The sequence below is a fragment of the Mytilus edulis genome, chromosome 4, assembly GCF_963676685.1.
Source record: "Mytilus edulis chromosome 4, xbMytEdul2.2, whole genome shotgun sequence".
Taxonomy (NCBI): domain Eukaryota; kingdom Metazoa; phylum Mollusca; class Bivalvia; order Mytilida; family Mytilidae; genus Mytilus; species Mytilus edulis.
The window spans coordinates 86,166,871-86,238,959 of record NC_092347.1 but is presented as its reverse complement, the minus strand read 5'-3'; the positions used below and the strand labels follow the sequence as shown (position 1 = coordinate 86,238,959).

Genomic DNA, 72,089 nt, shown 5'->3' with positions numbered 1-72,089 from the left:
TTCACCACAGCATAGCATTCTCTGATTTTCAATATTTTGATCAGTTGAATAAGAAAATTGAGATTTAGAAATGTACATACCTTTTGAAGCGGTGACAATTACTCCACTCAAGCACAACCGGAAAATCCTCTCACGGTTTTCATTGCAGAACCAAATGTTCTGCGTGTGTAGATTACCAGCCGTGTCAATTGAAACATTAAAACATTAATTTTTTCGTCTCATGTCATCTAAAAATAACTGTTTTTATGTAGAGATTTTGAATACAACCATTTATGAAAAAAAGATGTAAATGGTCGGTGCCATTACAATAGCAAAGTATATACTGAAGAAGTCTGTATCTAGAATCATAGGTGACATTACATTTTCCATTTGCATGATATACAAAAGAATATGTGGTATGATTGCCAGTGAGACATCTCTCCACAAGAGACCAAAATGACACAGAAATTAACAACTAATGATGAATGCATACCAATACTTAGTATATTTTTAAAATATGCCATTTCAGCTATAAAGTCAAAAAAAAGCTTCATTATACGTCAACGTAAATATATGTATTTCTAATGAGTATTTTCACCCTGAGTAATGGTTATCAATAAGAATTATATAGAATCAATTATCAAATATGTCATGTTAATGAGAGAAATCAATTATACTACAGTACTAATGATCAATTCGAACAGATATTTTTAAACGGTTATTGTATTCGATAAGTGTTTTAAAATTCAGCAAATGATATTCCATATGTCATAGCGCTTCAGTCCGTAACTTGTTGAATCATTGTAGCAGTAGGTCAATGCTCAGTTCTAGCATGCACATATAGATGTTGTTGGTTTTTTTATTCTGTTGCAAAAGTGAAGAAATGATTACTGTATTTCCCTCGTTTGGTAATACCTCTTGCTCATCTTGTTTTTTAGCATGACAATGTTTGTATTAGTTTTAGATTTTTAGATTACTAAAGATGCAATTATTGCAGTCTTTGCGCCGCTGGTTTAATGTTTTTATACAATATTAAAGATTTTCACTATACCTCTTTCCCTTGAACCACTTAAAATCAATACCTGTGCTTAAGACATTAGCCGTGACTAAGTATTTTACAAGAAAGTAAAATAACTGTCGGGTTCTGTGAAAAGAATGCTAGTAACATATTTTTTGTGTTTCTCACGATTAAAGTTCCTTCACCTTAAACCTGTGATAATCTGCATGTTCTAAGTTAGTTAAGGTTTTAATATATGTAATTTCTTATTTTACAAAGGAAGTCGTGACTGATTTGAATATATATTTGAATGTTCATGAATGATGAACCAAAATTAGAATGATTTACAGACTATTTAAATTGGCTTGAACTTTGATAAAATTGTTGTTTTCAATACACAACACCACACATAACGATGTGATATTCCGACAAAAATGCAAAATTTAGATCGAAATTCATGGTTGTAATTATAGCTTTTCCCTTTTTGCTAGCACTCACACTTTCCATATATTATGGTTTTGCATTTTTCTTCTTTTCAAATCTTAAATTTCATATTTTGTTTTTCAATATATAACATGTAGTTGAAGCCATGGGTCATTCAGACTCATTCTATTGAAAAAAATATTCAATTACTAAATTTTGTTCTTTTCTGGATTTACATTTTTTATCAGAAAAGCACAAAACAAACACGTTGAAAGCCATGAAATCGTAGATACACAACAACGTTATACAGCTTTTTATTTTTAAAAAAATCAGGGATTTGTAACCTTAGTATCTAAATAACTTCTTAATCTATGAAAGAAGGAAAATAAATATGTTTCTGTTATCCAACCTATACAAATAATAATGATAACATTTATGGCCTTATTATCCATTCAATAATTATAATATTCAGCTGTTCTGTCACGCGAAGAGGAGTGAAAAAAAAACATCATTTCATCAATTAATGCTAAAAAAGCATCCATATTGAAAAGTATCTCTCGACAAACGACTGTCACATTTTGGATGATATTTCTCAAGTATGCACGATAGATCTGAAACTCTGCCTTAAACCAAAAATAAAAATAGTATCTGGATACATGCTAGAAAGTTTGCATTCTTGTAATAAGTCTTTGTTTGGAGTCCAGGAACTTTAATTATCACAGAATCTGTAGAAGTTTATTTAAAGCAGTCCAGGGCAAAAATAGTAGCAATTTAAGGATGTACTTAGGTGAGGTTTTGGAATTTGTGTCAAATTTTCAGACTCCTTGGTGTTTTTCCATACAAACTTGACAAGGAAACATATTTTGCCCCATAACACCCATGTATTTTTTCATATAAGACTAAATAGCTCATGAAAGGTCATTTACCAAACTTTCAGAAGATTCTCAATTTTCTTTCTTTTGTTCACACCAATGCAAACATAAGGTAAAAGTCCGAGCCAGCCTTTTCCCGCCATATTTTAAATCTCAAATATCTCGAAAAGGAAGTCCATGACCTATCAATATTTTTAGCTTATTTTTATGTACCAGCTGATAGTATCAATTTTAAATTCTTGATTTATTAATTTTCATCCTTAAGGTGATTATTACTAGGAAGAATTCAAAGTTAATCAGATCCACTGTTTTATTCCTGACTTAATGCAGGAATTTTTAAAAACGAAAACGGTGGTTAAATTCAACATGAGTTTTTATACATACAATTAAGAATGAACACAGCATTTACTTCACAACAACTGGTTTGATACAGTTTTCGTCGAGTCATTATAATTGCAGGTCCATTGAACTTTTGAAGGTTGGACATGTTTTTTAAAGAGACACTTGATCTCCTTTTCGTGGTTTATCTAACAATTAAATGTCCTACTTAAAATATGTATCAATTTGCGTACTTTTCGTCCATCAAGATTAGATTCAAATTCCTACGATAGAATGTATTTCTTATCTAAAAAAAAAGTTTGTGTATCACGATTAAAATACATGTATACATACAATTTGTATGATAATGTATATAATTATTTAACATGATTTTCAGAAAAAAAAGGATAAATACTGAAAATTAATTCTACAAAGATTTATTGGTTGATATATGATTAACGTCCAATGGCAAATATTTTATGCATATACAAAACGTCAACAATAATTATTAACAGTTACTACATTAGACCTGTATGTTTTCCAATGTGGCTTACTGGCGAAATAGTTTTACTCCAAATGGAAAAATGAGTGTACATTGGTCAGGGGGCAGACATAGTCATGACACTTACAGATACTACAAGAGTTGGTATAAGGGTTTTATCTATTGAGCCGCAAGTTTAGCAAATTCCTTATGTAAGCATAAAACTGTATGCCCCTCCCTTGCACGGGAGTCGAACACCTTTAATGAAGAAACGTTGAAGTATTTCTATATACCGGATCGAACTTAGGTCTATGAATAAAACGTTGGTGTATATGGATATTTTTCTAAACATTCACAAATTATTATGATTTCAATGTCAATGCAAATACGATAAAGCCTTGGTCTATTTGCTGACATAGATCATTTATTATTATAAATGTTTTCATTCAAAATTTGTATTTAACAATAATAGCGATTTAATGCATTTTGAAAACTCCAATTAGTCTTAAGGATTCAAATCCCAATAGGTTGCCTTTTCTCTCCTGGCCATATTCGTGAAATTACTGCAGATGCAATAAGACTACCGTTGTTTTGTGAAAAGTATAGATGATATTCAAACTGTTTAGAAAAAAAGGAGATAGAATTTACAATAAGAGAACAAAAAGGTTTTTTTCCAAAATGTGTAAATCGATGCATATGGTTAAAAGGGTTTTAAACCATGAGGCTCGACGGCATACATCAATGTGTATCTCATGCGTTTGTGTGTTTGTGTTTCAGTGAGTGAGAGTTTGGAAGAAGGTTAAAAGTATTGTCTTAAATGTACTTAGTAGTAAACAAACTACAAATTACAGATTTTATTTACCTACGGTTACATGAGATAAAAGTTAGCTGATAATGCACATTTACAGACTCTAAATGCAATGATGCAACTGTCAAAACAATAGACCGAATGGACATTATTAGTTATATCATAGATGGGTATTACATCTATGGTTATATAAAAGCCGTGATGGGTACGTATCTAAAATTAGTGCCGTGTGGCACCGTTAAAGTCTACAATTCCTCTAAAGTCCACAACACCGCTAAAGTCCACAACAATTTCCCGTTAAAGTCCACAACGCCGTTAAAGTCCACAAACTTTCCGCTAAAGTCCACAAAATGACCTCCGCTAAAGTCCACAAGAAAACACCGTTAAAGTCCACAACAAAAAGTTCCGCTAAAGTCCACAAAAAAGCACCGTTAAAGTCCAAACATTTTTTTTACATTTTCAAAAGATCAATTTCTGTTTTTTACATGGACTTTTTTTCTTAGAAAGTATATCTTGTCAGCATAAAGTATATTTTTGGTAAATTAAAAGATAATAGTATTTGCTTTATCACCATAAATGTGATCTTTGTGTTGCGATTTTCTATCAATCAAACAGACAACATTTCTGAAAAGTTATCTAGCTGTTACACTCTTTTTATTCTTTAGTAAACATTTGTTCATCCACAAGAAACTCCAACATAGCGTTCCCTTTATGTATATGCTGGAGACATAATTAGGAGCCTATATTTGACATTTAAATTTCCTTTGCAAATATCTATAAAGCTAGGTTCACACTGCCGCTCAGATCAACTCGATGATCCCGATTGTCCAAATTTCCACGACCAAACTCAACCAAATTCTTGATCGGGCCTGTTTACGACTTCTACCTGACCGCCATCCGACTTTACACGACTTTAACTCGACCATTCACGACTCCTTAATGACTCCATCACAACTTCATCTCGACAAGAAATTAGTACTATTCGATAATTCCGATCAATTCACGATCTTTACACGATCTTTGATCGATTATCAAGACCAAATCAGCTATTCACGATCTCAGCCTGATTTCGACCAGACCAAATCGACCAGATCGTATATGGGTCGTAGGGATAAACGGGATTTGGCCGGGTATGCATAATTTTAGCATAAAAACGTCCGACATTTTTACCCCCCTCCGCTTCGGGGTGGGCATTAAGTGTAATCCTTGTCCGTACGTACGTCCCAACAATATTAGTTTCCGTTCTCTAATTTTATTTTGCCTCAACCAAATTTTATGAAACGCCGTATACACAATGCTTATTACCATAAAACACGGATCAAATACGAATTTGGGTGGCCGTTCTTCTGTAATAATACTTTATAATGTTATATATACTAGCTGGACACATTCTCCGATTTGGTTGTATTCAGTAGAAAATCCGAGTAAAATCATGCATTTATAAAACATCTACATAGAAATAAGGCAGTTGGATATGTGGGCAAGGTGGTAAGAGCTCAGAGAGACAGGTAAATAGTAATGACGGAGATTGGAAGAGTGCATAGAAGAAGGTGTAGACAGAAACGGGCGCCGAGAAATCTAGGTAAAGCAGTGGCTGACACGATGACCACTATGTGTGGGCAGTATGCGAGACTTGCACTCACTCAACAAAGAGGAATCCGATGCTTATAAAAACTTTCTTATATAGTTGACACTGATATGTAATGGAAGTTTCATTGCTCTTTTTTTTTTAGAAATGACACCACAAAATGAGATTTGTCTATGGGTTAGCACTTATGATAGACAGCAATATACATAAACTTTACCACCCCTTGTCCTTGCTATCTTACATATAAAGCGTACCGTTTGTGTCACATATTGTGCATACGTATGTAATCAGTATTTTTCATAGATTTGATATCCAGTAGTTAAAGGGTTAAAGCTAGATATTTCTTTTTCTTTTTGCTGTATGGCAACAACATGCATGTATTTTCTAAACAATATTGCAAAAGAGGGCAAAGATGTCACATATTTCCCCAAAATTTTATCAAAAGCAGAATTTCAATCCCCTGGAGTGATACCTTTTCTGAAACTGTTTACAACTTTACATATATCTATCAAGAGATCAAGAGTGCATTTCTTTCTAACCAAAGTTTGGTAAACGTTGTGTGCCGTTTAATGCATCGTTTACTCAGAGTTTGCTTACCCTGTTTGAACTGTCAAAAACGCATGCACATTTAGTTGTTATTTGAACTTATTACGCGGGGAAAGTAGCCTCCGTAGAAATAGACACAGAAGACATCGACCCTCTATGCACATTTAATTTTATTGGCAATTCTTCATCTTAATCAGATGACTGATTTGATGGTCAGAAGTATTTGTCACCTACAATTTGTTGTTATATATATATCATGAAAATCTACGTTTTTTTTCATAACAAATATTTAGGGACTATTTCATGTAAGTTTTTAATAAAAATTAGTACCAATAGAAGCAGAACTCTCATAACTTTATTTGGTAATATATCTATTTTGAAGCGTTAATTATCAATTTCTGATGACATAACAAAAAGTTTATATTTTATCCAAACATTTGATTTGCACCAGGAAAAAAAACAAAACTTACCAAAGAAAAGTATGACCAAATAAACAAATATATATTCAGACAATTCAAATGGTTTGTGAAAATCCAACTGTAAATGCCGTCAAATGTATTTTGTTTTGTTTTTTGCATTCACTTGCCGATGTATTTGTGTGTTGAGAAATCCAGCACTAATATAAATATGTGTCTATGGACATTGGAGGGCGTGGATATAGGATAAAGGCAGGGTGTGGATATAGAATAAACGCGATAGGAAAGTTCATCTTGCATTGAGCCCGAACACCAACAATTGTTGAACTATCCTATATAATAGTCATATTGATTGATAAAATGTACGTCACATCAAAGTTCACGGTATCGCTTTCAGAGTTAATTTCCTTTCTTTATTCTCTTTTGAAGATACTTTTTTAGTATTTTGAAAAAGCTAAATGGAAGACTAGTATGAAGTTTTAAGCAGAAACTTTTACGAATTATATAATATCAAAGAATGTTTCTGTTCATTTCAATACAATTTTATTGATTACTGTAGAACATATTTAGCGTTTTGTGATTTTATACATATTTATAAAACGGTTGTAAAATGGTTATAAAACGGTTTTCCCGTTTGAATGGTTTTATACTTGTAACTTTTGGGGACCTTTATAGCTTGCTGTTCGGTGTGAGCCAAGGTTCCGTGTCGAAGCCCGTTCCTTGACCTATAATGGTTTACTTTTATAAATTTTAACTTGGATGGAGAGTTGTCTCATTGGCACTCATACCATATCTTCCTATATCGATCAAATCAGGTTTTATTGTGACATTTTGATAGAAACCCATTCAACGCATCCATTTCCGATACTAATCGATAAAAACGTTATTTAAAGCATAATAGATCTTTTTTTTATTATGACCTCGCAACGAAGTAGTCGGTGTCATATAGTTTTACCCTTTGTCCGTCTTTCCGTAATTCCGTCTTTCCGTCTTTCCGTAATTCCGTCATTCCGTCATTCCGCAACAAACCATTATACGGAGTTTTTTTCTAAACGACTTCAGATATTAGGCTGATTTTTGGTATGTGAGTTAACCATGATGAGTTACAGATCAAGTTTAAATTTCGTTCCGCTTCACTAATTTTTGCCGAAGTTACGAGCTTTGGACTTTGAGAAATTGTTGAAAATCACAGTAATACGGACTTTTTTTCTAAACGCCTTCAGATATGGGGCTGATGTTTGGTATGTAAGTTAACTATGATAAGTTACAGATCAAGTTTACGTTTCGTTCGGCTCCACTAATTTTTGCCGAAATTACGGGCTTTGGACTTCGAGAAATTGTTGAAAATCACAGTTATACGGACTTTTTTTCTAAACGCTTTCAGATATTGGGCTGATTTTTGGTATGTGAGTTAACCATGATGAGTTACAGATCAAGTTTAAGTTTCGTTCTGCTCCATGATGAGTTATAGGTCAAGCTCCACAAATTTTCGCTGAAATTACGGGCTTTGGACTTTGATAAATTATTGAAAATCACAGTTATACGGATTTTTTCTCTATTCCCCTCCAGATTTTGAGCTGATTTTTGATATGTGAGGCTACCATCATGTTTGTGTCCACATGTGTTTATATTGAATTTGCAGATTTTTCAACTTTTTGGGACGGGGCCATTCGTGTTGCTTTGACACATCTAGTTTAGAATTTTTCATACCGGCTTCATTTTTCCGTTCTGAAAATCATAACACATTATTTTTTGTAGTTGTCTATAGCGAACACAGATATTAATAACGTTAGATATATTTGGTTAAAAGTTTTGCGACAGGAGAACTTGGGGAATTTATAAACTTACTAGTTTTTTTGTTTAATGGTATAATCTAGATTGTTGCCTGAATGAAGGTTGCATTTCTGTAAATATTGACAATGCAATTTCCCATAGGAACTCCTTTTACGGCTAAAACTGTACCACTTTTACTATGAAGTTTTGAAAAAAATCTTATCCTAGAATTGAAAGTTCATATGCACCACAATTTTTTTCAAAGGTCAAAATATAGGGCTGTGCGGCATATTTTCAACGTTTATATGCCCTGAACTTCTCAGAGTTTAAACTTACACTAATTTTCTTAACTACCCCTACCTCGAATGAAAGGTTACCACAGATTTCAATGTAAACAATATGCACGTGTTTATTTACTGGTAACGTTCCCAAGTTCTGTCTATGCGATATGGAACACAGAGAGCATAACTGGGAACCAGTATGTAAACAAAATGATTTTTCTATGAATATTCAATTACTCCCCAAAAGAGGCGTGTTTTGAGAAACAGCTGTATTTACAAAGTGCAACCTGAATGCCGTGTAAATGTTATAGATTATGAGGCACCTTTGCTTTGTACATTAATTATGTCAAAAAGTTATTAAATGTTAAGGATAAGAAAAAAAAGTACTTGTAGAATGCAGTAATAATATAACTAACGAATTTACAAACTTTTTGAAAATGATGTCCAAATTGGCCATCATCATCATAATACAAAGATCAAAATTAATGGAACAAAATCATATACAGATACTGTACTTCTTTCATGTATCAAACTGATGCTTTGTATTGTACTAACGAGATAAAAATAACGAATGATATGTTTTTAACAATAAAAAATGGTGTGGACTTTAACGGTGCTTTTTTGTGGACTTTAGCGGAACTTGCTATTGTGGACTTTAACGGCGTTTTCTTGTGGACTTTAGCGGAGGTCATTTTGTGGACTTTAGCGGAAAGTTTGTGGACTTTAGCGGCGTTGTGGACTTTAACGGAAATTTGTTGTGGACTTTAGCGGTGTTGTGGACTTTAGAGGAATTGTGGACTTTAACGGTGCCACAGTGCCGCTATAATTTATTTAAAAGGAAATGTAATTCATTAAACTGTGCCTACCTTTCTTTCGTTAAAAACTGTCTTTCTAATTCATGTCCTTTCTTTCTATTTTATCAATCATATGGTAATAGTCATTGTAACTTTTCAGCATGCTGAACGTTTAGGCTTATATATTCACCTTTACCAATGTGTCATGGGCGCCATGAATAATTAAGCAGGATGCTGTACATCATAAAATTTGAGAATGAACATTCAGCAGTCTATTGATTTCTGTTGTTAAATGATAATGGTGATTTTAACAGAATTCCATAAATCTATATTATATGACATAAATTCATTTGTGTCATATATATATGAAGTAAAATTTAGGTAGTTAGTTTTCTCGTTTAAATTGTTTTACATTGTCTTATCTGGGCCTTTTATAGCTGACTATGCGGTATGGGATTTGCTCATTGTTGAAGGCCGTACGGTGACCTATAGTTGTTAATGTCTGTGTCTTTTTGGTCTCTTGTGGACAGTTGTCTCTTTGGCAATCATACCACATCTTCTATTTTATATTTGTAACACTCCGAAATGTGTCATTTATATAAACGCACAAACCTGTACTTTAGTGTACAATGCTTAGAACTGTCTCATAATTTAACTTCAGTATTATATAGTGCTTGCTTTTGTGATTTATATTAGCTTTTCTAATATGAACGCTTTTATAATATGGACACGTTTATATAATTTCACCAATCCAGCGCGCTTTTCTGGATTTACCTTTATAGTAAGGGCAAAATATTAAAAAAAAAATCATAGGATGTTTAAGTACCGAAACTTAGTATGTTAGGAACTAGTGTATCCACCTATATGTGAAATATTATTCTGCAACATATATTTGTTGAGAAAAACTTTCTATCTTTACATTCACGGTACTGTAACAGTCAATCCAACGCAACCAACAATAAGGTATAGACAAACTTTTGCACTTTCAGGCAGCTCAGTCTGAAATACTTCCACACGTGTCATTGATTGGTGAACAGGTTTTTATTAGCACACTTAGTGCCACAGAAGAAATCTGCATGCTGGTAATAAAAAATCTCTTAAATGGAATGTCAAAGAATACACTCTTATAACATTTCGAAATCAACGTACACTATACATATATAAAACTTGAAATCATGGTATTTTTTTAAGAACAAAGATTTTTCTGAATGAGTTAGTGATTTTCATCTTCTCTCTTTCTTACATGTATTCTAAAATTATGGCTGACAGCAGAAGTACTATACTATAAAAATTTGTCAATGGACTTAACAGAGATGCATTAGAGTTATAATTAGAGTTAACATTAGAGATAGAGCTAGGACACTGCTGCCCTGGTGGAGGGGGTGGATGACAATCAGTATTTGTAGTACCAGTACCGGTGCCTTCTGGACATTCACACAGGTAATACAACCATTGATTCCAGTCTGAAATATAGGAGTAAAAAAAGGGTTATCGTTGTTAAAATAGTGCATCCCTATTCAGGATGGCAACATGATCATAAAATATCAATATCCCCTGATTTAAAACAAGATATATGAGATGTGATGTGTCGGTGTGAGCTCAGATAACATTACTTATAATTATACATCTCTCTTCGAGACGAACACTGTTTGCTCCTACTAAATGCCGCACTTATCCTTATTTAACAGTTGGTCGAGAAGTGGCAAGTTTTATGTTGACTCGGTTGGTTATTGAATCAATAATCACCTGTACTCGAGGAAAGTAGCTGTTGGCTGATTTGTGTCTTATTCTTTTTTGTTTATTTTAAGCCAATTTATATCAGCTCGTAAATTTTCTTGTATGAATTATTTCAGATCGAAGTTTGGTTTAGCTTACTTTACGGTATGGATACTGATTATTGTTGAAGGTAATACGATTACATAATAGTTTCTAAATGATTAACGTAATTTTGTCTCTGGTTGGATGTACTTGTCTCGTAAGTAACTTTGTCAAATCTTATTGCGTTGTAAGATTTTGAGTCAATATTTATTTACCATGTATCTGTTTGTTCACGTTGGTTTTGAGTTGATATACATTATAAGTCCGTTTAAATCACTTTTTATTACTCATTGATTGACTTAAAATTCAGCAGGCTTCCTTGTGGGTAAATCTCTCCCATGATTCAAAGTTCGGACGTAAACGTGTAATAAAAAAAATACCAAGGAATAGTAAAATAAATCTTGCTTAGAAACAACAAAAAGTATTCCCCCTTCTTCCTGTGAAATGTCAAGCCCTACACACACAACAAATGATTTCATAACGCTTACCATTTGATGATAAATCGCAGTCATAAGTAACCGTGACAACGTCGTCGTAAACAGTCCCATGGTAACATCCTAGAAAGTATGGCCACTGCTCGGTCACATGATATCTGTACTCGCCACTAACTTCTCTTCCGTGACAAGAATCTAAGTCTGTCGAGTTTATCCATCTATCAGAAATATCTGATACATTAGGTCCATAGATAGGAAAACCATCAAATGCCACACCAATAAGTTCATCTACAGTATTGTTATATAGACAACTATTGGGAATTTTGTGGTAATGGTATGCTCCGTCAGGCGACGCATGGCCATCACAACTGTCAAAAGTCTCTGCGCTATCTCCCTCTACAGCATTAACCGATCCAGCGGCCAGAGGGTTATATATTGCTACACCTGTTCTCGTCAGTCCTATCTTTCCAAATGGTACACATGCTTTGGTTGTTGCTACTGTAGGTGTCTTTGGGATCTTGATGTTGTAATTTTGGTTTGATGGTGTGTTTGGATTTACCTCCTCCCACGCATGATCGGGTATTCCGGAAGCACTTATAACGTAACTAAGAAAAAAAATATTATAAAATTGAGAATGGAAATGGGGAATGTGCCAAAGAGACAACAACCCGACCATAGAGCAGACATTTAGTTATATTTACCATAATATGTAGCACATCTTTTTTTAGATCTCCCCCAGTTTTGGTTGGGTTCGTCTTACTTAGTCTTTAGTTTTCTATATTGTGTCGTGTGTACTATTATTTGTCTGTTTGTCTTTTCTTTTTTAGCCATGGCGTTGTAAGTTTATTTTCAATCTATGAGTTTGACTGTCCCTCTGGATTCTTTCGACCCTCTTTTACGAATTAACGTATGTGATTCATGAAAATGAATAATGAGTATGGCGTTGCTATATAAATGAGCGATGACATCAAATGTCGGGTACATTCACGTGTGTAAAAGACAACAAACAAACGAAAAACAAATGACATCTAGAGTAAAATTAACGGAATGAAAGTGGACATGAAGTTTAAGACAGGTAAAATAACACGCTAAATTGGCATTTGTCTTAGTGTAGATTTGAACTAACTGCCAACATAAATGCAGTGGCGGAACCAGTCATTTTAAAAAGGGGGGTCCCCAACCCAGAGTAAAGGGGGGGGGGGGCGGTTCCAACTATATGCTCCCATTCAAATGCATTTATCGGCCAAAAAAAGGGGGGTTCCAATCCCCGGACCCCCCCCCCCCCCCCCACCTGGATCCGCCACTGAAATGTCATCAACACCAAGTTCCTTTACTTTACAAAATTAAACAACAACGTCTACTTTTACTATTTTATCTACAATATAAGACATCACCAGATTTGTACTTAAATGAGCAACATGTCATGTGGAGCAAAATCTGCGTACACTTCCAGAAGTTTGAGCTAGTATATGCGGACACAGTTGTTTGATTTACACTCACTCAATCTAATTAAAACCCGATCTCTCATCGGTCCCGTTTTCTGATTCTCACGCGACATATCAGAAAACGGGAGCAATTAGAGATCAGTTTTTTTTATTAGATTGATACTTACTACTCCGAGTTTGAACTGTCTACTGATACAGATGCTTCGTAGTTGCCACTAACTTGAAACTTTGCTATTTCCTGGCTCGTCAGTCCTGCTGTGTTTATAAAGTCTATAACAAACACTTATGACAGCAGTCCAGTGAATATACTTTTATACGGCATAACCGTACAAGCTGTTTCTGAAATAGACAAATGAATTTTAAAATAAGAACTTGAATTGTAGAAATTTGTTCAGCGTTTGTACATAAAACATATCTATGTAGTAAAATTATGATTAACAGTAATATGCAACCAAAAGGGTTTATTGAGGTATGATAATAGTATTATTCCCGGACTTCACCCTTCCGATAGAAAAAAGCCTTGTTTAGGTAAGGCGTTCAGTTTGTGGGATGTATAAATACACAGCCACGTCGAGAGAAAGACGCACGGTATGTTACCCATTGCAAACTCTCTGAATGTGACGTAAAAAGTCTGCTTGTAACAACACATCTCATCTTCTAGTGATATTTCAAATTTCTAGCCTGTCTTTCCGATTGACCTACCTTGCAGAACTTTTCCAAGTGTTTCATATTCCTTTTACGTTTCACCTTGTAAAAGTTTCAGTTATTCAAATATTTTTACCTCAGCATCACTGAAGAGACATTATTGTCGAAATCCGCATATTGTGAAAAATAAAATTGTTGTCGTGAATGCTATTGTATGAATTTGTTAATTTTTTCTCTTATAGAATATGCATAAAACATTTGCCACTGTTCATATTAGGGAAACTATAATGATCCGTCAATAGCTGTTCTATTCTTACTTCAGAGCATGTAATGGTAGATGTTTTACTATATTGATATCCGTTATCTTCTGAATATATAACTACCTTTACTCTTTTAATTTGTTGAAAGACGTTACTAATATACCAATAATATATATCACTCTATTCCTTCGTATTCATCTCAAATACAAATCTTCGAAAAAAACAAAGTTGACTGCCTTTTGAAAGACAACAAAGCACGTGTTTAATATGTCCTTAGACGGAGGGTCTACTGGAGAAACCGCCTAGCAGTCTAATGTACTATAATCCAGTCACAAGTATTTCACACTACATTAATTCTGTTTTGATTGTATAATCATGTATAAAGTCATAAATATTTTTGACTTCTGCACATTTCTATTTTTAAACAAAGACCTATTACACATATTTCATCTTTTCAATTGTAGAGCCCCAGTAACCTACATTTATATTAAATACACATTCAATGTTTACAATAGATACACATTAACGTGACTTTAAAACAATTAGTTTTTAACAGATTATTTATTAGATTTAAGATAATGAATACCAACTAATCACGGTCAGTCAGATCGTGTTCAACTTCTTCTATGGACAACTATTCATGAATATATTTAAAAAAAAAAAAAAACATTAAACGTAGTAAACAATGATATTTTGAAAAGAATATAAAAGTTACAAAAAAAGTAGGTTCCACAAAAATGTTGAACCTAAATCATGATTAGATAGATGACATTCCTACATTTGATCAACTTAAGATATTATTTTGAACAGCTGTTATTTTTTAGATATTAAGCAATGAAGAATGTAGATTTTTTTCCTAGGACTTATTGTATATATTAGAAAGTACTAATTCTAGAACTAAAACAATTTCTGTTTTTAGAACTTAATTGTTTGTCAGTTGGTTTGATTGATTGTTGGTTGCTTAATGGTTAGTGGAAAAATATTTCATGCATGTTCAGGTCGAGAACAAGTTAACAATAATTACAAAATGTCGGTCATCCGGAATGATGGTCGCGGAAGTTTGGACTGCCACTAAAAAAAATGAGGGTACATTGGATAGGGACAAAAATTTTGCCTTGGAACAGGCCACCTACGGACTCGTCAAAGAGTTATTGCAAGGGTTCTTAAGGTGCAGAGAGAGCGGCACTCTCTTTACACGTCCGTGTGTGGCTATAAACTTCATACATCCCGGAGAACTAAACGGACGCCCCACTTTGGCAAGCGTTTTACTGCCGATTGGAAGAAGACCTAGTGACCTTATTTCTATTCCCAGTCACCCTTGAGAGGCAGTTGGTTTGAAATACCAAGTGTAGACCTACTACCTGGTCTTGGTGTTTCTGGTGATTCCACAGGTTTTCAACTAACTTTGAATGTCCATGAGCGTCAATACAGGAAAAATAGGTGAATTTTGTCCTTCAGCAGAATTAGAAACTCAAAGAATAATATATAAAAAGAAACGGTTGTACGATGAAACAACAAAAGATGTGTATAAGAAAAGAGGAAAACGTAACGCTGCAGATTGCTGTTACTGCAGGGTAAAGAAAATTGGAAGAAACCTGAGTGCAATCTTAAGGAAAGAATCTTATTTCTTCACTCATTTACAGACACACACTTAGCTAATGGTCGAAGTAAAAAATATGGTGGAAAACTCCTTTCTACTGTACTTCAAGGGTTTTTGTTGTTGCTTTCTTTGAAAAAAAATATTGTACGGATGTCAAGTTGCACATGAACCACAGCGTCGACATGTATAGGGACTTGGCCAAGAAAATAGTGTCGATATACACTTTTTCGTTCCTATTGTGCCTTTCCTCGACACACTTCGCTAAAGCAACAACATGTTTATGTTTTAATGCAAGAGAAAAATTCACATTGTAAGATTTTAAAAGTACATGTAATACCATACATTATCTATTTATAAAAAAAACTGTATTATTATAATTTCCCCATCCAAGCTTGATAAATGAAAATGATGTTTTCTAAACCATGATAAGGAGTTTATCTTCGTTTATCTATTTTTTTTTTTTTTTTAATTATGAGATTTGTTCATGTTTTTTTTATTGGTTAAGCATAACATCTGCCATCTTCTTTAAATTGTGTTTTTCTTCATATAAAATAACTAGAAAAAAAGGTCATTGAACATTATTACTGATATAAAGTACGATAAATTAACGAATTATATATATGTCATTCACAGGAATAACTAACAAACAAAACGACAGAGAAGTAAAATACATGTACTTGAAGAACATGAGAAAGTATTGTAGTCCTGTCGTGTATTATTGTCTTTCTAATGTCATAATCAACATTGCCATTAAAACGGGAGGTTTGGCATGCCATAAAACCAGGTTCAATCCACCATTTTTATTTTAAAATGCCCTGTGCCAAGTCAGGGAAATGGCCATTGTTATATTATAGTTCATTTCTGTGTGTGTTACATTTTAATGTTGTGTTTCTGTTGTGTCGTAGTTCTCTTACATTTGATGCGTTTCCCTCAGTTTTAATTTGTAACCTGGATTTGTTTTTTCGATTTATGAATTTCGAACAGCGGTATACTACTGTTGCCTTTATCTATGCCAATTCAGTATAACCATGTTACATACAAATAGTTGGCCCTGATCAGTGAAATCTATGTATACATATAATGCCCTAGCTCAATCCAAATGCATGTACACAACACTGACCACTAAAGAAAACGATGTATTGTACTCCACTTCAATATGATAATAAAGATGGACAAAAAAAGTAATTATTGAAAGTTTATAAACAAACGATGAATTTCATACATATTCAAACAAAACAAAAAGAACTGCAACTGAATCTATGTCTTGATAATCTGTAATGGCAGGCCGGAGGCATGCTTTAGCTGGCCCCTAAACAAAAATGTGTATATAAGTTCAGTGATAATGGACGTCATTATAAACTCCGAAATATACATAAGAAACTAAAATTAAAAATCATACAAGACTAACAAAGGCCATTGGCTCCTGAATTTGGACAAGTGCAAAAACACGGAGGGGTTAAACATGTTTTTTTTTTTGTTTTTTTTTTATATATAGATCTTAACCCTCTCCCTATACATGTACATCTAGACAATGTCGAATAAATAAACACACAACAATTTGTACAGTAAAACCTAGTTTAAAAGACGCCCAAGTCTGATGTGAGAATAGGTAACAAAAGACAGTTACTGACATGACAGCTCCAGACCTAAATTAAACTGATTGAACGGTTATGACTTAATCAAAGAATATCAAGCACATTCCCTTCCGTTCGGGTTTTAATATCACACCATCATAAAATATACTATAAGAACAAAACCCGTAGCATACTTACACATTGATTTAGAATAAATATTTTTATTTTCCGATGCACATGACTGAATCAATATTTATACCAAAATATGCCATCCCTATTGATCTGAAAACGGTATCGTAACAATATCCCTCCTTTTAAATACGTCTGTTTAGAGGTTTGGTTAGATTTTAAGGTGAATAATGACATTTTTGTGCTCTGTGAAGAATATTACCATAAATGATTGGATGTGAAATACCTGAACGTATGAGATGTCTTCATGTTGAGTTATATTTACGAATGGTGTCCTTACATCGATGATAACATTTAGTATAATTATGTTTTGACTAGTTTGTGATATCGAACAGCCTGTTGTGTAATACATATATTTCTTCCGTTAAAATAAATTACGTTGTTACATACACGAGCGAATCGAACAAGTTGAGATATATAAACACCTTAAGATGATGACAAGGACCGTAACCATCTAAAATTGGATAATTAATAATAGGAAATGAAAAATCATCTCTTTTATCATAAATTTATTTTGGTAGTATGGTTCCCGTTAAAGATGAAGACATCAACATCCAAGAAGGTCAGGTTTCATTGTTGGTATTAGCTTTATTTAAAGTCATTTCGGCAGGATACATCTATTTAATGTGCATACTTGTAATATGTTTGTAAAAGCTGAATACTAAAATTTATGATAAAAGAGATGATTTTTCATTTCCTATCGTTAATTATCCATTTTTAGATGGTGACGTTCCCTTTTCACCATCTTACGGTGTTTATATATCTCAACTTGTACAATTCGCTCGTGTATGTAACAATGTTTTAGATTTTAACGAGAGAAATTTATGTATTACTGAAAAATTATTACACCAGGGTTTTCGATATCACAAACTAGTCAAAACATTTACTAAATTTTATCATCGGTATAAGGACATCATTCGTAAATATAGCTCAACATGCAGACTTCTTATACGTTCAGGTATTTCACATCCAATTTTTTATGGAAATATTCTTTATAAAGAACAAAGGTGTCAGTATTCACCTCAAAAACTAACAAAACCTTTGAATAGACTTATTAAGAAGGGATATAGTTACGATACTGTTGTCAGGTCATTGAGGATTGCATATTTTGGCGTTAATATTGATTCACTTATAGGGTCTTTGCATCGGATCTAAACACATTTATTCAAAAACCAGTTGTTGGCATGACACGGGTTATGTTCTTCTCATATATGTTATGATGGTATGATACTAAACCCCTAACGGGAAGGATTGTGCCTGATGTTCATATGATGAAATCATAATCTTTCAGTCAGTTTAATTGAAGTCTGGAGCTGGCATGTCAGTTAACTGCTAGTAGTCTGATGTTATTTATGTATTATTGTCATTTTGTTTATTTTCTTTGGTTACATCTTCTGACATCAGACTCGGACTTCTCTTGAACTGAATTTTAATGTACGTATTGTTATGCGTTTACTTTTCTACATTGGCTAGAGGTATGGGGGGAGGGTTGAGATCTCACAAACATGTTTAACCCCGCCGCATTTTTGCGCCTGTCCCAAGTCAGGAGCCTCTGGTCTTTGTTAGTCTTGTATTATTTTAATTTTAGTTTCTTGTGTACAATTTGGAAATTAGTATGGCGTCCATTATCACTGAACTAGTATATATTTGTTTAGGGGTCAGTTGAAGGACGCCTCCGGGTGCGGGAATTTCTCGCTACATTGAAGACCTGTTGGTGACCTTCTGCTGTTGTTTTTTTCTATGGTCGGTTTGTTGTCTCTTTGGCACATTCACCATTTCCATTCTCAATTTTATTCTCAATATAATTGATTCAGAATATGGTTCAAATCAACTTTTACCCTTTGAATGTAACTGTCAAAAAGAGAGGATATCATTTTAAGTTCACGTTTTCAAAAATGTTATATTTATTTTAGCTTGTAACCTACTTGTAGTCAGATATTACTTTGACGTCCAACGGCTGGTTTGCTAGACAAATTGGGACCGTGCTTGTCTGACAAAACAGTCGTTGGACGTCAGAATAATCTCGGACTAAACAAATAGGCAAAATATGACAAGCAAAGTTGTCCTATGTAAACCTAATCATCTTTATTTATAGTTTAACAATCTTTATTTATAGTATCTGTTAATTTGATAGGATACAATTCTGCTGGGACAAGTATTTCTCTGTTGTGACGTATCATGGTAAATTTCATTTGGTTGAGGCCCTACAAGAATGGCACATTTTCAAGATATCGCTGTCTTATTGGTTACGAAATATTACATGAAATACCAACGACAAATGTCGATTTGATATACATGTACGTTTTATGTTAAGAATACTTGATATTTTTATAATGTGGAAATTGAATTTACATTAAGTTTCAAGGTTCCCTTCAAAGGCCTTCTCCACTTCACATAATTTGATAACTATGTATAAAAGGTTGATTGTATAACAAAAACATTAATTGACAAGTCTCAAGAGGATAACCAAGTAAGAAGGTGTGTATTTTTATACTTTTGTATAATTTAATGTTAAGGATAATTTTCTCTGTAAATCAATGCCTCTATTAGGTTTATTTTACATGTTCGTTTATTTTCCGTATTTAACAATATATCTGGCGATATCGGAAAGGGGTGGGGTTAGAGGGACACGTGATTTTTAGTTTCTTCTATAACTGTCACCAGTTGGACTAGACCAAACGTTTGGGATGTAAAATGTATAAAATATATGTATATAAAAAAGTTGCCAAAGCAATGAAACTTTTTTTAACAATTCCTTTTTTTAAGTTTTGTTATACGGGTATTTACTGAAATTTGTTTTCCCTGTGAATGTGGAAGAAGTACAAAATTTATGACTTTCTTTCTGGTCTATTGTTTTTAATAATACAGTAACTAAGTACTAACTTGTAGTTGTTATTTTGCCACAACCGTGCTTGACAGTCTTGAATCAGTCTTTCAAGTGAATTAATGGCGCAATTGAGAAATGGTACACATTGTTCGTTAATCTATATCTGTAATTTAAGTGGTTTAACAGTTTCCGGTAATTATAATTTCTTATTCAGGTTATTGAAGTATGCTTTATCTCAAGTTCGCTGAGATATGTATGAGATGTAAATTAAAAAGTAAAACAAAAATATCAGGTCAAACGTAAATTAAAAAAATCCAATGAAAAGTCCATAAAAACGGACCAAATCAAACGTTGTCAGTTTGTTGTCAATTTATGAGTTTGACTGTCCCTCTGGTATCTTTCGTCCCTCGATTTATGAGTTTGATTGTCCCTCTGGTAACTGTCGTCCCTCGATTTATGAGTTTGACTGTCCCTCTGGTATCTTTCGTCCCTCGATTTATGAGTTTTACTGTCCCTGTCTGGTATCTTTCGTCCCTCTTTTATCAAACAAACGGATCGTTAAAAACACTTTATTCTAAAACCATTTATTGGCATGATACAGGTTATGTTCTTCTCATATCTTTTATGATGGTATGCTATTAAACACCTAACGGGCGGGATTGTGTTTGATATTCATATGATGAAGACATAATCTTTCAATCAGTTTAATTGGGGTCTGGAGCTGGCATGACAGTAACAGGGAAAAATGTAATAACTTGATTTTGTCATTCCGATTCTAATTCTTATAAATCTCTTCTAAAAACGTCCTTGATTAACATTAAATCCCGCCCCGTGCGTAAATTTAAAAACATATGAATATTTAACACATTTTCTAAGTCTATTTATCTGTTTAGATATAGAGTGTATCACAAGATTCTAAATAAATATGGTTGGTATATTATAGGTCAAGTACAATCATTTAGTTTAAGATAATGTTTGTTATTCTTTTCGTTTTAAGGTTATCCTTTTAAGTACGTACAACAAGAGTTTTGACATTTTTCACAACTGAAAAAAATGAAAACTTTTCAGTTCACCTCTCCATTTTGCTTACTTTGAATGGCATAATATCTTACTAGAACATATACTTATGCATGCATTAACAATTTAAGTAGAACTATCCATTAATGGACCTTGAAAATTAGACCAAAGAACTATATATCGATCACCGAAGAGGACGCTAGTTTTTGTAATAAATACTTCCCTTTATATTAAAAAGCTTTTATTTGATAACGTTTGTATCCAACTTTGTATCCATATATGTTTGTCTCGAACATCACTGAAGAGACTATAATAATCGAAACGTGCATCTGGTACATTGAAATTGGTACCGTTAATGTGATACTTAATGTCAAGCCTGAAATCTATGATACGTTCAATTCTTGCCATTTGGTCTATACCTCTGCTGTTGGACTTTTAGATTCTGATGGTATCAACAGCCCATTAGCCAAAACACCGGTATGGGCATGCCCATACGGATTTTGTTTATTGCAACTGATTGTTATTTTATTTTTGGTATATCATCCAAAATAAAGTAATGCATCTCACTCATGCATAGCTCTAATTCTTTATCGGGTTCATATATAATTTTTGGTTTGTTTTGGTTTGATCAGCACTTAAATGTTTTTTATTAAACTTCGAATTTTCACATTGTTTGGTTCTATCATTCCTGAAGAGACATTAGAAATGAAACTACGCATATGGTTATTGTATATTGAAACTCAAAAGTCAAAAACAAACCGACAAATCCAATGTAAACAAAAAATTGACTAAAAGACAATCAACAGTACACATAACACAACATAGAAAACCAATGACCGAGAAAGACGAACTCTACCAAATCCAGGAGTGGTCTCAGATACTCAGGGAGGATAAGGATGCTTAACTCCATTTTTTGTAACCGTCTTATTAAGTTCTACATTGAAGACATTCCTACAACTGTCTATATATAAACAACACATCTTTGCTATTTTTGTTGTAGATTTTTATAAAATTAACGACATTTGTTTCGTTTCATCCTTTTCTTGTTTTTAATCAGACGTCTGTCTTCTATACTGAGATGATATGCTCATGTTTGATGTGTCACATGTATCAGTTACGATTCATATGATAAAGTGTTTAAACTGAAATTTTCTTACTTATTTCCGGTAGATATATGAAGTGCTTATTAAGTAATCTTTAAATACAATAAATGGTCGACCCCATACTTTGTTATACACAAAGTACACGCTTTTATTTTAGGGAAATTGTGGTATTACTATCTTTTTATACGTATTTACTGTTAAGATTCGTATTTGCTGAAACCTGTTAATCCTTGAAAATTTTTGAAAGAATCCTCTCAAATTCACCACTTGAAAGACATGGTGTAAAAGCTTCCCTATAGGTAGTAACCTATGACCCAGGACATCAAGATAGAAAACGTACACTTTACTCTGGAGAAGCATTTTGTAAAGGAGTGAGTCTAGATATTAGGCAAACTTACTAGCTGTATATGTGGTAGCCATTTATTTTCAGTTCATTGGGATATATGTAGCGTACATAGTAACTAAACTTAGAATCATTCTGTGAAATGGTCATCATTTATATAGCGAAAGGTAAAGGTAATTGATAACCAGTTATCCTCTTTTTATTTTTTCCTAGAGAAGCGTCTGTGTAGAGACTTCCTATTACGAATAAAATAACAAGTCTGTGATCACAGTTGCATAATAAATGACCGAATTGAAGTGATTTCTAATAAACTGTCATATTTCCCTTCAAGAAGATTTTAGTTGACCATTCTGTTTTTATGAACAAGAATCGATTGTCGGGGTCCGATTATACACTGATAAACGGAATGATTGCTACTTGGTTGACGAATTGCTTGCCGTACTTCTATGTTCCGCTAGATTAACGGTTTGCTTGTCGTTGTCTGACAGTCCACTACGTTAACGGATTGAGTACCGTGCTTTCTATGTTCCGTTAGATAGTAGGTTTGCTTGTAGTTGTATGATAGTCAATGACATAAGTGTTCGATATTCCTTTAGATTGGTGGATTTCTTGTCGTGGGCTGATGTTCGATATTCCTTTAGATTGGTGGATTTCTTGTCGTGGGCTGATAGTCCCGTAGGTAAACGAATTGATTGCCATGAATGGATTCGATATTACTTTAGATTATCAACGGATTGCATGTACATGACAAAAAATGTTGTCCAAATCCGACTTTTAAAAAGTTTTACGAATTGATTGTTGTGGTTTGATATCCCGTTTGTGTATAGATTGATTCTTTTTTAACAGATGGCAGCACCAATTACCACACAACCGCAACCCCAGCCTGGGAGCTTGCTTGTCTCAACAGTTCATGGTCATCGAAACTGGTCCACTGGTATTTTTGACTGTTTCACAGATATAAAAACATGTAAGAAAAACGTTAATGTACAAAGTCTTATAACAAATTCGTATATGTATTTTAAAATATTTGTTTGAAAGTACAATGATAAATTGAAGAATTGCAAAAATATTTTTAATGACAGCCTTGTAACTGATGTATACTCGAGACCAAAAGTGGCGAAAGCAAGATACTAGAATAATGATAACATCGGAACACATTTAAACAGAATAATAAAATCAATACAATCTTGATTTTTGTATAAATACACTGTACCATAAGATAATGTTTTGTTTTTATAGTGATTAATATTATAACTCAATGTTTACTGCTGCATGATACAACATGTTTTTGATATTTTGACCTATTATGTCAGTTTGTCTTGTTAACACATTATTGTTATCAATATAATAAAAATTTATGGACTGTCATACAATTGAGAGGTAGTGCTAGCTAGCTACAAAACGAGATTTACTTTTCTATTTTCTACATGAGAAAATGCTTGTACCAAGTCAGGAATACGACAGTTGTTGTCCATTCGTTTTTTAATGTGTTTTGTCATTTTATTTTGCCATGTGATTAGGGACTTTCCGACTTTATTTTACTCGGAGTTCATTATTTTTGCGATTTTACTTTTTTCCATTTGTTTGATGGGTTTGAACTTTTGATTTACCCTTTGATAAGGGACTTTGCGATTTGAATGTTCCTTGGGGTTTGTGTATTTTTGTAATTTAACTTTTTAACGGTTCTCATATGGTTTATAACATACCTTTTCCTGTTTAGAAATTATTATACAACTAGGGCTCTTTCAGACTTTATGAAAAAAACTTCTTCTAGTGATTCGGTTTTCATTCATCTGTTTTCTTGATGAAGCGTTATATACACATTCAATTCATATTTTTCTTTCCATATTATAAATACAACATTATGAAACACACATTTAGTATGTGATAGGCATAGCACGTAACGATACGTATTAACATACTTTAAAATCATGTTCAACACAGAAAACAATTGTCCGAATATATATATAAACCGAAACCGAAACACAAACATGCTTCGAAGTAAGGAATTTCTTTTGTCATGCAAATAAGCAGATCTAGGGAAACATAGATATACAGCAGAATTGTCAGAATTGTTTTTTTTAGGTTGCAGGTATTATATCGTGGTTCTATTTGCCCTGCATGACATGTAATATATCAGGCAGATTTGTTTATTGTGCTTGAATGCCATTTTGTTATTATTTTACAGGTATTATATCGTGGTTCTGTTTGCCATGCATGACATGTAATCTATCAGGCAGACAAGGTGATTGTGCTTGTATGCCATTTTGTGTGCCTGGTGGGTCTATTACCATGAGATCTAGAATCAGAACACTTGGTGGAATTCAGGTGAGAATTTTTAGTTGCCTGTCATGTTTAATTGTTTAATTCTGATATTTAATGGGATAGAAATTCATTGGACGATACATTCTGGATTATTTTCACTTGAAGAACTATAAAATCATGGTTTAAAACAAAGTTTCCAGATCTTCTGTTAGGGGGAAAATTTATATATAACAATAACATCTTCATGTCTTATATATCATGTACTGTAGTACGCCGCTAGATTAAAACTGACGAGGAAAGGTAACACACGGCCAGCGAAAGCTCTTTTTTTGAGAGCCCAGGTGGTCGTGTGGTCTAGCGGGACGGCTGCAGTGCAGGCGATTTGGTGTCACGATATCACAGTAGCATGGGTTCGAATCCCGGCGAGGGAAGAACCAAAAATTTGCGAAAGCAAATTTACAGATATAACATTGTTGGGTTGATGTTTAGACGAGTTGTATATATATATATATATATATATATATATACAACTCGTCTAAACATATATATATACAACTCGTCTAAACATCAACCCAACAATGTTAGATCTGTAAATTTGCTTTCGCAAATTTTTGGTTCTTCCCTCGCCGGGATTCGAACCCATGCTACTGTGATATCATGACACCAAATCGCCTGCACTGCAGCCGTCGCGCTAGACCACACGACCTATATATATATATATATATAATTTAAAAGTAAAAAACACAAAAAATCACATCATAAATCGAACATTGTTTCTGTTAGCGCTTTCACCGCATCTCCAGCGGTTCATCAGACAGAATTGTTATCGTTAATAGTAACGACTTGTGACGTTACGTTATAGTAACGACTTGTGACGTTACGTTATAGTAACGTCATGCGGTAGTTGTATATATCTTACGGAATTTTATTAACGGACCGAATTTCACTTCCTATTTAGTGTGGGCTTATAAAGTTCAATAAAATATTGTTCCTTGGCTTCACGCGGAATTTTATCTTCGGTCCACATCTTATGAACCGCTGGAGATGCGGTGAAAGCGCTAACAGAAACAATGTTCGATTTATGATGTGATTTTTTGTGTTTTTTACTTTTAAATTATATTTTCTGTACCAAGGACTTTTTATTTATCAAAATATATATATATATATATATATTGAAATATTAAGTATTGTTTAATTTTTCTTGATTCTCATTGGTTTATTTGGTCATGTGTTTCAAAAATATATTTTGTATTTTTTCATTGTTTTGACATATTGACTCGACGTTGCTATATAAAGAAAGGATATTGACACCAGCTTACTAAAATAGTAACATAGCCTTAATATCATTTCCAAAAACAGTAACATAGCGTTAATATCATTTCCAAAAATAGTAGCATAGCGTTAATATCATTTCCAAAAATAGTAACATAGCGTCAATATCATTTCCAAAACTATTTACAACGAGTCAATATCGTTTAAAAACCCACGCTATGGTCTACATGTGCAATAAATGTTAGGGGCAGTGCAACAACTCCAAGATCCTATCTTTCAAGCAATTTCAAAATATCTAACCGGACTTGTTTGCTTTGGATAGCTGTCCGTATCAAAGAAAATCCTTCACTATTTGCCAAAAAGTCGGCATGTTTCTTTCTGTAAAAAGTTATCAAAAATAATGAACCACTGCATACCAACTGTCATATATCCGACTTGGTACAGGTAACAAACATAAAAAAGTCATATAGACAAAGCATATTAGCAAAATTGAAAGATAAAAATGTAAAAATTATCACAGAAAAATGGATGTATAAGTACAGAGCCATGTCTTACTCGAACTGTTTTTGAGGTATATTATTATCGGAAGCTGATACTACATCTAATATTAAAAAATGATATGTTATGATCTTTTTATCATATGATTCAACGATTGCCTGTGAATAATGTAAATGCGGTTTTTTTTGGCAGTGAATTACTTACTAGTTATTCCATCAGTACATTATTTTTTTTTTAATTTCAGGGTACTGTGTGCAATGACTGTCTCGTGATGCAGTTTTGTGGTCCATGTGCAATTTGTCAGATGTCTAGAGAACTTGACAATATGGGCATTCCATAATCAATACAGATAAATTCAAATGATAACATTGAAACAACATATAGACAAAAATCGTATTTTGATAACATTTTAGACTCATAAGAGCTTATACTGCTCTTCAAACATGTTTATTATAAATCTTATTCAATCTTTTTGTGATTGAAGGCATATATATATATTTCATTTTTAATATTTTGTTTTGTTTTGACTTTTCTATTTTCTTGTATTATTCATCAAAATTAAGAATATATCCATTCGACCGACCTATTAAAAAGGTTTTATTTCACAATTCATCGATAGAAACTATTCGATGATTTATAATGTGTTCCAAAAAAAATCTTATGTGCCATTTAAAATTTAGCATGTGTCTGTGACCTACAATGTGTTACTGAGGTAAATCATTCAGTCCGAAAACGCCTCAATGGACAGGAGAGATAGAAAGCCGTTTCTTCAATTGACACAATACTAAAGTGGTCATGCCACAATCTCAATGACAAGTTTTTCAATAAACAGAGCTCCGATAATGCAATGATGCTCCAAAAAGACCCCTGCACAGAATAGAAAGAAGCAGAATTACCGATTGAAATTATACCTAGTGGTGGGTTCGAGAGAAAATTTTTATAGGAACTTGATGTTCCTTATCCATATGGCATACACATAAAAGAGCTAATATCTTAAGATAACTTTGATATTGCTGGATTTTTTTTTATCATGTTTTGGTTGTATAATTACATTTCAATATTCATGAATGCCTGGATCCACACAAACAAACAAACAAACAAACACACACACACACACACACATAAATTCGATCAAGAGGTCAAAGTCTGTAGCATTAAAATGCATTGATTGAATGATGTTTATCCATTTTCAGCACTATTGGCTATTCAATGGCGGTCAGTTTTTATTGTAAGGGAATGCCAGAGTGCCCGACCTTCTTAGGAAACTGACAATCCTAATCAATTAAGTTTAAAGTCGAGCTCACCCACTACGAGCGGGATTCGAACTGAAAACCTCAGTCTTGACATATTTGGGATACAATAATTTGAATGTTAACACAACTCAGTCCCCGAATACAACATAACCTCCAGTGAATATATTTTTACTCAATTTATTTCACTTGACTGGGCGGAGTTTATCCAGTTTGCTCATGATCGATCATAATAAACCAGTCCATCTATAGATAGGTGTTTTAGGATAAACTCATCAATGCATTGTCCAGTCATTCTTTTGTAAATTCCTTTGAGGTCAATGATAGGTGATTAGAAATTAGTAATAACTATAACGGCGATCATCGTAATCACACACATTTTCAAATCGACTGTCCTCATGCAAATTAAAACGTAAGCTCCGCCCGATCATGTTGAAATAACATTGGTAATACCTTCCCTTTATAACGTTATATGTAAGAGGGGACATCAACTTTTTCTCGTGTCCCAATTTATGTATTTTTATATTATTCTTTCCGCTTTGTTCAGATTGGAAAAGTGAACTGAGGATGATGAAAATGTTCTCATTTAAGTCTTATTTAATGATGCCCAGTCAACAAGAAGAATGCTGTTGATCTTCAAAAAATCAATTAATAGTTTGTAAAGTTTTAAAAGTTTTCAAATTATTTTTATTCTCCTGATTTTAATGAGAAGAAGTTTGAACGATAATTATTAGCAATAAAAGCGAACAAATCGTCCGATTAGTCCATATATCTTATTTACTTTGATTATTACGTATACTGCTAAAAATTGTTTTATTTTGTAAAAAATTTTCAATAACTAATGATATAACATCTTCGGATAATTAAGGCCATGATGTATTTTGACATATGTTTTTCAGTTCTTGCTGACAGAACTTTTCCGCTCCGAGTATAGATTATAAAATTGAGAATGGAAATGGGGAATGTGTCAAAGAGACAACAACCCGACCAAATAAAAAACAACAGCAGAGGGTCACCAATTCAACATAAATTTTGAAATCATAAGCAAAACTACTGGTATAGGGCGGACTCTGTAGCTATCAAGTATAGAAAGTAATCATGCTTGTGACAAAATAGTCTTTCTGACCTCATCACATGTCGGATTTATTTGTTTGCAGTAGCTTGCATCAAACATGTCTTTATGTTTGTTGTAGATTGTATTCGAATTTTATTCCAGTTATTCTTTATGACTGGCGTGTCAATGTTAAGCAGTGGGATTGGATGCTCTTCTTATCAGATTTTGTTATTTGTAAAGATGATTCATTATCTTGATCTGTTATGTCAGACTTCAAATCGTATTTATGTATTTAATTTGTTTATCGTAATATCACAAAATTGTAATATACGTTTTGTTTCTAACAAACAAAACATCTCACAAAAACACAGACAGGACGTAGCAGGGTATTTATACATCAACACAACAAACAGAGACACTCCGTACAGATCTGAGAGGAGCTAGTTCAAAGCCAATAATAATTAAAAAAATCATGCAATTAACTTTTAAAAATTATGACTTGGATTGATAATTGTCTCATTGGTACTCACACCACCTCTTCTTAAAACAATTTGAGACTAAATACATGTTGTGGTCAGATGATAAATCTTTAAGGTTGAATTATAAATATAAAAAAATATCGATGGGTATGGGAATGATATAAAAATCGAGAAAAGAAATACCAATCCCGTGGTTTACATTATATTCCGTATATTTTATAAACTCTTCTGAAACACCCTTAACTAACATATTTATTTTTTTCCAGTATTTCACACACAAAAAACCATATTGTTTAGCTGTATCACAAGATTCTCAATAGATGATTGTTACATAAGCTGAATTGCAGCAACTTATTTATTTTTGCTCTCCAAATACTATACAATAACGCACCTTGATGGGTAGAACAAATGGATATATTGATGACTGAAGAGGACAATAGTGTTGATTCTGCTTACTTCCCTTTGATAACCTTGTATCAAATAAATTTTATATTGACTTTGGAATTTATAAATATTTTGATTGGACCATCACTTAAGAAACATGCATTGCGCATCTGTTGCGGTACAATAATTGGTCCTGTACTAGTGCATTTACACCACTGGGTATATAACTCTTCTGGCAGACTGTTTGTCCCCAAGGGTGCCATCGGCCTGGTAGCCATCAGTTCGTATGAATGCAAAAACGTATGTTGTTTTAATAAAAGCTGTTACTAACTTTAGTAAATCATTTAAAATAATTCAATCTATCCTAATATGGGATAGATTGCTTTAACTCTGTGAAGCTGCCGTTTCAGTTATTCGAGTTACCTTTCGTTATACAGTTTCTTTATAATGTAGGTTTGCAATTTTCTGAAAATCAAACACTGCTTCTCGAAAAAGGGTCATGTGGCCTAGCGGACCAATATCGTCTGTGACTGACGTCAATATATCGCCTGCATTGGCGTTCAGAGATTTTTAAAAGAAGAAAAGGCAGACATTTTTCGTCAGAGTAAATTCTGGGTTTTGTATTAATATATTTCTATGTAGTGTATGAAAAATACACCCTCCCACCTCTTGATTTCAAAACGTGTATTTTGACGATATACTACTGCTGCTGTTTTGATTTATTTTGGAATTATTTTTTTTTTCCAGTTTTAAAGAAAAAAATAATTTGTTTTTGACCCTGAGGAAAAAAAATTGTTTGTATGACCCTCAGCTGCCACTATATGTTATGCTAAAATTCAAAGAAAAAAATTGTTTTCGACTTGTTGCCAAAAAAATAGATTGATTTTCGCCGCCCCCCCCCGAAAATCAAATGGTTACTGCCTTAACTAATGGACAAATGTTGAAATATTTTGACACAGAAGCGTTAGATTAATGAACTTTTCATTCTATTAATTTTCAACTAATTTCTTGAAGAACTATTTGAAGAAAATTGGCGGGAAAGCGTCACAACGCCAACAATCTTTCACCATGTTCACATAATGGACTATAATATCCGTTACTGAGCTTCTCAGGGCCAGTATTTTTAAAGTCAATGTCAGTATTGGACAGTAATGATAATGTGCTCTTTTTGTACCGATGATTCTAATTGATCATTCTTGATCCAGGCTAATGTTCAGTATAATTGATCAATCGTGATCCATGCTAAAGTTTTTAATTGATCAATCGTGATCCATTCTAATATTATAACTGATCAACAGTGATCCACGCTAATGTGTTAATTTTCATCATTTGTGACTCATGATCATGCTAATGTTTCATCTTTATTGATGATAAATTAATGTTTGATTAATTTGTGAGCCGTCGCCCGTGGCCTTTATTTTGCCAATCAAAATAATAATTCATTTATATCTCTTTGGTATTTATTCAAGCATGTATCTTAAGTTAGAAGAATGTACCCCATTCATACAAAACTCTGATTGCTTATTTTCATATGAATCGGAGTTTATTCCGACACTTGTCGAAATTAATTTCACCTTTTGATGATGTTCTTCCCATTAACAATTAATATTTCCCCCAGAACTAGAAATTAAAGAAACAACAGACATGTCTTCCTCCGCCTTATTTTTTAGACATATACCTCGACTTAACATACGGGTGTTGCTAAACGGCGGAAACGGAATACGGAACGGAAACGGAAAACGGAACAGAAAGAATTGACATCTTTTCATTTTGGTTATTTTATCTACATGGGATTGTTTTATATAGTATAACACGTGTTAACAAGAAAGAAAAAAAACGGAAAAATAAATTCAAAATACAAGATTTTAAAGCATAAAGTATTGAAATAATAAGCAGGGGATGATGAGACTATGTTTTTGAAATATTTGATAAGGTCATGGCACTCATGAATACGTTGTTCATGCGATTTAGTAAAATAGTCTCTTCGATTTTTCTAATTTAAAAACAAATGTTGGATAAATGTCAATAAGGTAGTAACCAGGGGCGGATCCAGCCATTTTAAAAGGTGGGTTACAACTATATGTCCCCATTCAAATGCATTGATCGTCCACCCCCGGTCGGAATACCCCCCCCCCCCCCCCCCCCCGATTAGTGATGTGGTGTATCTTGTTGCGTTGTTCTGAATTGGTGATTTTCGTTGTATCTTTTCTTATATAATGGAAAGAAAACGTAAAAGAAACCTTATGATCCTAATGGGACAAAAATGTATGAACAGCAACCGATAAGGAAACCCGGGAACTAGAATAAAAACTTGGATACACTTTATATGAATGCAAAAATTGAAAAAATCACTCACTATACAAAGCCTTTCTCACCCAATTACAATACTGAAGTATGCAGTTTCGGGTATTAACGTCAAAAAAGCAAATACATTTCCTCGAATTTAAAATCAATAAATACGAATTGATCTGGAACAAGTGGCGTGAAGTTAGTGGGGCCAAGTTAGTAGACTAAATTGATATAAGTTTTGCACAGTGCTCTTACCAAGTTAGTCGTAGTCATGACCTAGAGTTTTCAAAATTAAATTGTCCACACTGCTTTTATTATCATGCCGCATAATTCTTCTCTCTTTCAAGCAGCCGTGAATTTGATTTCATAATATTAAAAATAGTGTCACTCATTCAGTATGTTGTTTTACTATATAGTTTAGAAAACATTAAAAGATAGGCGAAAGATAGCAAAGGAACATTCAAACTCAAAAGTCGGAAATAAACTGACAAGACCATGACTAAAAAAGACCAAAAAGACCAAAAGACAAACAGACAAACGGACAAACAATAGTACACAAAACACAACATATAAACTAAAGGCTGAGTAACACGAGCCCCACCAAAAACTTAGGGTTATCTCAGTTGCTCCGGGATGGTAAACAGATCCAGCTTCACATGTGCCACCCGTCATCATAGTAATGATTTTATATACATTCACACTAAAGGAATGTTGAAATTTGAAAGTTACTTTTATTGGTAGTTTTTTTTAAAGATTTTGATGCTATGTCAAGACAACTGAAAACGGGGCTTTTTCAAAATATAACATGCCGGTATAAATCCTTATCGATGTTTTTGGTGCAATCATTGATAATAGTGCATCATAGTTGCTACTGTAATATTTACGAAAAGCATTGATGATATCATAATAATCAAGCCGGTTACGCACTATGTTGGTGCATACTATATGTTAGAGTATCTTGCAGATAATGCATGCTTGAGATCTTTTAAAACAAAATGTTACACATTTTTCATCAATTGTGCAAATTAATATGCTTTATCATTTTTATTTAAATACAATTGTATATTGTGTATAATATAACTTTATAATACTCTATGTACTTATAAAAATGTTATTATTATTTTGAGGACTCTGGCAGGAAGATTAGTTTTAACTAATGGGATCATCCTCTTGAAATAAAGATTATTTATTTATTTATTTATTTATTTATTTATTTATTTATTTATTTATTTATTTATTTATTTATTTATTTATTTATTTATTTATTTATTATTTATTTATTTATATTTATTTATTTATTTATTTACAAGATTGATCGTTTATATAAATATACAGTGTTAATTTCCATTATTTAACCCAAGCGTACATTTTAAATAAATAAATTAAAAATTCGATATGTATCATTACTTTCTTTTGTTTACAACTCTGTCTTGTATTTTTCTGGTCATACTATTTCAAATATTCAATTTCATGACTGTATCATGTGTTTCCATAAGTTTACCATAGTACTATCATATGGTTGGGTTAAAAATTAATGGTAAACCCTAGTTTTTAGTGTTTTAATGTCTAATCTTACCGTTTTAATTTATTGACATAACTGCACGACTCGATTCTCAATTATATGTGGTAAGATAATCGTTGCAAAGAATCCTGCTCAAACTTTAGTGAAAGACGGGTTTAACTTTGCATTGTTGCGAGAGTATATATTCTTTGTTGAAGGCAATTGTAGTGACCTGCAATACAAGTACTATTCAATTGAGTTTAGTTATATGTCTTGTGTTTCTGTCTCAGCCCTAGGTTTTCTATATTTTGCATGTGTAGTGCATCATGACATAAGACATTGTTACGTGTACCATGATGAGCTTTCGTGCAAGACTGCTGTGTGTATTTTTTTACATGGAGCATTTGATCAGACTTTGACTTTTGACTCCTGACCTACATGTATGCACGTTGGGTGTGTCATCATGTTGCAGTGTGTTCCTCGGTATATTTCCTTCACCTCAAAATATAATTTTCAATTGACCTTGCTTCTGAATATGTGGCATGTAGATGTATTGTCATAAGATGATGAGTCTATTGGCACGAGAAACTTCATGTGAGCTTGACCTTTGCCCTTAAGGTAAAACTTGTATATTTTGTTTGAATTAAATGGAGAATTAACTGTATGATTGGCACTCGTACCACATCTTCTTAGATATATTAGATATATAGATATATTGTTAGTTTTGTGTACCACGATGACCCTTTCTCAAAATCCGCTTTGTGGGTTTTTTTTTACCAGACTATGACTTTTTGACTCTTGACCTTTGCATATTGGATGTGTCTCTTGGTATGATTACATTGACGTCAAGTCAGGAGTCTCTGGTTTTTGTTAGTCTTGTATGTTTTTAATTGTAAGTTTATTTTATGATTTGGAGTTTGAACTGGTACACATTTTATTAAGGGACATCTGAAGCCCGCCTCTGGGCGAGGGATTTTCTCGCTTTGTTGAAGATATAAAAAAGATGATGTGGTATGATTGCCAATGAGACAACTATCCACAAAAGACCAAAATGACACAGACATTGACAATTATAGGTCACCGTACGGCCTTCAAAAATGAGCAAAGCCCATACCGCATAGTCAGTTATGAGGACCCATTAGTGGCTTTTTACTGCTTTCTGCTCTTTTGACATGGTTACTACGGAAGCCGATAAGGGCCATTCAAAAAAAAAATGTTATGTCGTAATTACGACATAGCATGTCGTAATTTCGACATAACATGTCGTTATTACGACATCGCTATGTCGTAATTTCGACATAACATGTCGTTATAACGACATCGCTATGTCGTAATTTCGACATATCATGTCGTTATAACGACATCGCTATGTCGTAATTTCGACATATCATGTCGTAATAACGACATCACTATATCGTAATAACGACATCGCTATATATAAAAGAATATGTATTATGATTGCCAAGAGACTAAATGACACAGAAATTAACAACTATAGGTCATCCCATTTTCGCTAGCCAAGGGTTACGATCCACTCATCCTAATGCCCCAATAATTAGAAAAGCCCCCCGATTAGTCAGCTATAAAAGAGGGAGGAAAGATACCAAAAGGAGAGTCCCCGAAATGCTGTGTAGCAGACAGTGTTATTAATTAATTATTAGCTCCCTTGGTAAAACTCCAAATTTCATATTTAATGTATTTCATTGCTAAATAATTTACATGAAGCTTAATAAGTATATATTTGTTAATTGCATAGCTTTTGCTATTTGAATTCATTGGTTAAAGAATTTTTATTTATATTGTAAAGTTTAATATTTGCATCGTCGCAAAATCTTTGGTTACCTTCTTTGGATACCTTCAGTGAGAAACTTATATATTTTTAAAATCCAATCCCAGAATTTTAAATTACCTGCCGTGGAAAGGCTGTACAGCCAGACAAGTTTGTAATAAAGAAATACGACGTGGAAATATATGAGGACTGACATTGCATGCCAAGCATTCCATCTCCCTATATAAGCGCAAACTACATGGCTTCTTGTAATAAGATTGAATTGAAGTATTGATAGCTCTATTTCTACTTTCAAACGTTGGGCACGACATTCCTACAACACGACGTTACACTTTAACATGCGGCGTCTAAGAGGGTTTTTGACTTCGTTTAATTTTTGCAAGTTTTATTCGGTTTTTTATATTGTTGGTTGATTCTGGTTCTGTTCGTTTTGTGAAGTCATTTTATCAAAAATTACCTCGAGTTGTGGAAATCGATTTAATAATGTTTACCCTTTAAGTTATTTCAACTAAAAATGCAGTACTGTCGCAAGTAATGTAGGAAGGAAAGATGGGACGGAAGTACATGTATACGGTTTTCCATATTTTTGTTTTATCATAGGATGTTTAACTTTCAAGGTGCATATCATCTGTCATTGTAAAATTTCTATATCTTAATTCAACCAATACAAATATATCTGACACTCTGCAAGTAAATCGAACATTTTTATCCTTGGTTAAATTTGAATAGAATTGTATTTTCCCTGGCACATAAGTTGTCGAAATACACCCCTTCAATTACTTGAACCTTGGCTTGAGAATTATTTCCCAAGTCATCTATAGCGTTTAACTTCTGATATACATTCTAAAATATAGTAATCTACTCCTGGATCGTCCGCGAAAACGGCAAATATAATCCCGGGTATTTATTAATTCGATGAAACGGTTTTCGTTGCCGTTTGGGATTCGTCTTTCAATTACCTCCATTTCATGCACAAGTTTATATTGATGAAAAGTTCCGGCTTCGCTAGTACAGGAATTATTTTCATCACGACCGTTATAACATGAATAGCAGGACAAATCGCGAAGTAAAACATTCCGTGAACTGGTATTAAGTCTTTTAATATTGGTGATTGCACCTTACTGAAGTGACGACTTTAAATGATCTATTTCGGAGTACTTCCGTAACATAAATTTCAAATCGCATTTTACATTTAGAGGACTGTCTTGGTGTCTCCAATTTGTCTTTGCAAAAGTTGGACGAAGTTCATGTAATGGGATGTTTTCCCTATTTCCCAATTCTTTTAAATAAATCGTTAAAAGCTATAAACGATTAATAAAAATTGCAAAATTTAACCTGTGTCGAACCTATGTCCCCGGGCGGAGTCTATAGCAACATGCACTATTCTTTTTTTTTTTCGGCAGCAATCATCAACCTCTTTTTCCAAATTTCATAACACGATATGTTTTAATTATCATGAACATTAATTGAAACTTTAGCACATGTAACGTCGGAAATTAGCGTCTTTAGGATTTTAGACGTTTTCAGACGTTTGGACAAATTGGCTACCGTTTTGTAATGTGTGGAAGCATTTTATTCCTTTAAGACCCAAATATGTAGGTAATAAGAAAAGAATCTTGGCATTTTTTACTCTTCGTGTATCTAACTTTTGTTTTTATCAATTATAAAAAATAGGCGTTAACTGCTTTGAAAAATGAAATATCAACTTGGACAAAATGGCTACCGTTTGAAAAACGACTGTGTAGAGAAGATTTTATTGAATCAGCAATATTTGAACTCACACGAGGCAAATATTTGTACTTTTGTTAGATATTATTATTGTCTTACTCTTTTTATTCATTTTCTGCTATATCTACTTATAAAATTCACTTTCAGTCGTTGAGTTAATGAAAAACGTCGTTGGACATTTTTCTTATTGCAGCTTAATATGCAGCCACCGAGTCAAATGAAATTTGGCAAAATAACGGCTTTAACGGCACAGAGAACCAACACATGTCGTTGCTCCTGCCAAGAATCAAGAAGATCAGAGAATAAGAAATAGGATCACTATACATAAGAGTTAAAACAGTTTTTCATAAATGTAACGTTGGACATCCGTTTTTTTCACATAGCTTTCTTATTTTAATCCTCAAATAAACTAGATATTACTAAGTATATGATCATGTAAAAACATAATTTAAAACATATACTGAATTTGTTACAATATTGTTTCGTGTTTTCTAACATTTTTATTTTTATTTTAAAATTGTTTTGCGGATGAAATTTCGAAGATTCTGTTTTAAATCCTAGGCGTTGTAGGATCATCGTGCCCAACGTTTGAAAGTAGAAATAGAGCAATCAATACTTCAATTCAATCTTATTACAAAGAGCCTTGAAGTTTGCACTTATTTGTAGGGAGATGTATAGCTTGACTTGCCTTGGTAGGAATGAATTTTTTTTATCTTTATTCATCATACTTCATACATACAATTATCATATACACACATAGCAATTCCTTATACACACATTTATATACATTATGATCACATTTTTAAATATCCATTTATTTTGACAGTAATAGACTTTATCTATTTACTTTGATAGTATTTATTCATCATTACTGTTATATACTTTATATATTTCTTTCAAAATATCCATTTATATTTACAGTTATATACTTTATATACATGTATTTACTTTTAAAATATGTCTTTTTTTTCCTTTTTTCTTTTTTCCTTTTTTTTTTTTTTTTTTTTTAATTTTTTTCAATTTGATCCAACAAAATACTATCTCTTATCAAATAAGACTTAATGATTCGTATTCGATTCTGTAAACAGTGATTTTAGTCAAAACGGTTATGCAAGATGAATAAAATAAAACAATATATGCGGATGGAGTTCCAATTCCTTCACATATTCAAAATTTTTAAATCAGTCGCATAAGTTATTAACCAAAGACTTATCTTTTCAAATTGAACAAAAACTAGTATTTCTGTATGCTAAAAAATAAAATTATTTACAACAATATTCATTTCAGCAAAGTAAACAGTTCATTGTCAAATGCAAATCTGGCCATTAACTCAACTTTTTCGTCCGTATCGTCTGGACGAAATTCATAGTCTCTCACATCACCAAAGTCTTGTTCTACATTTTTCTTAAATGTATGGTAATCATCATCAATTGAACACACTTCTATTGTATTGTCAAGTTCCCTATCATACCGTATAATTTTACCGGTTCCTTTCAATTTTGCTATTAGTTTATCTGGCAATAATCTACTTTTCTTGATCACAACTTTAGAAATAACGTCATCAATTCCAACTAATATATCGTCATCATCAGATTCATCATCTTTTTGTGTTGGCAATTTTCTTTCATTTCTACTTTGTTTTACATTTTCCAATAAATTTTGATCGACATTGTCTATTGATCCTTTCCTTTTTGTAGTTTTCTTACTTTTCTTAGGTGAATTCTTATGTAAATGTTTATCTGAAAACATTGTGCCGTTTTCCGGTAATTCATGCGCAATATTGTCCATTACGGTTGCAGTTTCGGCGCTCCGTACATTTTCATTTTCGAGTTCCATCAATTGATCACATTGAATAATTTCAGTAGCTTGACTTTCGTTTGTTGTTATATTTTCATTATCTTTGGTAACTTTCTGTATGAAATTCAACATTCTAATGTTATTCCTGCGTTCCATAGATTGAGATTTACGTTTATTGTTTTTATCCTCACTTTGTCCAAACATTATAGAAATCCTCGCTTTATTTTCATCGCCATGTATTGTAAATGTTATTTTACTAAACAAACTACCAGTGGCGTAGCTAGGTCATATTCAAGTGTACGCCCGAACCTCGGTCAGGGCCTAAAGGCCGTATTGGATCCAGGCCAATGAACCAGCTGGTAGTAAATGAGCGGGTGCTACGCCTTTGGAAGTTTTAAAGTTATTGGGAATGACATACCATTCCTGTTATTGAAAACTCATATCAATAACAACATTCTTTAGATTCACAATGGTTATTTTTTATGTTTAATCTATTCATTGTTTATTTAGAATCGTAAATGAACATGAAATGATTAATTTTCTGAGTTGTTCAGGTGCAATATTAAAATGTGTAGATAGAAACCCTGGTTCTCGCCTGAAATTTCTCCCCGCGAAAAGTTTACTCATTTATTAGTCCATTACATGATTTAAACAAATCAAATATTTTCATTTAATTTCTGCACAAGTTTCATGACAAAATATGGAGGTTTATAAATTTATCATGTAAATTAACTCGACATCATAATTACCAGGATGGAAATATTCTTGCTCTATACGCGTTTTCCTCCAAGAAAGTTTCATTAACTTTGACCACGGTTTTACAAATAATTTATATGCACCAAGTTTTAACCTCAGAATGTAAATATTTCAAGAAAATCCTTTTAAACATTCATAAATTACGGGAAAATTCATCATATATGATTTCGTCATGATGCGCTGGATACTCTTTTGACCATTAACAGTTTTTGTCCAGCTATCGTAAAATCATACTATAGTTTGACAAAGTTATTGATATATTAAAACTTTAACCACATACTGAACCTACATCTATACATTTATAATGAAAAATAAATGCAAATCACATTTCAAATCTAAGTACATAAGGAATTGCTTTAAAAAAGGAAAGCGAGTATAGAAATCACGGTAGATTTAGACTTTGACAGAAAATGAACAAATATATAAATATGACACCAATTTTGTCATTTTTATTCGAAATTACAAGCAATTGAAGAAAATCTTAGACGGTTGATGTACTGTTAACCCATTCTTTTAATAATATCTAGATGAAAATATTTTGTTTTACCAAATTCAAGTGTACGCCCGGGCGTTTTGACGTAAACGTAGCTACGCGCATGACTACATGCATTGTCTATCGATTTTACTAAATAAGCAGGTAATTTATCCATGTTTACTGTAATACAACTAGTTCAGGTTAATATCTAGGTCGACAGCACATATCTTTAAAAAGTGTCTTTGTGAAAATGGACAAGCGAATTATTAAACAATGTAGCAACACTTACTTTAAACTAGTAAGTTCCTCCGCAAATACATGGGAAAGAATACTGGTAATCCAAGTTTTCACCATATATTTAGAAAAGTTTTCATTGACAAAATTAACGTCCTTGCCACTCAAAGGTGCGTTCGACTTTCCTATTCCTAACATACACGGTCGATGTAATTGCATGGGATCTATAAAATATATAAGTTTCTCACTGAATCTATTCAAAGAAGGTAACCAAAGATTTTGCGACGATGCAAATATTAAACTTTACAATATAAATAAATATCTTTAACCAATGAATTCAAATAGCAAAGTCTATGCAATTAACAAATATGTACTTATTAAGCTTCATGTAAATTATTTAACAATGAAATACATTAAATATGAAATTTGGATTTTACCAAGGGAGCTAATAATTAATTAATAACACTGTCTGCCACACAGCATTTCGGGGGCTCTCCCTCTGGTATCTTTCCTCCCTCTTTTATAGATGACTATGTGGGGCTTTTCTAATTATTGGGGGCATTATGATGACCTATAGTTGTTAATTTCTGTGTCATTTAGTCTCTTGGCAATCATAAGACATATTTTTTTATATATAGCGATGTCGTTATTACGACATGATATGTCGAAATTACGACATAGCGATGTCGTTTAACGACATGATATGTCGAAATTACGACATAGCGATGTCGTTATAACGACATGTTATGTCGAAATAACGACATAGCGATGTCGTAATAACGACATGTTATGTCGAAATTACGACATGCTATGTCGTAATTACGACATAAATTTTTTTTTTGAATGGCCCTTATCGGCTTCCGTAGGTTACTGTCTCTTTTACACATTCCACATTTCCATTCTCAATTTTTAAGAATGTTTGGTTCGGATGAAACTAACTCCTTTAATTTCCGTGAATATCAAGTAAGAAAATTTACTGATTCAGTAGCATCGTGTGCTGCAAGTTGTGATAGATAATGCAAAATGTTTCAATCATTTTACCTTAGATTTCATTTCATGGACATGTAGGTATGGATAGTCTGCTTTTACATCATAAAAATTCACACAGAAGGTATACGCATATCAATAAACTGAACTCAATGCTGAGAACATATAAAGTACACTTAGACAGAGAGCTCAATCTAGTGAAACACTTTGTTAAGTTGGTCACATTTAACTTGAAATCTCACTGGCTGTTACCAAACTGCACCGAGATCCTGAAAAAAAAATGACCTGCTTGTGAAAAAAAATTAGTAAACTTTCACATATAGATTCGCGTAATTTTGACCGTTTTGTGACCATAAGCATTGTGAATAAGTTTCAAAACATTTGGTTGAGACAAATTAAAGTTCAAAAACGGAAACAATAGATTTAGCAATTTTCCTAACTCAAGGCTCCGGGTTGACATTTGTATCATTGGTACTCGTACCACAACTTTTTACATCTAAAAACTCATGAACAGTGACGCCATCGGGACCCAATATCGAACTTAATAGATCTGTTTTATGGGGTAATGTGAATCGCGTATAAGGTTCCTAACATTTGATTGAGTCAGACTTATTTAAGAGAAAGGAAACGAAAGAGTCAGCACTTCTTATGTTTTTAAAGGGACATGATAACCCTTAAACCGTAAAAGTGACACTTAAAAATTTTGATTTTGTGTTGAGGTGGGGATCCCGCTTACATGTTCAACCCCGCCTTATTCGGTATGTATGTGCCTGGTAAGTCAGGAGCCTGTAATTCAATGAATGTCGTTTTTTATTTGTTACATACTTTTTTTCGTTCATTTTTTGTACATAAATTTGTTCGTTTATTTTCTCGTTTGAATATTGTTTTACAATGTCATTTCAGTGCCTTTTATTGCTGACTATATGCGGTATTGACTTTGCTCATTGTTGAAAGCTGTATATGACCTATAGTTGTTAGTGTTTGTGTCATCTGGTCTTTTGTGGAGAGTTCTCATTGGCACTCATGCCACATAAGGGGAGGGTTGGGATCCCGCTAACATGTTTAACCCCGCCTTATTTTATATGCACGTGCCTATTTTGTTTTTCGTTTATTTTTTGTACATAAATTAGACCGTTTGTTTTCTCGTTTGAATTGTTTTACATTGTCATGTCGGGACCTTTAATAGCTGACTTTGCGGTATGAACCTTGCTCATTGTTGAAGACCGTGTGGTGACCTAGGCTACATTGTATAATTGTTAATTTCTGTGTCATTTAGTCTCTTGTGGAGAGTTCTAATTGGCACTCATGCACCAGCTTCTTTTATATAGTGTGTATAAGTTTTGTAGTATTTGTTTGAGGCAAACTAAAGTTAGGAGAGCGGAACCCGTTTTTATGGGACGTTCGGGACAGACGGACTAGTGTAACTCTTTATGCCCCTAAATCATGGCGCCAACACAGAAGTTCTGACTATTCTGCTGGTGATACACATCTCACTAGCACTGTCATTAACACATGTACACATAGTTTTATTATAAAAATAATTAATCTTAATTTTGATTTCTTTCTTTTTGGCCGAATGATTATATACATGCCCTTCACAATGACTGAATGAGTATCAAATTTGACAAATTTATTGTACATAATTATACATTTTTTTATATTTTATAACTTTTTTTCCAACTAATTATTTAGCTTACCAACTTATTAATCATCACTTTCCTTTATATGTCTTTTAACATTCTGTTTTGAACAAAAAGATTTGTTACATATACTTCACATCTATTTCTGACTAATCTGACATTATTAAAAAGCCATTAAACAAAATTCAGTCGAACTTGATAATAAATGTGCAATTAAATATATATGCAAGTCGTCAACTGGTCAAGTGGGTAGATGCATATATCGTTAGCCATATAAACAACATGTTCTAATTGGGTGGTTTTAAAACTTCTAGCAAAGACGGATCCAAGGGGGGGGGGGGGGGGGGGGGGGGGGCTGCCTTGTCCTTTTCGTGGGAAAATTTTGTTTGATTATATAGGGAATCATTGAAGCATGACTGGAGCGGGCCTCCCTTAAGAAAAGTTCTGGATCCGCCACTGTCTAGACATATTTACGTAAGTAAGGGATGAGTAAAGGAAAAAAAAATAAAACAAAACGACTTAATTAAATAAAAGGATGTTCGATGTACTGTATACTTCGGTTTGTTTTAAAAATCTATACGATGCTTTATTTTTATCTAGTTTCCTTATCAAAATAATTAAAATGAGAAGATAAATACCTTATAGCTTCCTTTACCGTCGATGCTAAAATGTTTAATGTTATAAAATAATTTTAGCGTCTTTGACCTACTTTACCTTTTTATTCGGAGACTTGCGGTTTTCTTCTGTTATGTTCAACGGGAACATTAGAATGATCTAGAATAGAACCCAGATGGAACCAAGAAGTTGGGTTGCCTTAACCAAACAACCCGGATGTTGAACCAGTTACCATGGTTTCGAACCAAAGAACCAAGGTTCAGAACCAAAAAACCCAGACGGAACCAAGGTTTAGGACCAGAGTGCCCGGATATAACCTAATTGCATTCGGAATTCTCATGACTTTTTATACCTTCAATGTATTTTCCAAATCATTTATTTATTTAGTATATTTATATATAATTTATTTATTTATTTATTTATTTATACTTAGCGGACTTTTCTCTTCATTTGGCGTCTGTCGTCCGTTTTCGTTTGTTTTTTTTTTTTGTTTTTTTTTTTAACTTTTCCAAATATCTTCTCTGAAACTACTGGGTCAATTGTTACCGAACTCATGTATTTTAGGAAGTCGTTCGACAGTTTTGGTTAAATTTTGCAACATTTATCATTGGTGTATCTAGTTTCAAAAGTGTCATGGATAACCAGGTTCCATCCAGCCAAGATAGCAGGCATGGCTAAAGTCAAACATAGGAATACAATGCAAGTGCTTTCTTGTGAAAAACTTGTATAGAAGGTTGAGCTCTACCTAATGTCATTCACGTCAATAAGATCAAGTGATTTCTTAAATGAGCCATCGCCTTTAGAAAGCTTAAAGTAAACCACTAATTCATCTCCCCGTTGCTTTCTTTTTTAAATTCCTCAATTTCAAGCAGACACAACCCTTTTGTTTTACGTTCAAATAAAGTGACAATCATTGAATGTCAAAGCAACACTTCATGGTGTCTTCAACTGAAAAAATCAACATACCTTTAATGACATAGAAGAAAGAACTGGTTTTTGGAAGTTGGAAGAATGTACCAAAACAGTTAATCAGATCTGACAAACAGGCAAAATGTACCCTCTTCATAAAATTTGTTGCAGTTTTTTTTTTAATATTCAAAATTATAAGTCAAAAAGTGTTCTACAATGATCACCAGTCATTGAATTTTTATTTGATATTTATACCAACAATACCTAAATATTTTACATATTTGAAAGTTACACTCATGCGTAGGAACTATTTTGTGTTAGATATTTACTACTTTCTGGTATGCCGGGGCGAATTAGTGGTGTTACTTACACCTTTATATGACGAATGTACCACTTTCCATTTTCGCCTATTGTATTGAAATATATATAACAAAAATAGGTAGCAAAAATTACCATCAAGACACGATCATAAGGAGGTCAAAATGCCTGGCGAAATCGTTAGTCGACTCGTTATTGGAGACTCGCTTTTGATGATTTTAGCAATTTCTTATAAGATCTACATACAAGTCGAAATTTCTGTTATAGTAATAAAATTGAGAATGGAAATGGGGAATGTGTCAAAGCGACAACAACCCGACCATAGAACAGACAACAGTCCATGGGTCTTCAATGTAGCGAGAAACTCCCGCATCCGAAGGCGGTCTTCAGCTGGCCCCTAAGCAAATATGCATACTAGTTCAGTGATAATGGACGTCATACTAATCTCCGAATTATACACAAGAAACTAAAATAAAAAATCATACTAGACTAACAAAGGCCAGAGACTCCTGACTTGAAAAGTACACATTAAAAGTAAATTATTCAATGATTGCCCTTATAAATGACGACTTTAAGTTTTTTCCCCTCTAGTGGTTTTGGTAAAAACTAAAGAAGGTAGAGAAAGTTTTGTCATGAACTATTCAAGCCTATAATGTTTAAGACGGTTCCCATTGTTTAAGATGCACAGTGGCGGATCCAGGGGGGGGGGGGGGGTTCCGGGGGTGCGCACCCCCCCTTTATTTTTGCCGATCAATGCATTTGTATCGGGACATATGTTTTGCACCCCCCCCCCCCTTTTGCCCTGGGTGCCCTGGGTTAGCACCCCCCCCTTTCGAAAATTCCTGCATCCGCCCCTGATGCATATGCATATAGACCAAGATGAACTGCACGTGCTCTTTAGAGCCTCTTGCTTTTTTTAAAAGCTGTTATGTATTTTCAAAACTGTTTGCTTTTTTCTTTGATACCTTGCTCCTATTCTAATGTCAACATAATTGTTGCGTGATTTCGTTACTGTTTCTCGTATTTCTTTCCAGTTACCCCCTTAAATTCCGTCAAAATTATTTTTTTTTTTCCGTTTCCGTTCCGTTTTCCGTTTCCGCCGTTTAGCAACACCCCTTAACATACACGGTCATATCAGGACCATAATCTTTGACAAACGAGACTATCTATATTTGGAAATTATAAATTTCCTCCCCCGTAGTAGCAATATACCAACTCCACCGGCATATGGGATATACATTTTCCAACTTATTCGATATTCAAACGCATACAGAAACTACTCAGACTTTGTTAAACGACACCAGTGTCTGCGACAAAGGTAGATGCACCAGAAGTATGTCAAGGAAATTTCTCGTCCTTTTAAAAAAAAAAAAGGATCATTGGAAGGTACCAAGAAATTGTTAATAACGTGTTATATCATTCTTTTATTTATAAAGAAAAAAAAGAAGATGTGGTATGATAGCCAATGAGACACAGAACTCTCCACAAGAGACCAAAATGACACAGAAATTAACATTGGTCTTTATGAATATTACTTTTACTGTTTATTTTTTGTGGTACCCATTGCATTGGCCCTGTGCTTATACATTTCATCATTGTGTTATTGTTCTATGATAAAAGAGGGGGAAAGATACCAGAGGAACAGTCAAACTCTTTTAAAATCGAATAAATTGACAACGTCATGGCTAAAAATGAAAATGACAAACAGGCAAATAATAGTCCTCAAGAAACAACCTAGAAACGGAAGACTGAGCAACACGAATCCCACCAAAAACTGAGGGTGATCTCAGGTGCTCCGGAAGGGTAAGCAGATCCTGCTCCACATGTGGCCCCTATAACATTATTACCCCCTATTACATCTAAAAATAGAGTAAACAGTATTAACAGTCGTGTTGCTCAAGTTATTACAAATCCGGTAAATAGTCTAATTAGGTAGGTCACATTCATGAAAAGGGAAGGGGATTGTAGTTACGAAAGAAGAAACATGTCCGATATCATCTGTGAAACGGTTATTCCATAACGGTCAACCAACTCGTTATGGCGTCCGTAACATTTACGAAGGGATGATTTTAACTTCACCATTTGAAACTCTTCGTTTAATAGTTTCCTTGTGAGCAGCAACCCTCTATCAAGGAAATCATAATCATGATAGGAAATACAAGCACGGGAATAACATATCAATTGGGAGATACATACTCCGTATGCAGGCAATGCTGGTATGTTGTTACATAGAAATGGAAAGTTCACAGTTGATAAAATTTGCATTATTGTCTTTTATTTTTTGCTAATATACTTTGTTTATAATGATATGCCTTTTTGTGTTTCTTTTTAACATATGACGTGGCTCTGTACCTAAGCATCCCGTCCGTGTGTTATTGTTCCAAGATAAATTTTGTATTCTTGTCTTTCTTATTTTGCTAGTATGCATCCCGTCATTGTGTTCTTGTGCCATATAAACTTTTGCTTACATATTTGTTGGTTTTTAAAGGGGTTAAGAAAATAACACAATGTTGTCTGCTGTACCCTATTTTTGATATTTTTACCTATTATGTCTGTTTGGTTTGTTCACGCATCGTTGTCAATATAACGGAATTTTAAAATGCTGTACTAAGTCAGGAATATGACAGTTATTGTCCATTCGTTTGATTTTTTTGACCTTTTGATTTTGCCATTTTACAAGGGATTTTCCGTTTTTAATTTTTCTCCAAGTTAAGTGTTTTAGTGATTTTGATTTTTGGGTATACTTTTCGTTCCCTTTTCGTTTTGTTAGCACTTTAATGTTTGTATTTTGAAATTTGAAATTTGTTTGGTTCAATTACCTCACTGAAAAGTGAAAAGACATTAGTTGTCGAAATGCGCATCTGGTGAAGTAACATTGTATTTCGTTCTATGTTGAAGACATCCCCCGCCTCTCAAAATAAACAGCACCTGTCAGTTCTTCTTTAAATAATCAGACGTTTTGATATCAGACGTTTGTCTTTTAAACTGTGTAGATATAGTGAAAATTGTATTTTTGAGTAAGATAAAGATGTAAGAGAAATCAATAATTTTCGACGTTGGCAGGTGCATTTTTTTGTGAAGAATAATGATGTAATACAATATATGTATGTGACGTAAGCACAAAAATATATTACGAAAGCACAATCCGAGTCACGTAATCTGTGTTTTGGGTTTTTTTTTTAGGTTTCAAATTGTATCTTTATTCTCTATCTATCTTTTGCATGCACTATAATCAGTCAACTTTCTCAAAGAGTTACTTATAGGATCTTATTAAGCAGGGTAACATTTTACGAATTTACATATTGAAAAACAAAACTATCCCTTTTACACCTCATCCGTTTAACAACATTATAAATAATGATAGTTTTATGTTTTATGAAATGATACAAGTAAAACATAGGATATATCTGATCTCGGGGAAATTGACAAAAAGGTAGTATAATATATCATTACTATATCTTCATTAATAATTTCAAATCCATTCAATGGCATTTTTCAAAAACAATCAGTACAGAATGGAAATGATGAATGCTAAATAAATAGATATTCTCTGTATATTGCACAACATTTTAATTGAGTACAACTGATATTGAGTTACATGTGTTTACAGCTTATATATGTTAGTGTGTAATTCGTGATTTGCACGTCTGGAAGTTGAATTATTTACTTGTTTTATACCTATTTCATGATTTGATTTTGGTCGTACTATCTCAAACTACTTTCAATATGCATTAAACAAAGATAAATGTAATTTATTAGTCCACATTCGTTTTTTATCTTTGCGCACATTTGAAAATATATTGTGATTTTGTAATATGCTTTTTTACAATCATGGTTTACCTCAATGAGACAGCAACATGACAACATAATGTGTGTCTCAAGAGTTATTTAGAATACGTATCGCTATGTATTCAATTTCTAATTAGCAGATGGCAGAACCAGTTACAGCCCAACCACAACCAATTGAGGGAACGCTGTTAGTGTCACCTGTTCAAGGTCATCGTAACTGGACTACTGGACTGTTTGACTGTTTTTCTGACTGCAAGACATGTCAGTATCTTCTTTAGTAAAATCATTGGGAACAAAGTACCTATTACACTTAGAACATCAGAAATTTTCAAGATTTATCAATTATATACTAGTGTCTGAATGTTATCTAAATTTTCAATTCTTAAAGTTTTGACATTATTACATTGTGTTAATTTATTAAACGGAACTGTGATCATCAAATTTTTTTAATCCGAGAGTTTTTGAATTGGTTCTTGACAATTTCATTATTCCTCTTAAATTTTTTTGAAGGTGTGATATCTTACTTATGTCTCCCATGTATGGTGTGCAATATTGCTGTAAGACTCGGCGATGGTGCCTGTATGCCATATGTTGTTCCTGGTTCTACTATTACAATGAGAACAAGGCTCAGAACGCTTGGAGGTATCCAGGTAGGATTTCGATTAATATTTTTTATAAGGCTATCTCCATTTTGTCATGTAGTACTGATAATTCATTTATTTTCGTGGGTACCAATTTTCGTTGTTTGAGGAAAAAATGCATATATGTGGGTATTTAACTGACAAACAATTCCTTAGAAAAACTTGTATTTCGTTGAATATTTGAATTCTTGGTTCTGCTGTACCTACGAAATTCACGAAAATTGGTATCGAACGAATATCAATAAATCCACAGCATATTCTTTTCGGGTAAAAGGATATATGGCGTATACAACAAAGTATCTCAAAGACATCTCAAGGGCATTACATTCCATTACAACATACCAATGTAAAATGAGATGATATTATATTATTGCCAACAAGACCAAACAAAGAACAAAGATGTGAAAAATTACACGTCACCATACGGGCATTCAACAGTTAACAAACCCCGTACTATAATAAACTATAAAAGACACAGGTATACTTGTATATGACAAAATGTGAATCAATTGAGAAGAGAAAACTAGCAATCTGATTATTACACTCGACGGCAAACAAATAGAATAGACATCAACCAACGAAAAATACTAAATTACAGATTCATTGTTTTAAACAGGCACATAAAGATTGTGGCAGAGTGAAAGGATTTGTCTCATCATTTTGGTACTTGCAAAAAAACAAAATAACAAAAGGCAAAATGTAACGAACTAGAAGCACTTGCAAACGTTTAATAAAGCTAGGTCTAAAAGAAAACGACAATATTTCAATCTGAGGTTAATAAAAAAAAATCTCCCATCGACGCCAAATTTTTTAATCAACAACAAGCGTATCGGAAATAACAAATATCACATATTTGCATTGCGCAATAGGAAAAGGTATATACGTACAAGTACATTTACTTTAGACAGCTTCCGTGGTTGATTTTGGCGATATAAGTCAAGTGTTAAAATTCAGTGGTTTTATTTGTCATCATTACAAACTTGTGTCGGAGAAGTGATCAATACCAAGGCCAATTAGGAAAGCATACAAAACATTATTCGAAAACACATATACTGAAATAAAAAAAATGAAAAAATTAAAAAGTGATCGAAGATGATGTTTTACAAAATATAAAGGTTTGTAGGAAGAAATAATCATGAACAGGTTCTTCTAACGTTTATACACTGGTAAAATGTACCGAATTCATAAAATGGAAAAGAGAGAATATTATTGAAGCGAAGACAAACGAGCACACAATACATTTACTTTATATTTATAATAAATGAAATAATTCATTATTTTTTTCTACGAAATAACTAATGATAAAAATAACTATTGGTAAAGCATATTTTATACATATGTATTAATGTGTGACATTTGCAATATGGTGATAGCCTGGTTTTAGTTAGAGAAAAGAACCCATAAATAAACTAATAGTATGAGGCATGCAAGGAATTTGTGGTTTTTAATATTCAATTATTTTGGCCTCATTGAGGAAACATTAACTTTCGAAATGCGCATCTGTTGTAGTAAAATTGACACCGTTATAATGTAATTGGGGTATTTAAAATGTAACAAAGTTCTAACTAATAAAAATGTTGAGCAATTTCTGATTTTTTTCAGGGTTCAATATGCAATGACTGTCTTGTGATGTCATTTTGTGAACCATGTGCTATTTGTCAGATGTCGAGAGAGCTCAACAACATGGGCATTAAATAACAGACAAAACGTTGTAAATCCATGGACATTAACACCCGTGGTTTTAGTAAAACATATCTGTATTTAAAATAGTTCTTCTTACTTTCAAACATTTGATTTGGCAACAGTTTCATTTCGTAAACATAAATGGGTTTGGAATTTTCTTGACCAATTAAATACTGTATTTAATGTTTATATTCGCCTATTTTGAAAGGGATATTGTTTTGAAAATATGTGTTATAGGCGTCTGGAGAAACGACCTAAGTCATATTATAGGCGTCAAGATAAGCGACGGAAGTCATTATAAACATTCAAAGATTCGACCAAAGTCGTATCATAACTTTCCGGAGTAGCAACCAGTCTTCTTATATAGGGGAACGGAGAAGCTGCCAAAGTCATAGTATAGTTCCTTCATATACTATAATTACTTTTTAGTTACCTCGAATGAATAGTTTCCTATTTTACATGTCGGGACCTCTTATAGCCGACTATACGGTTCGTGTTTTACTCATTGTTGAATAAAATTGAGAATGGAAATGGGGAATGTGTCAAAGAAACAACAACCCGACCAAAGAGCGGGAAAATCCATCCCCCAGATGATGTTTCAGCTGGTCCCTTAACAAAAATATGTACTAGTTCAGTGATAATGGACGTCCTACTAAACTCCGAAATATATAAAAGAAAAGAAAATTAAAACTCATACAAGACTAACAAAGACCAGAGGCTCCTGAATTGGGACAGGCGCAAAAATGCGGCGGTGTTAAACATGTTTTGAGATTTCAACCCTCCTCAATACCTCTAGCCAATGTAGAAAAAACAAACTCACAGCAATTTTTGTCACTGGACTGGCTGTATGGTGACCTGCCGTTATCCACTTCTTTTGAACTCCGGTGGATAGTTTACCATTATACTACATCTCCTTGCTTTTATAAAAATTCTCTGCTATCCTCTTGGGTGTTCAGTAAACAATACACGAACATAAACTTTTTTTCTAATAATTAGAGATCTGTCTTGTACAGATGTGGTATGATTGTTAATGATCATGTCTCGGGACAATCAACCAACAGAGTCCAAATGAAGGGAATCTCAGTTCTATAGGTCACTGTTCCTGAGACTTGAGCGCTTGGTTCAAACTTCAAAAATCGTATAAATTTTTCAAGAAGCGATATTTCATAACAGTTTTTAAAAAACTATGACCTGACTAGTTCTTTCTACAAATAAGTCATCATCAATTATAAGAGCTAGACTATCATGCGATAAACGATGAACATTTGAGTGTTGATGGTTTATGTAGGAGTGTTAATCTTAACATTTAAGTCATCTATCAACGTAGTCTCGCCGTTAACGGGAAATGTGTTCATCCCATTTTCTTTGTCAGGTAATTGTCAACCGAATGAGTATAATTATATGGGATGATGTATTCTAATCTTAAATAATATCTTAACTTAACCTATAGAACGACTCTTCTAGATTCAGTCATATTTAAATCTGGGACAAAAGATGTTTTAAGTCAATATTTATTTTTCACAGTGTCTTTTACGTCTATTATTTTTTTCCTTTAAAATACAAAACACAAGTTATGAGTTTCAGCATTTTCATGTTACTTATATCACACGTATGTCAGATTTTATCATTACACCCCAAAGTCAACACAGATATTCCATGATGAGTTAGTTCTCTTTGTAGCGACAATTTGTTGAATTATACTAAGGCTGTGAAAAAAATCACTTATTTCATATTATACATGTCATCATCAAAAGTTTGATATAATCTATGATAATCAATGTGTAGCCAAAGGGAGACAATCAATTAGATTTATCATCTGTTACAAAAAGTACATTAAAAGTACATATTTTCAAAACAAATTAAAACAACTGTTAAAAAATATAGCAAACATACCGATCTACAAGTCAAATTCAAAGAGTCCTTAAAACTGCCAAAATTAAAAGCCATCAAACAAAGGAATAAGTGAAAAACAACTGCCATATTCCTAACTAGGTACAGGCATTTTCCGAAGAAAAGTAGGTTAAACATTGTTTTAGAGCTAGCTGAACCTCCCATTTATATACAATTGTTTATAATTCCGTTATATTGACATAATTGATTGAGCTATCGAAAAAAAACACATAATTTTTAAACTGTTAGTGGACTATTTTACACATCAACAATGACACGTATATATATGACAATCCTATTTCATAAAAGATACGTATTATTCTTAGAAATATCTGTAGTTTGATATTATAAGTGTAAATTTAACATTTAGTCAATTACCGATTTGCAAATAAGGGGTTGTTCTTAAATGAGAAACCCCAACAAAAGGAATTGTTTTAGCTCTATGTTTTTTGTCATATTTTTGTAAGATTTAATTGTTTTCTATATCCATGCTGTTTTAGTTTACATCTAAAGAATCGTGTTTTATATCGATCTTTCGCATTTGCTCATTTTCAAGGATACTGAGAAAAAAAATTGTAGCGAAGATTGATTTAAAAATTCGATTGTGTCTAAATTTTGGTTAGAAAAGTCACATCTTCCAATCGTCTACTTCATAATGCCTTAAAATACAGATTAATGATTTATTACCGGAAAGTTTAAAGCAAGAGAAACACGATGGTAGTCACTAATGGATAAAGAACTGTTGATCCTTTGAGAACATATTAATCCACCTCAGATATTCCAAAATGCACAATTTTTCATTGCTTCCTTGGTAGACTTTTTAAGGTGTCAGAGGTTTGATATTTTGAAATTACTAATTATTAATAATGCAAAATAAATATATGTACTAAGGAAATGTAAATAAAAACATATTGATGCATATGATTTTGAGTTCAGAAAGACAAACAAATCCAGCCGGGTTATGTGGAAAAATGAAACTCTTATAATATCATAGTTGAGTCACTTTGGGGATGAAAAATGATCCTGACCACCCAAACCCCCACCTCCCCCATTTTGCTCGTGTTAGTTGACATGATCACCCCTTTCTATTATCACATTACCTCTCCACATACTTATCTGACTGGTGCTTTTATTTAATCTAGTCTCGAAAACATAAATTGTAATATTACATGTTAACCGAATTGACTCATAATGTTTGTTTTATTTAGTCATTCATCTTGTTTCGTTTCGTTTTGTTATTTCTGTTAGATTTGTTATGATATGTTATTTTTCGTTCATTGCGTTTTGATTTCAGTTCTCATTTTACCACAATCCGAAAACATGTTTCACTTTGTACATGTAAAAATATTAAGCAAACTTCTTTAAGTATAAATTGTTTATTCTGTTCAGGTAACCATGTACCATCTGGTTGTCTTCATTTCATTTATCCAATATGAAGTACATGAAATACAATGAATTATGCATATTTTTCAAACATAATTATAAAGCATTTGATATACTGAATATTCATAAACCAACGATATTATGAATGTAACAGTGTTAAAATTGAAAACATGAAATTAATATCTTCAATATATTTTCTGCCTTTTCTCCTTGATCTTCCAAAAAAAAAAAAAGGATAAGAAAATCTAAGAAACAATGTAATGACTAAACTTCCTTTGAAAAAAAGAGTGGCGAAAGATACCAGAGGGACAGTCAAACTCATAGATCGAAAATAAACTGGAATGATATGGCTAACAAAGAAAAAAGACAAACAGACAAATAATAGTACACAACACACAACATAGACAACTAAAGACCTAGCAACACGAACCCCACCAAAAACTTTGAAAAAACCCATCTGATGTCTCAAACCTAACACACTAAATTCCTTTAAAGTTGAGACTATAACAAGCCACTAATAGATACATATTTATATATGAGTTGTGCGATTCTCGTCTTTAATACAGAGATCTTTTGGTTCCTAATATTTATGGAAGATCACAACCATATGGCTGCGTCTTTGGCAAAGGACTTTTAACATGTTTTCCTTGGCAGTGAAGAAAATGACAGAAGTTCTGTTTACAACTAATGTCAAACCTGCGTAAAAAACGTCACTTGAGCAAGCTTAATAATTATCAGGAGGCAACAATATGTACAAGTTAATATCATATCATTCATTCTTCATTTTGGTTTATTTTTAAAGTGCATTTAACACAGATTATTTGTATCTATATGATTCTTAACAGTCATCGCTCATAAAGTTTTAAGACCCTTTTAGTAAGTAAAATAAAATCTAGTTTAGAATGTTACAAAAAAATGAGACCAATATCAGCAAGACGAGGACAGGACGAAGCATATTAAATATCTGTAGTCTAACTAAATAGTTACATTTTTTGGGTCAAATCAACGAATCTAATATATAACAGCGGATAAAAAATGTACCTATAATTTCTAAACTGTAAGTGAACTATTCTATACATCAACAATGATCATGTGAATGACACGTATATACAAAACAATCCTATTTCATAAAAAAATATATATCATTCTTAGTATTATCTATAGTTTGATATTATTGATTCAGATTAACACCTGTTACAGACATTTTTGTATTGATTTCATATAAAATGCATGTTTATGAAGATAAAAACAAAAATGTGTTATATTTCACTTTTTTCTATCATTCATGCATATTTTCAGCCAAATATAAGGCTTTAAAGATAGAATTTTTATGACATATTTTTTCCCAAATTCTATAAATAAAGGCAACAGTAGTATACCGCTGTTCAAAACTCATAAATCCATGGACAAAAAACAAAATCGGGGTAACAAACTAAAACCGAGGGAAACGCATTAAATATAAGAGGAGAACAACGACACAACACTAAAATGTAACACACACAGAAACGGACCAAGCATCAGACAAAATCCCACGAGAATAACAAATATAACATCAAAACCAAATACATGAATTTGGGATAAACTATAAACTCTACCAGGTTCAGAACAATTCCATTTTCAAAAACTAATTCAAGGTTTTATTCCTTACCTATTTTTAAAACATTATCATCGTCGTGAAGAAGTAAAAAACATCTGTTACAGAATTCTGTAAATTCGGAGAATCTAAAAGATCTTTTCCAACTTTACTGATTGCAAATCTAAATATAAAAAAAAACCCACGGGTATTCAATGTAACAGATGTTTTAATGAATTTACTCTCTTTTTGTGTATACATTTTGAATACATGTTTCGAAATCTTACTTATAAAGCTGTTCGAGTGGCCTTGTTAAGAAATTAATCATGACTCAGAAACGCTCTGAAGCAAATGTTTGAAAACCCATTTTTAAAGTATATGAACTAATAGGTGTAATGCGTTTAAAAGAGATAACTTAAAACGATCAGATTTGTCTTGCAAGAGATTTTGTCAAATGTTTGAAAACTCATTTTTAAAGTATATGAACTAATAGGTGTAATGCGTTAAAAAGAGATAACTTAAAACGATCAGATTTGTCTTTCAAGAGATTTTATCAAACGTAGTCGATATCGACATTACATATTGAACGTTTATAATGAGAACAGGTATCATCACGATATAAAAGTTATGTACACAATTGTTTTTCCGCACAAGTTTAAATGGGATGTCACAATTAATGCCTAAGATAAGGTACTTAATTTACTCTTATATTGCTGTTTTTGTACTATACTATATACTAACTTTACTCATCTCCTGTTGTGTTTGCCCAGACAATATTAGGTACTAGATCTCCTGTTGTGTTTGATCAGACAATATTAGGTACCAGATCTCCTGTTGTGTTTGCCCAGACAATATTAGGTACCAGATCTCCTGTTGTGTTTGTCCAGACAATATTAGGTACTAGATCTCCTGTTGTGTTTGTCCAGACAATATTAGGTACCAGATCTCCTGTTGTGTTTGCCCAGACAATATTAGGTACCAGATCTCCTGTTGTGTTTGTCCAGACAATATTAGGTACTAGATCTCCTGTTGTGTTTGATCAGACAATATTAGGTACCAGATCTCCTGTTGTGTTTGTCCAGACAATATTAGGTACTAGATCTCCTGTTGTGTTTGTCCAGACAATATTAGGTACCAGATCTCCTGTTGTGTTTGCCCAGACAATATTAGGTACCAGATCTCCTGTTGTGTTTGTCCAGACAATATTAGGTACCAGATCTCCTGTTGTGTTTGTCCAGACAATATTAGGTACCAGATCTCCTGTTGTGTTTGCCCAGACAATATTAGGTACCAGATCTCCTGTTGTGTTTGCCCAGACAATATTAGGTACCAGATCTCCTGTTGTGTTTGCCCAGACAATATTAGGTACCAGATCTCCTGTTGTGTTTGTCCAGACAATATTAGGTACCAGATCTCCTGTTGTGTTTGTCCAGACAATATTAGGTACTAGATCTCCTGTTGTGTTTGTCCAGACAATATTAGGTACCAGATCTCCTGTTGTGTTTGTCCAGACAATATTAGGTACCAGATCTCCTGTTGTGTTTGTCCAGACAATATTAGGTACCAGATCTCCTGTTGTGTTTGTCCAGACAATATTAGGTACCAGATCTCCTGTTGTGTTTGCCCAGACAATATTAGGTACCAGATTACCTGTTCTGTTTGCCCAGACAATATTAGGTACCAGATCTCCTGTTGTGTTTGTCCAGACAATATTAGGTACCAGATCTCCTGTTGTGTTTGCCCAGACAATATTAGGTACCAGATCTCCTGTTGTGTTTGTCCAGACAATATTAGGTACCAGATCTCCTGTTGTGTTTGTCCAGACAATATTAGGTACCAGATCTCCTGTTGTGTTTGTCCAGACAATATTAGGTACCAGATCTCCTGTTGTGTTTGTCCAGAAAATATTAGATTCCAGATCTCCTGTTGTGTTTGCCCAGACAATATTAGGTACTAGATCCACGAGAAAGATAAACAACTTCCCGCGGCACTAGTACTTAAAATGATCCTAGGTTTTTCTCGGGGACCATATTTAGCTTTCCCCAGAACCATTGCTTGAATATCTAGTTTTCTCCAGAACCATTGCTTAAATATCTTGAGTTTTCCCCCAACATATGCTGTAATATATAGTTTTGTCTCTAATCCTTGCTGGGATGTCTAGGTTTCTCATGAACAATTGCTGGAATACATATTTGTCTCTCGAACCATTGCAGGAATACTTTCTTTCCTGTCTGTGCATGTGTCTGTAAATCTGAAAATAAATAACTGGTTTGTCTATCCACTGTCCGAATTTCTTCGTTGTGATTTTTTGTTCAAATTTTACTATTGTATTTCATTTGCAATTCGAGAAAATAAAAATAAATAATGCGAACATCAATATCGGCAAGAAAAGGGAAATAGAGTTACGAATAAGCATATACAAGACGATATAAACTCATCTGCACTTCCTTTTCAATTATCATCCTGAGGCATCAAGTTGAATATCGTTTATCCAAAAGTAACCTTCATTTATTTATTGACAATCGTTTTGGGTTATTTTTCTATCTCCCATAGAAAACATGCACCTTTTCCTACAATTAATTGGAGAAAGTTATCAAAATTTCAACGACTAACTAATTTAAGTTAGTAACACTTACAGTAGTACATAAACAACCTCTGTTCATCTGTCGATCAAACACTGACTTTTGGCACCACAAGAGACCAGTCTAACAAAGCAGGTAGGATTTTTTACATGCTCTAGTTTTACAATTGTGCATTTCTCTGACATTCAGAATGACTATACCACAGACTTTTATAACATTTGAAATATTCCATGTGTTTTTATATACATATATAAGTACGTCTGAACCAGTGACAACTCTACAACAGATGTTATCCATCGGATCACCAGCAGCGATGGTGATACAAGGCTGAAATCTCATTCTGTATATAAAATTCGTCTAAATTTGTTCTTCCCTGACCGTAATTCGAACTCATGCTACAGAGATATCGTGGCACCAAATCACCTTGCACGATGCCCAGAGCGCTAGACCACTCGACCACCTATGCTCGAGCTATAAATGAGTTGCAGAATTCATTCCGCTGCGAAAGCCGTGAAATATATCAGTGTTTGATAGTTATCAAAGATGCCAGGCTTATAATTTAATACACAGACGCTCTTTTCGTTTACAAAAGACTCATCAGCGACTCTAAGATCAAAATAGTTATACAGCCAAACAAGTACAAAGTTGAACAGCAGTGAGGACATGCAATACACGATACAAATTGAACACGTACAACCTTATAATGTAAATTTGTTAAAAAAAACTACAATCCAATAATGCAAATTTTGTTGAAAAGCTTGTCAAAAAATATACTTTCACTCATGTTGCTTCTGTACTGAATTTTCATTTTGCAAATAAATTATCGTATACATAAAACAAAATATTAAATAAAGTTCACTGAGACAGCAACGTTATACCACAGAAAATCAAGAGATTTAGAAAAGATATATTTTTTGGGCCGTTATTTTTACTCGTTTAAATTGTTTTACATTTGTCATTTCTTAAATGGCTGACTATGCAGTACGGGTTTTGCTCATTTTTGAAGGCCGTTTTGGTCTTTTGCGAATAGTTGTCTTTACAACTATATAAAAGGAAATTTTGGGTCACGGCAATGAGACTGCAACCAATTGGCACTCCAGAAATAAAGAAGACCCCTTTGGCAATGTGCCAAGCTTTGAATCGCAATGAGTTCAGAACAATGTAAATACATTTTTTTTCTATTTAGTATAGCATATGTTGATTTTTACAGCGGATGACCGTCAGGGCATTCCGGTGTTTTCTATCGCCTAGATTTTCATTACGTAATATTCGTTTGGTTTTTTGTATCGATCTATAACATGATGAATACGTAGACATCATCAAGTGCGAACTAAAGTTCTTTATCGCTTGTTATAAATTCACTTTTTTAATGAAAATACTTTTTAAAGAAGATAAATTAATAATATACAAATGTTTTGTTATATGTATATACATATAATTTAAAAATCATTAATATCTATGCACACGCATGCGGAAGAATATCTCAAGAACGTTTACAATCTTAAGGAACGATAACTCTGTATGGATTTTTAAACATTTTTTGCGGGAAAATACGACTGCCTACTCAAATCCATTCTAATAGGAAAATCGAATTGTTACAGAAGAGTGACATGTCTACCATGCACTTGCACTGCACTATTAGTAATATAGTAGAATAGAATGATATACAAATACCTGAAAATTATATAAACATCTAACTAAAAAAAATAAGTATTATATAATAGATAACAATATACCAGAGTAAACTGATTTGTATCACTACAGTATAATAGTCATAACAGTGAGGATGAATTCCCTGTCATTAATTTATCACCCACGCACGAACTTGTCCCAGAAAAAAATATATCTTAACATTAACCTCACTTTCAGGTAAAGAGATGTGACTTTTTTCTGAGACATGTGCTTGTCGGACCATCCACAAGACCTTGAGGTCATCCGATGTTCAGTACTTCATTATTTTGATTTAAACCACTAAAGAGTGGTGCCAATTCATTCCAAAGAGTAATTAGATACGATTTTATATAAAAAAAAAATATAACAGTATGCTTGTTTTATCAAACATTTACAGAAATGGAAAGTTAAATTATAACTCGATAACAGCAGTATGTTTTGTCAAAATAAGCTCAATTGTCTTTAGAGATTAAAAAGTTCATTTCTTATAGACATAAAGAAAACCACTGCACCTTTCTCTACACTTAATTGGTAACACTGATTACCATTCCAACGTATTGACAATTTATGCCAGTAACATTTACAGTAATTGGTATGCTTGCCAATTAGAGAACTTTCCATCCGAGTTCAAATGGCGCGTATGAAAGCAACTATAGGCCGAACAACCATACTGTATAGTCAGACATAAAATTGTAAAAGAATTGAAACTAGAAATTAAACGGCATAGTGTAAAACATTCAATACGATTTACGATAAACAATTATGACAGACATGAACCAACGACAAACATTTGCTCCTGTCTTGGGACAGGCAAAAAAGACTGATGCGCTCAACCCTTGTGACATTGTCGTAAGAGCACAGCATAAGAACAAACTAAATTTCTGTTACAAATCGTTCATTGTTTCCTATGGAACTTTGGTAATTTTGATAAATACGCTTCAGTACGTACTATTCAAATTTAAGAGTTTAAGTCAATTTTTTGAATATAAATTTGGCAGCTAAAGCCACTTGAAACAAATGTCTTAACTTGTAACATATTAAACCTTAGCAGAAAATAAGGATTAAGGACATTTGGGGGATTCTACTTTGTTACACTATGTATGTGCCTGTCTAAAGTCAAGAGCCTGTAGTTCAGTGCTTACCTTTGTTTGCTGTCGATCATATTTGTTATTTCATTTATTGATTGTTTTGTACCTAAATCCAGCTGTTTATTAACTCACTATGGGACTGTGAATTATTGAAGGTCACACATTGGATTATTGTTCTTTAAATCTATGTCATTTGACCACTGATGGATAGTTGGCTCGTTGTCAATTATACCAAGGAGGTTATAGAACCTCTGTGATCATACCATATCTTCTTCTTTTGCAAAGTATATATTTTTGTTTTATATGAGCTTACATAATTTAAAAAAAATAGAGCATCGTTGATAACCTCTTTATCAGTGCAGCAAGCAGAACAGGAAAACAATTTTTATAACGATATACTGATATTATATTTAGCATTATAATCATAATTTCTATGCACACACTGATTCAGTGAATTACAGAAATATGAAGAATTTCTCCCGCCCATGCACATATTCAAATTGTGCACGGGCAATAACTCCAGTATTTCTTTTTTTTTAATTAATGTCCTATTAAAAAAGTAAGCGTGTGGTCGCTTATAAAAAAAGAGACATTACTTTTGTCATAACTTGTGAAGCATAACTTAAATAAAGAGACATAACATGCAACTTTTTTTTATAGTAAAAACCAAACAAATGTGGTCGTAAAACAAAGAGAAAATAATAGTACAAAAGCAGCTACAAAATATGAACTGATGTACAGTAGTAGTCGTTTTTTGATTTGGTTCATAAGAGTTTCTCGTTTCTTGTTTTTTATATAGATTAGACCGTTTGGTTTCCAGTTTGAACTGTTTTACACTAGTATTATTTTGGGGCCTTTTATAGCTTGCTGCTCGTGTGAGCCAAAGCTCTGTGTTAAAGACCGTACTTTGATCTATAATGATTTACTTTTATAAATTATGACTTGGATGGAGAGTTGTCTGATTGGCACTCATACCATATCATCTTATATCTATGAATGTAAATTTTAAGAATGTAGTTTTGAAGATTTATATTACTCAAATAGTAAAGTCAAGCAACTTTTGTCTCGAAAAACGCGATTTATATATAAGCTTACAGTTACTGTGAGTACTCGTGTATCAGTTGAGCTAAGCCTTTTTCAACGAATGTTTATAGTTTGTTCTTCTGTGTGCCTTTAAACAACTGTTCGATATAAGTGTTGAGCGCTCACAAACATGTTTAACCCCCCCCCCCCCCCCCCAAATACTTTATGTGCATGTCCTTAGGCCGGAGACTAAAATTCAGTAGTTTTCATTGGTTCGTGTTTTAAATCGACCGTTAGTTTTCTCGCCTGAATGGGTTGGCATTCGTTTGATGTGTTTGGGATTTCATTTGGCTAATTAATAAAGGACTCTTCGATCGTAGAGTTCGGTATTTTTGTTATTTTATTTTTTTTATAATTTTATAACGGGGCCTTAAAAGCAGACTAGCGGTATAGATTTTGTTCATTGTTGAAGGCTATTAGGTGACCTATTTACTATAGCTCCAACCACGTCATTTGAACTCTGGTGAAAAGTCGTCTCATTAGAAATCACATAACATATTTTTCTTTTAATAATACATATAAAAAAAAAGATTTAGTATGATTTTCAATGAGACAACTCGTCACAAGAGACCAAATGACAGAAAATTAACAACTATCGGTCACCGTACGGCCTTTAACAATTAGCATAGCCCATACCGCATAAGTCTGTTTTTTTATTTATCATTTGTTGACCTCCAAAACCTATATGTAGATATAAGAAGATGTGGTATGAATGCCAATGAGACAACTCTCTATTCAAGTCATAATTTGTATATATGTTACCCCCTCCCCCCCCTAAAAACTCAAGTAGAACTATCGTTACGTAGAAGTTTGATGTTGATAGGTTATGCTTATGACATCAAATGTGCAATGTAAAATTGTTTATCATATGTTAACATTAGTGCTAATGTTATTTCACTCAATTTTTCTTTTCTGCGAAAAAATTATTATATAGCCATTATCGTTATATTTTACATTAAAGTTTTCATAGCTAATACGGCTTTTTATTATCTGTTTTAAAGGTTTCATTGCTTTTTCATTTCTTTATTGTTGGGGGAGAATTTACAATATTTTTTTTTATAGACATCAAAATGTTGTCTAGATGCCCCTTTCTAGTTTTTATAGTGTAATTGTGTTATGGATTGCTCTTTTACAAATACTACTGATACACAAGGATGTTGAAATATTTTCTTGGTCTTGTTCTTATAAGATTTTTCAGAAGGCCTTGTTTGTCTTTCATTGACCAACTTTGAAAAACATTTTGTCGGGAGGGGGCATTTATCTTTATTCATTTATTTAAGACATCCTAACACAATAATATTCACTTTTGGTTATAGTGATTATATAAATCTTAAAAATACTGCTAGTTTTCTAGTTGCCTGTATTTTTTTCAGCACGAGAACTCTAGTAATTTGAAAGTGATGTCATTATTAAAATATTTATTTCTATGAATATGTTTTGTTCATATGGAACTGTAATGTTGAATAATCAATATATATTATGTACATGAAATCCCGTTACAATGTAACAGATGTATATAACATATAAAAAGTTCACGAGTTTTATTTCTGTAGATTGCGCAATTTGTTGTTTTCTTTATGCCATTCTAAAATGATTCAAAGTTCTTCGAATTCAGGAAACGTAAACATTATTTTCAGACATTTCTTTAAGACATTCTGAATTGTCGTTCTACCAAACACAATACACATTTTAAGAATGTCATTGCTTGCCTGACAAATCAAAGAAAAATACTTTTTTTGTGATGTTTAAAAGTTATTTATCTACCCCAGAATACAGGGTTTTTACATGATAAGATACATATACACTTTTTCTAACCAAATTTCATTATTGCTGGCTAAAATATTAATTTTAGACAAAAATTGAAAATAAAAATTCCACTCGTTAACTCTAAAGAAATAAAACAGTTTAATTAGTGAATCTTTTCAAACGTTGTAAACGAATTGTTCTACTGTATCATTCACAGCTGTTTTCAAGACTTGCATTTGGTATCGACAAAGTTCTATTCCTCTGTTGATTAAAACGTAGGATGAAAAGATTCATTCCTCTGTTGATTTTAAAGTACAATGAAAGTTCCATTCCTCTTTTGATTTAGACGAACGATGAAAAGTTTTAACACAATACAAAGTAGTGATACGCTGGTAGATAAAAAGTAACGGTACCCGCGGCACCACTACTTAATAACGTGTTAAATCCGTCTGGTTTCTCTTCTAATTCTAATTTAATCCTGAGGTTTTGTGTGTCATCATATACTCCACTTAATTTTTGGTCTCTGAATAGATACGTCATAGGACATAAAGTTCTGGTCTCTAACTATATCAAACAATAATAATCCATTCACATCAATTCTGACCGATGCATTTTAAAAGTTGAAGAATATAAAGCTATTTACAACATTACAATTTCACCACCACCAAGCAGTAGAAAAATCCACAATATAATCATGTTAGCAAAGCTGCATGCATTTATAAAAGAGAAAGGTTATATTTCATGCACGGTTTAGGTATTTCTTTACAGGTTGACGTCGATTTAAATAAAAACAACGATGAAGAAAACTCCTTATTTATACTTATATGCTTTAAACCAGATGTGACCAAAATGTAGTGTGCTTTTTTGTACGATTTTTCAAAGGGCGATAACAATGCGGATTAATTGTAAAACATGGGTATTTACAATGGGATTATAATTCTGTCTATTATTTATTTTCAAATTATGCTTCATAAATACATGCATTACTGTTTTATAAAATTTGCACCTTATTCATTGATTGACTTATGATGGGTGTAACATGTTGAGAAAATTGGATAAATATATTCACAAATCAATATGCAAGTTTAATTTTGATTGGATTATTCTCTACACATTACAGTAACATTTCCATTAATCAGCTACACCGTAAAAAGAAATCTTTTTCCTGGAGGTCATAATTCTCTCTGGGAAATTCATTTTTGATAAGTTTATCAATATGTAAAAAAAATGTCGAAGTACTGAAAGATTCTTATATACTAAATAACCCTTTCGTTTTTTTTTTTTTATAGAACACGAATATAATGAATTTCTTATTTTTCGATACATATAATTTACAAAACAAAAAACTCATACAAAAAATAAATACTTGGCGAATTTTTATATTTTTTTTCTGTTTTATACATAGCTTAACTTTGTCATGTAAGGTCAAATTTAAGACTATGCATGGTAATGGTTTGGCCAAATATAGCCTTCTTTCACCTTCTCGAGTACCTCAATCATAAATTTACTGAATGTCAGACTGATATCCTTCGGTTATATGTATTTTTATATTTTGATGATTAAGAGCTCTTGCAGAAAAAGATCCAAAGTACCAGTCTAATACTATAGCCCTCTAAGCTGAGAGAAATAGTTATTTTATATATTTTTTTCAATTGGAGATGCGATTTCACCATTTGCGTGATCGTCATAACGAGAATTCATCTAAGAAATGCCCATTATAACGGTCACAAAAACAGAAAAACCTACTTTCCAGAATAGAAACAAGTATAAAACTACTTGGTGAGAAGAGATGTAAGCAATATATCAGATAAAGCATATCTATTATACAAATCTCATTATGGTTCGCAGTTGTCAAATATGATATAATGTTTTCATGTTTTGAACATTGTTAAACTTAAAAGTTTTTTTTTATCAATTTTATACTTTTAAACTAGCCTTTCGACCTTATGGCCTACGCCTTTAACTGAAACGTTATTTTACTCAATGTCAGACTGATATCTGATATTTGAGTGATTGTCAAAAGGGGCATTCAGCGTAGAATTCCAATTATAACAGTTTTAAAACAGAAGCAAGTTGGGCAAGGAATCAAAGCTAACCACACAACTACTTGATAAGGACTGATGCGAGTAAGTTTTTCAAATACATATAGTCTATCATTTCAAAAACACAGCTTTTGTCAACCTCCAATAGGAAAATTGTCCTTTCTGGAATTTGTTATTTGATTACTGAGAAACAAACAAACAAAGACACATGCATCCCCGAACTTATGGTGTAAATAAAATGGATAACCAAACAATTAAATTGATAACAAACAGTCTTAGCGTGTTGTACATCAATTTTATTCATAAAGCACAAACCTTTTTGAAAATTTTAACATAAATAGTTTTGGGATAAATAGCAAACTATTATTTAATGTACTTATAGCAAATATAATCCTAATGTCCATTTAATGTTAACCTTTTAGAGGAATTTGTAAATATACTTCGAATTAACTTTAAAATAAATCTAGGTAACAACCTCCTGCTAGGCTAAACATAATCTTAAGCTCGTCCAAAACATGGATAGTATGACATTTTCCAAAATATGCGAAACTCGTAATGGTCTTTTGATACCGTTATAAATTGTCAAATGCGATTTTGTTTTCTTTCTGAACACCATTTAAATTATTCATCTTAGGGCAAATTTGAGATTGTGTGGTAACTTATGAGCTAGCTTTTAATATTGTGCCTAATTTAGAGTGTATAGTTCTTACTACTTTTACTTCTTATTACCTCTTATCCTTCGTTTAAACGAATTTTCATATTTTGTTTTGAAAAAAACGTTTGCAGGGAAAAAAAGTTCCAAAGTACCAATCGAACATGTATAGCCATTTCAAGAGAGAGAAAGATGATTTTAGTCTCTTTTACTAGGAGGGTATGATTTCTCCATTTGCATGATCGTCAAAACGAGCATTCGTCGAATAAATGCCCATTATAACGGTCACAAAAACATAAAAACCTACTTTTCAGAAAGTAAACAAGTATGAAGCTACTTGACAAGAAGAGATGTAAGCAATATTTTAGATAAAGCATATATATCACACGCATTTCGAATGCAAGGCTTTTGTTAAGTTCCCATGGAAAAAAATATTCCTACGATGAACAATCTTGAGAAATTCATCCAAGAACTAAGGGTGTTAATTTTATGAATTTAAGATTGCATGATAACTTATTATCTAGCCTTTAATTTTGAGTATGATTAAGATTTTATTGTTATAGCTTTAAATGAATTACTTATTTACTCAATATGAGACTATTATCCTTCGGTTAAATGCATTTTTAGATATTTTAGTATACGAGCGTTTGCAGAAAATAAGTTCCAAAGTACCAATCTAAAGGCGTAGTCCTCTAAACAGACAGAAAATGATATGTTTTAGTCTTTGGAGATGCGATTTCACCATTTGCGTGATCGTCATAACGAGAATTCATCTAAGAAATGCCCATTATAACGGTCACAAAAACAGAAAAACCTACTTTCCAGAATAGAAACAAGTATAAAACTACTTGAGAAGAGATGTAAGCAATATATCAGATAAAGCAAATATACACTCATTAAAGATCACAGGCTTATAATTTTATACACGAGACGCGCGTGTCGTTGGCACAGGACTCGACAGTAGGAGGCCAATTGTAATACGACGTTAAAATCATTAGCAACTGACATTGCCATAAAACTTGTGCCAACTAAGGCTAAATATATACTATAGGCATTTCGAAAACAAATCTTTTGTTCAGTTCCAATGGATTAATTGTCCTAACATTAAAAAATAACTTGACAAATCTGTAACAGGACTAACTGTGAAAATTTTATGAATGTATCCCGAACAATTGAATTAACATCAAACAATCATGTTTAACATCAATGTTATTTATAAAAAGTACTAATCCCATTGAACATAGGTCATCGTATTTAAGCATAATAATTTATATTTCAATAATTGTTTGGAAAAAAGGAATACGTATTTAATGTATTTACAACATATGTTTTCAAACGTTCATTTAATTTTGATCTCTATTTTTTTATTTAGCATGAACTTCCTTTCAATAACGCATTTGATATAAAATGATACATAAAATATTTGTTTTTGATATATGATAATTCATTATTCTTTTGATGCAAAGCATTTTTTTCTTTCTTTTAGAATTAACCTATGGTTAATTGCCCTATCAATTGGATGTTTTTTTCAAATATTGGACTACGATAACGATATGTAACAATCCAAGCACACAAAACCAAAATTTTAACAATAAACAAATGTATTTTAAGCTTTTAGTATTTGAAGCCAGATGCATTCTTTGATAAATGGCCTTTTATCTTTAGTTATTTCATTTATTTATAAGTGCAGACATTGGGCTATCCAACAATGAAAAAATACCATTTCAGTTGATGCTTAGACTACTTAACTCGTCATCACAATTGCTCGAATTTAGATTTAAATAATGACTATTGTAAATTCATAGTGCCCAAGGCCATTGACGACAACAATCAGATAACATTTATTATCATTAAATGATACTACTTATGTTATCATCATTATCGTCATCATTTTTATTATTACTGCATATCCAAATATCGATTTTTATTTATCAGTTTTAAGACATTTTATTATTTGATCAGTTTCTACATTACCCAAACTATTTCGTTAACATGTTTGATCATTCTTAACTTTTTTTAACTCTTGCCTTTTACAGTTCTTGATTTTCAGTTTAATTCTTGATTTAATAGTCATTGTTTGATTATCGAAGAAGAAGAAAACATTGCCGAAGACGTTGTGACATGTGGTATAATTCATATATAATAGTGACAGTTGTATCTTAAAATAAAACAAGAGAAATGAAGTTATTGATGCTATCTGATAATATGAACTTATTGAGTTGTTCACAAACTTCATATCGTAACCAATATGAATTTAATGATCGACACGATGTCATTGTCTCAACTCACCAAAATGTTTTCGCATTCTCAGAACTTTAGATGTTTGACTGAGTCATGTTATTTGTAATTTTACCGATTGTGTCTTATAATCCAGTTATACGTGCATAACAGGAGACTCATACCCTGGTCTCGCTTTTTCTTTTGGTTCATGCTATTCGTTGAATATGTCTTTTTGATCGATTTCTGGGATTTGAACATCGGTAAAATACGTTTGTCTTTATTCATATACTCAATTAAATGATCGTTTGCAAACCCTTATTTATAACCTAAGTCGTTTTTAAACTCCAACCCCTGATTTAAAGTCATTAGACATCATTTCATGGATCATTCATTCTTAAACCAATATCATTCAATGTATACGGATACAATTTACACATTTAAACCATTCACATACATTCCTTAATTGTTTCATATTTTCCCATGCAAGTAGTCATTGACATCATTTGTGAGACAAATACACTAAACAGAAGGCTTCTTTAACCTTACACTTCTTGAAGTTGGTGTGAGTCCCTTACGGTTTTTTCTGAGGGTTTGTATATTCCAAATGTATTGGATTTTATAATATCCTTTAAGCCACTATTGACATATACTTCTACAGTGTGACTGGACAGGAATATATTTTTAAAAAATCACTGTAAGTTTTAGAAAAAGTCTGTATGTATAGACTTTTGTTCTTTGAGAATTACACATGGACGTTAATTAGTTCGGTTAGATATAAAAAATTAAAACAACCCTTTACAATTCCATGTGTTCAAAGAGCTTAATATAAATGAATATTTCAAAAAGTTCAAAAGTTCATTTTTTTTTTGGACGATGTAGTGTTTTGGTAAATCAGCAGTATACAATAATCAAAACTGGTATGTTGATAAAGTTATGAACAGGACAGACGAATCATAACTATATCAAATTCTGATATACGTATATTTTAACTTTTATGTTTTATTATTATTATTATTATTATTATTATTATTATTATTATTATTATTATTATTATTATTATTATTATTGAGCTACCAAGTAAAATATTATATTAGTAAAGAAAATGAAACTGCTCAATACATTTAAATGTGCATGACGTGTAACATGTGAAATGTATAATCTAACAATATGATATCAGGATTGCATGTATAGTACATAAACACTAATATCGAATTATAAATTCCTTTTTTTTCAAATGCAACAAAGGGGAAGCGGTATACAACTGAGCAAGAATGTAGCATCTGTAAGCCTCGCTTTGACAAAAAAGCAGCTGTGTCCGTGGTTTTGATTACAGAGTACCTGTTATATTTTTCTTCCATATCAATAGGCGTGGTAACAGGTGTCAATCGATCCTTGGGGGTTTAACATATTATTTACAAGGATATTATTGATGTTATCCGGAACTCGTGTAGACTTCCATGTAACATGGGATCAATATGCTTTTCGATAAATATGTAAATTTTTTATGCTTTTCTAAATTAAAATGAAGTTGAAATACTAAAGTGAAAGAATAATTTGATTCTTCTTACTTTTTTTAAAAAAGCTACGATTTATTAATGAATCTGTTATCAGTTTTAGAAAATTAATCAGTTACTATAAACTGAATTTAATCCTAGATTTACAGTTGCTTTTACAACCAAAAGATTACATATTAATGCTGACTTTTTTATTCATTTTTTTAACGCGAAACGTTTACATTTTTTTCATTTGTTCTTTCATAATTGTACATATGTTGTACTTAAATAAAAATATCAATTATGCCCATATTTGTACATGTGTCAATACAATTGTACAAACACCATCATGCCAGGGAGGGTGGGGGATGCAGGGATTAAAAATGCAAAATTCAATTTATTTAAACAAACCTTCAATGTACAATTTATTGTTATACCAGATAAATTGTTAATGAATGAATAATCTTTTTGTATTGACTGATCTAAGACACATTTAAATTATTCTATTGCATACCAAATAGAATGTCATTTATTACTTTTGGAAGAAAATAGGAAGATTATCAGTAAATAATTGACTAAACCTGAAATTTCAATATCAAGTCTGGAGTGTACTGTCAAAAGTTAAATAACAATACAACAAATTCAATTACAGAAAAGTTTGTGAACACAACTTTAATTATAAACATTAATAACAAATATTTTAAGAAATGCATCTTTTTAAGATATACAATTAAATTGATAAGTTGTATCAGATTTATCTTCCAACCTATATTCTGTAGCACTGAAATTTATACATGTGACAATAGTTCCACGTCATCATTTAAAACAGGTGTATAGTAAAATATAGGAGTATTCGTGACCTTAACCAATCTATTGTTAGAATTCATTAGGACCAATTTTATATTATTTACTTCAGTAATTCCAGACATGAAAAGTTACACAGTATGTCGACCACTTGTGGCTGATTGCACTGGTGACATTTTATTCTAACTTAATTAATGTACAATATAATGTCCTGGGTAACATGTGTTTAGCTGACTCATAAATCATCATTTTTGCCTTTTTGAAATCAATAAGATCAGATGATCCCTGTATAAAATATTAATTCTGCAAAATGTTTATCCAAGCTGAATATATCTTAAGTACTATAGTAAATTGTGTATGAAAATAGTAGAAATATTACAACAATCCAAAGATTTAAAATAGCACTACATATCAAACACATCACTTTCAGTGGCATGTATTACTCAACATATATGTCTTTTTGAGTGAAGTCAGGATAAGAAAATCTTTTATTGTTTTTTTAAATATTAAACAATTTTTATAAAGCAGAGACAAAATGAATGATTGAACAATTGATAGTAGTAATTTGCATGAACAATTTAACTTTTTATAGTAATTATAGAGCACCGATTCATCATATAAAAGTTGTATTCTTATTGATACACATTTTAAACTTTCCTTACATTTTATATCTTCCCTTACTTAGCTTAATTGAAATTCAATATTTGTCTCCAAAGTATATATCATGATTTAAGAACTTCAATATGTTACTCTTTTTAAATGGATAATCATTCATTTAGGAGTAACAAGATTACAAAAGTTAAGTTGCTTACCTTTGATTAACTTTCTCTCTTCTTTTTCATTCTTCTATTCCAAACATCTTCACTGTTCAATATCTGTTCATACATTGACGCATGCTAATGTGACAGTTTTGTTATATTTTAACTTTTTTGTTTCAAGTCGGTACATCTACGAAACTAAATGCTACAAACATCCCAT

General features: G+C 32.5%; 3 protein-coding genes across 8 annotated transcripts; 2 read left to right on the top strand and 1 right to left on the bottom strand.

The window, feature by feature from the left end:
• Nucleotides 1-10,216: 10,216 nt before the first annotated feature.
• Nucleotides 10,217-13,574, bottom strand: LOC139521581 (uncharacterized). The gene is made up of 4 exons (XM_071315058.1): nt 13,571-13,574; nt 13,141-13,255; nt 11,583-12,133; nt 10,217-10,739 (listed from the first exon to the last, which is right to left on the bottom strand). Exons 1-4 carry the CDS (start codon nt 13,572-13,574, stop codon nt 10,516-10,518), a joined length of 894 nt encoding a protein of 297 aa, XP_071171159.1. The 3' UTR covers nt 10,217-10,515.
• A 6,087-nt stretch (nt 13,575-19,661) lies between these two features.
• On the top strand, nt 19,662-27,075 carry LOC139520861 (cornifelin homolog B-like). Its single transcript, XM_071313870.1, has 4 exons — nt 19,662-19,711; nt 23,378-23,498; nt 24,720-24,859; nt 26,811-27,075. Exons 2-4 carry the CDS (start codon nt 23,378-23,380, stop codon nt 26,904-26,906), a joined length of 357 nt encoding a protein of 118 aa, XP_071169971.1. The 5' UTR covers nt 19,662-19,711; the 3' UTR covers nt 26,907-27,075.
• A 2,667-nt stretch (nt 27,076-29,742) lies between these two features.
• Nucleotides 29,743-51,071, top strand: LOC139520860 (cornifelin homolog B-like). Of its 6 annotated transcripts, none has more exons than XM_071313864.1 (4): nt 29,743-30,033; nt 48,701-48,821; nt 49,071-49,210; nt 50,804-51,071. In XM_071313864.1, the coding sequence occupies exons 1-4, from the start codon at nt 29,758-29,760 to the stop codon at nt 50,897-50,899; spliced, it is 633 nt and encodes a 210-aa protein (XP_071169965.1). In that variant the 5' UTR covers nt 29,743-29,757; the 3' UTR covers nt 50,900-51,071. The 6 variants fall into 6 exon arrangements, with proteins under 6 accessions (XP_071169965.1, XP_071169968.1, XP_071169970.1 ...); XM_071313867.1 differs by lacking the exon at nt 29,743-30,033 and adding an exon at nt 30,217-30,337 and having other exon boundaries at nt 48,698-48,821; XM_071313869.1 differs by lacking the exon at nt 29,743-30,033 and adding an exon at nt 30,224-30,337.
• The last annotated feature ends 21,018 nt before the right edge of the window (nt 51,072-72,089 follow it).

Coding starts and splice junctions, on each gene's coding strand:
- LOC139521581 (XM_071315058.1), bottom strand. Junction 12,134..13,140: donor GACAGTTCAAACTCGGAGTA/GTAAGTATCAAT, acceptor TTTTTTTCTTAG/TTACGTTATAAGTGCTTCCG. Junction 10,740..11,582: donor CTGCGATTTATCATCAAATG/GTAAGCGTTATG, acceptor CCTATATTTCAG/ACTGGAATCAATGGTTGTAT.
- LOC139520860 (XM_071313864.1), top strand. CDS start 29,758: ATGGATATATTGATGACTGAAGAGGACAATAGTGTTGATTCTGCTTAC. Junction 30,034..48,700: donor GTTCGTATGAATGCAAAAAC/GTATGTTGTTTT, acceptor TCTAATTAGCAG/ATGGCAGAACCAGTTACAGC. Junction 48,822..49,070: donor TTTTTCTGACTGCAAGACAT/GTCAGTATCTTC, acceptor ATTTTTTTGAAG/GTGTGATATCTTACTTATGT.
- LOC139520861 (XM_071313870.1), top strand. CDS start 23,378: ATGGCAGCACCAATTACCACACAACCGCAACCCCAGCCTGGGAGCTTG. Junction 23,499..24,719: donor TTTCACAGATATAAAAACAT/GTAAGAAAAACG, acceptor ATTATTTTACAG/GTATTATATCGTGGTTCTGT. Junction 24,860..26,810: donor GAACACTTGGTGGAATTCAG/GTGAGAATTTTT, acceptor TTTTAATTTCAG/GGTACTGTGTGCAATGACTG.